The 60,948-nt window shown below is 32.0% G+C and overlaps 1 protein-coding gene across 1 annotated transcript; it reads right to left on the bottom strand.

Annotated features, from left to right (window-relative positions):
* Positions 1-22,318: 22,318 nt before the first annotated feature.
* Positions 22,319-56,050, bottom strand: LOC129229868 (retinoic acid receptor RXR-alpha-B-like). The gene is made up of 9 exons (XM_054864247.1): positions 55,986-56,050; positions 50,530-50,571; positions 47,162-47,316; positions 44,771-44,886; positions 43,165-43,322; positions 40,982-41,115; positions 26,291-26,411; positions 24,976-25,200; positions 22,319-22,569 (listed from the first exon to the last, which is right to left on the bottom strand). The coding sequence occupies exons 1-9, from the start codon at positions 56,002-56,004 to the stop codon at positions 22,319-22,321; spliced, it is 1,221 nt and encodes a 406-aa protein (XP_054720222.1). The 5' UTR covers positions 56,005-56,050.
* Positions 56,051-60,948: the final 4,898 nt, after the last annotated feature.

Here is a 60,948-nt window from a genome sequence, read left to right on the forward strand (position 1 = left end):
ACTTGAGTTTTAATTACTCAAAAATGCAGTTTAAACATTTCAAGATCTCAATTTGAAACATTGTGAGATATGAATTCAAAATACCCCAGCAGTCAATCACTCGAGTTCCCGATTTCAAAAGTTCTGTCATGAATCACTCGAGTTCTCGTTTTCAAAAAGTCTCAATTATCAGAAGTACTTGATTCCCGAGATCTTGATTATACCCATCACTAGTCTTTATGGTTAACTTAACAAAAGAGCTTGATAGGCCGCAAGCAGCCTATCAGCTACTGATCCGGTACTGCTGGTTTAGTCACCTGCAAGATTTTGAATGCATACAATGAGGATTAAAAATTTTTCAGCAGAAATTATAATTGACTGGCAAGGCCGCTTAAAAAACTTGTCGCTTTATGCTAAAATTATTGCTAATTCATTCGAAAAACATTCAGCATAACATGTATAATTGCTTTAATTCCTTTTCTGCAATGGAAATTGGATAATTTCTCATGCCTCCTTCTTTATGAGGTTTTTTTTTTGTGACCCTCTTTTAAAACAAGCCTGGTTTTTCATAACCCCTTTGAATAACACCACTCCCTAGCACCAACAAATGACCACTTCTTTATACACATACATTTTCCAGATGTGCTAACTGAAATAGTTTGTCAAATGGTTAGTATCATAAAAAAATTAAGATTAAGTCAGTAAACATGATAGTAAGATCATGGGTTATCAGTCAATGGTAACTGTAGGTTATTGCCATGGATGGATCCAGATTTTTATCCAGACTACTTATCCAGACCTTTCAATAAATTCCAAAACCTCCGCCCTTTAACATCACCGATGATCGTCACAAATTAAGTTTCTTTTGCTTTATTTCTTTTTGTTGGGAGTGGATTGGGACATCCTGAACCCTTTCCTTTAACTAAACGTCATCAAAGGTGTCCTAAAATTGCTTTTTTTGAATTTCAATTTATACTTTCTGGGGGTGATCTCCTGAACTCCATAATGTCATCTAGAATAGAGTTTTTGGAACTTTGAAAAAACTACCTGTGTTCCGATTAATATTACTAAAGTGTTAAGCAACATTCTACGATTGCATTTTCAAGACAACAATTCTGAAAAAAATTCCCATAGAGAGCCCACTTTTTCACAACATTATAGATTATCTAAAATTACATTTTTGGAACTCGAGAAACAAAAATAGGTTGAGGGGACAGTTCCTGCATCTCGGCTCAAGGAGGAGCCGATCGTTCCTCCCTTGCATCCGTCCCTTGGTTATTATAGAACCATATCATAAAAATCGGCACTAAATAGGTAATGTAAGGCTTACTTATGGTCAAATATCTGTTCAAACAGGAGAGTACAGCACAGCAAGGACTCGGGAAAGCCCCAACTATTGTGGCAATTACGTAGTGAATTTCTGTTCTTTAATCCATGACTGAGGAGAGAAATCTTGAAATGTCTCTGAGACTTTGTAGTGGCTTTAAAAAAAAAAAAAAAAAAAAAATCAGGACACAAAATTACAAACAATCAGAACACTTAACATTTTTTAAAGAGTAGTGCACATATAATCCTATTGCACTCAGTAGCAAAATGAAATGTATATCATCAGATATTGCAAAACAAGTTTAGTACACATGTTTTTTCATTTATTATTATTATTTTTTGCACTGGAAATTTTGTCATAAAAAGACCAATGCAAATTGTAGGGCTCACAACTGGACACTGTTACAAGTTTCTAAAAGTCCATTTTTTTTTCAAAATCAGGCCCCTTGTTAGCTTTTAAAATATTGGTTCCATTTCGAGTTTTACTCAGTGATTCCTCTGTCCCCTTCTATTTTTTTTTCTCAAACAAAGTATTAACAGTGGCAGATACAAGGGGAGAGTCATGGAGGCTGGAGGGTCATACCCCCCCCCTAAACAATCGAGAACTTTATGCATAAAATGTAGATGATTACAGTATCTTAACATTTCATTTATTATTTATAAAAGTAAACATTTGAACTACTTCATCTCATTCCTCATGAAATCAATTTGCAATGTTTTTCCCCAGTTAGGTGTCTTATTCCAGGCTGATTTGATGCTTTTTATTTACCCGCAAGCAGTTTTTGAAATTTTTCGTACCTAAAACCATAGGTTCGTTCACGGGGGTCGTCATTCTTCAGCTAACCCTCCCCCTCAAAATAGTTTTCTGTATCAGCCCCTGAGTATCAATATGTTGTTATTAACATTACCATACTTGACAGTTATGAATCAAATGGTGAGAGAACAGCTTGATGCAATATACCAACTGGAGTTCAAAACTATTGGTTAGGTGTAAATAATTCATTCAGCATAATTTCAAGTGCTTAGCAAAAGTTATTTCAACAATATAAAACAGAATCTATCGATTAATAGGCTAAAATTCAATAAGCATTGTTACATCCTCTATGCGGTAATACTTTTAACCAGTCATGTTTTTTCTTTAGGGGTATATATACTCCCAGTAATCCATTACGCACAATGTGTATGCAATCATATACATAATATATCACAGTATGAAAATTTTTGAAGCTTGAGGGTAAACGCTATATGTCTAAAAAATGTTTGAGAGTATATAGCGTATATGGAGAACACTGCTTTTAACATGAAAATGTTTGTACTGATTAATCAGTTTCCAATGGCGGGTAGGTAAATCAGCAAAGCAGTGGATTACCAATTACTGCCGGAGTCTACTAATTACTGCTGGTTAACTAGGGAATTGCTAATTTTAACCTTTTGAAGTTCAGATTAAGGACCATGAAGAAATTAGGTACTTTTCCCAAGGAACAAACTGAAAACCTGTTGGGATCATCAGGACCAAAAGTTAATACTCATGACAAAATATTTTTTATCAGGATAATCAGGACAATTAAGAAGCCTGCTGTAAGCAATTCAAGTAGACAAATGGAAAGCCTCATTTTAGTGTCATTCCAGCACTAATAAAAGGAATTGGAAAAAAATAGGCTTCATTCAGAAGTTTCAAGTTTATAGACTCGTTCGTTCACAAACAAAAGAACAAATTTGACGGTAGCAGTAGGTAATCACAGAGTACAAACCTGTATCGGTTCAAACTATCATGAACTTGTCGATATTTTTATTAAAAAAGTAACATCGAATTATATATACGAATTGATACGTAGCGACAATACGACTTCCAATCTGTAAACAAACATCTGTTCGGTTTCCGCTGCCGTACAGTGACGTGAAAAACCCGTCAAACAGGTCACGTGAACCAGCCGGCATCCTAGCTGTGGAGACTAGGCTGCCAGCCAGCCGGCAGCCAAGTCTCGGCCTTTTCTATCCGCCATGTCAAGTGACATCGCGCGACTTCAAAGGAAAAGAAATGTAAAATTATTTGTTTATTTTCCTAAAATAAGTTCAAAAATAGCAGTTTTAAGCGAACCTCCTTGAATGTAATCAAATAAATAAATCCCTAAAATGGCTGCCATCAAAGCATTAGCTCATAAAAGTATTTCGAAGCCAGTACGGGTTAGTGAGTCATCCGAAACTACGTACAACCTTGAAATTTCTGATGAATCGTCGTGCAATAGCGATGTTGACATACTTGATTTGTTGATCAGTGAAACTACGCGGGAACCCGAAAATTCGTTTTGCGATAAGAATAGTAGTCGAACTTCTGATTGCAAGGTAGATGTCCTAACTATTCCTCCTACTTTGTACAATCTTTCATTGGATGTCTGTAATTACGACGGTAGCACCGATTTGAAACCTCAAGTTGTAGAAATGCCTCCTACTGTCAATTTTGATATTTGTAACGAAAAGTGTTTGAACACTTTGAGTGGTATAGAAAATTCTATTGTCACCGACTCTGCCATTGATGATTTGCTGTCAACTTTAACAATTGACGAGCAAAAGACACGTATCAAGTCATGTGAAGATGTTATTGATTTAAATCTGGTTGATTTTCTCGAAAAAACTGAGGTTAAATGCCCGAGTATTGATGATTCTCCTAATAAGGTCAATATTATCAACCGTCAACAGAAATCATGTGACCAGGTAAGTTCCTTGTCATTGGCATGTTTAGCTGAATGCCATTTTCAAGAGAATCTTTTAGATTCCATGTATGTATCCAAAGTAATTCCGGACAATAAGGTAATGAAAGATTGCTCTAAGCTTTTTGATGGCACTGAGAATGAAATCAAAGAGCCGATTCCACATAAGGAAGATTTTGGAATTTCTCTAAGTGCATTAGCTGAATCCTACTTGAAGGGTGAAACTGAAAGCAACTGTACTTCAACCTGTGCATTATCAGTGAATACTGATTCTGAACAAATTGATGACTTGGATATTTTATCTTTCATCAATTCGGTCGATGGTACAGATGAAGACTCCATGAAACTCACCAACTGTAGTAAAGAACACTTAAGTTCAAATGTGAACCCCATTGAAAATAGTGTTTTTTGTGAATTGTTAGAAACTAGAAGGAGATCAGATGAAGGTTATGATTGTGGCAACTTTTCACCTGAAACTGATAGGAATTGTTTTTCATCCCAGCAGACGGTGTCAAGGAAAAGTTCCAAAGAAAATGAGGACTTGGATTTTTTATCCTTCATCAATTCAGTCAGTATTATTGAAGATAATGGTGCTCAACTTGCAAACTGTAGTAAAGAAACATTAAATCTCAATGTGAAAGAAAATGAAAAATGTGCTTTTGTTGAGTTATTAGCAACTGAAGAGACTCCAGATGAAGGTTACGATTCGGGCAAGATGTCTCCTGGTATCGATTTGAACAACTGCATTAAAAGACCCATTACTCCAGCCTCATTTTTAAAAACTTCCCATCCTAATGATAACTGCAGTGTATTACAACCTCAAGATGACTGTGGAAATCTTGAACTTGCTTTTGTTTCAACTGCTAAATTCCAAAATCAAAATGTGCCACATGCCATACCCAAACCATCTGTCGTTAATACTAAACAAAGTCTCTTTGCCAAGGTGTTATCTTGTAAATATAAAGAGCAAAATGAAAAGACACTTGAAAAAGTTTCTGACTTAAAAAAGAAATTATTTGAGAGGTATTTTTGTATAACTGAGCAGGATATTTCGTGTGAGGTACCAAAAGGTAAAAAAAAGTTTTTGGATAAAAGTACAGAGAGCATAATAACTTCGGGATATCTGCACTTTTCTGCCCTTCCAAGTGCTTAAGTGTTGATAATATATTATTAATGAGTAAAAAATGAATATTTTTCATATTCATTTCTTTTCTCTAATTAATAATTGAAATAAATGAACACACATTATCATTGTAAATTAACATCTAAGTTTTTTAAGAACTGCTATCATTTATGTTATAAGTCCTATTGATTAATATTCACACTAGTCATGTATCAGATCAATATTTTAATAAATCACAAAACATAATAAATTGTGCAGCTGATTCTTAATAGTTCAAAAATGGCTGTGTAATATTTTTTGCACCAAACTTTATAATAAGTATTGCAGTAAAAAAAGCAAAACTCATTTCTTTATTGCCTTCAAAAGTGTTCATTGTATCATTTGTGAGTCAAACTTGGTTTACTTGTTTAAAAGTTGATTTGTATTGATATTTTTTTTACTTGATTTGGTGTCTTATTGGTAATTTTCTCTTAAGGATGACTTGGTTTACTGACCTGTTTGCTTTCTACCTTGGAGACAATAGAAAAATTGCTTAAAGCAGTTGGCGATATCTACAATTATATGACAACCCTAGAATTTAGAATTTGAGGTTGTTGAATGTCACCAACTACAAAAATATTTTTGTAGTGTAGTGATAAACGAATTTAAAATTAAAATTGCCAAAGATAAAAATTCCCTCAAGTGATGTACATTCAACTGAAAAGTACTGCCTTTTTTCCTTTTTATCTTTGGGAAAATATAAAAATAATTTTTGTTATGGTTTGTCATGTTAGATTATGTTTTTCTTATCTTACATTTTAATGGAATTTTTAATGTTTGTGCCTCAAGGTATTTATTTTGTGGATTGTTTACGTTTTATTGCAGCACTTTTAAGCCCTTTGATTATTTATTGCCTCAATTTTAAGTCAAAGTTATATCGAAACATCTTGTTTGGTGATCTCATAAAAATGTTGATATTTTTCTACATTTTCGGACATAACTTATCATTAGCATTGTGTAAAAAGTTTTGTTGAATTGTTGAGTAATGTGCCAAATGAAAATCACTAATGCTATTCGAAGTAATTTGCACAATATTATATGTTTTAATTTGGCTTATTAAATTTTAGTTTATTTTAATGGAACTTTCAATCTTTTTTAATGGCATGTTTTGTTTTAAATGCTATTAAAAAGACAAAATAATATATGGTTTCACCAAATAAGTAAGTAGTAATATAACTTACAGCCAATTAATGCAGCATACTATTCTTGCCATCCAGTTGTCAGATACAATCAAATCTCGATAACTAAAAGCTTATAATTCAAGTAGGGTCACCCGGAGTAAAATGGGTATAAAAAACAGCATTTTTAATTTCAGTGACCCATAGCAGAAATATCATGAAATATAATTGTGTTTTTGTTGAATATTCTATACATTGTGTATCTTAGGTCTAATTTGGGCATATTTTGTGTTAACTTTTTGCTTTAAATTTAGTGTAAAGGGGTATACCTATTTTACCCCTGTGTATACCCATTTTACCCCGTGCTTCGGGGTAAAATGGGTATACACCGGGGTAAAATGGGTATATGCTGTTTAAAGTTGAACTACTGTAACTAATGGAGAATTTTTTTTTTAAATTGAGTATAATTGCATTGGAGGATTAAAACCTTAATCCAAAACAACCACAAAAAATGTTTACAGAACCAAATTTATGAAAAAAAGGTGCATTGGCAAAGACTTGCAGTTTGGCTGAGATAGTATTTTTATAACTTTGTGATGCCTGCACAACATCAATGTCATCTTTCTTGGGGAGCACATAGGATAATTTAGCAGATGATTTTGTAGCAAACTTCTCAGTATATTCACTTTCAGCTGAGATTTCAGTGATTAAACCTATGAATTCCACAAATTTAACAACGGCCCTGTCGCCAATTGCTGGAATTAACAACTTGGAGAACCACTAGTTTTCACATCTACTTCATTAGTTACTTTATAAATTATTGTTAATGTTTTTTTTTAAATTTATTTATTTTATGTGTATTTATTTTTTCTGCTTTTGTTTGTCTCCTGCCTGTTTGTGTACAATCTTGCAGCCACCTGCTCTGTAATTACAACATCTCCCACCTTTGTTTAGACTCTTACTTTTTTTTATTTGGAAATTTTTCATTTCCTTACCAGTGCTAAAAAATGGCTGTGAACCAAGAGGTATAGTAGGAGGATTTAGTTATTCAGTACAACTTTGCTATGAGGCATAAGGATTCTGTTGTGATTGTATGTGAGGTTGTACTTAGACTATGTTCTGGGAATGGGGTTGGTGGTTTTAAAAGGAAATTAAAAAGACAGCATATTAGCTATCAATACTTACTATGTTTTATAATGTGTAGCAATGAACAATATACATAATAAACTTACAGTAAATTACTAACCTACAGTAATCATGAACTATATCGATAATAATCAAAAAATATAATACCTTTAAGTACTAATGGCATAAGTTATATAAAATTAAAATACAACAAATAAATGAAGAGTGATTATTTATAAAACTTTTTAAAAACATACTTTTAGTTTAAAAGATGAATAATATAACATTTTTCTTGCAAAGCTAATTAAGTTTTTTAATCTTCATGCATTCAATGTCTTTAACTCGAAAATGTTGGCTATACCCATTTTACCCCGTGCAACTAAAAGTACTACAAAATTTTTGTAAATATTAAAATTTACTTATTTTTTGAGTTTTCTGTTAGAAAAATTCTTTTTCTATCAAATCCAAATAAAAAACTTCCAAAACTCTTCCTGTAAATTTTTCTAGAAAGAAGTTTATCACTCACTATAAACTCATTGCTTTGTGTTCTGAAAAATAAAATTGTTGCTAAGCCTGGTAAATGAGTTGCTGGATTTTTTTTCCTCAAGTCAAAATATTGCCTGATATGTAAACATTTTCATCATATTTATTTATTTAAAAATATTATTGTCCAGTAGAATAAAATCAAGAAAAATGCAACTATACCCATTTTACCCCGGGTCCCCCTATTCCTTTATCTCAGGGCAGGGTTCGCCGATATATATCATGATATATATCACAATATATATCCGATATTTATTTTGAAAATATCATGATATTTTGATATTGTTGATATTTATTTTTTCAACTGCTGTATATCAATAAACAAAGTACATTAATCATACTAATATTATTAATTTATTATTAAAAATAACCTAAAAGTTATGTACTATATATTTATGATGTATTAATACATCATTAATATAACAAAGTAATATAATAATTCCTTTTTACTTAGTATTTTATATTCATATAATTATTAGTAATGTAACAATTTTAATTCATATTAAAAGTTCCTAGTCAAATAAAGAAAAGTTCTTATGATTGTGCACCGATTAATGCATATTATTTATTTCTGAATCATATAACTGTAGGAGTAGCTAACAGAAGAAAAATGAGTAAAACAGCTAATGCTAAATTAACTCCATTAAAATTGATAGAAATATTATGCATAAATAATTAAAGAAACCTTAATTTTAAGTCTACATATTGTAATTATAATATAAGAAAATAAAGTGATTTGAGGATGCATTTACTATTTTGAAGACTTCAGTTTGTGCTAATTGAAAATATTGGATATATATCAAAATATCCGATATATATCAAAATATCAGATATTTTCGAAAATATTATGATATTTTCGAACCCTGCCTCAAGGTCCCAAACCCTTGAGACTATTGTGGGAAGTTCCCATAACTCGAACGTTTTAGACGGTACCTTGGGACTTCGAATTATGGAGAGTTCACTGTATTGCCAAGATTAAAAATGCACCTATCTGTAATAGAAAAGTACCTTTGCGTTTTACACGTTTTACAGCTTTTTAATGTTTTTTTTCTTCTTCAAGCAATTTGAATTGAAAATTTTGTTTGGAAGTAACCTAAGGTACAACAAAATGTTTCATTCTTCTATAGTATTTTACCTCTGAAGTTTTCGTCATCTGTCCACTGTTTTTCAACTTTTTGACCTCCTTCTCCCCCCCTTTGTAAAAGTGTCACACTTCACCATATCTCCCCCTCCTTTGGCACATGTCAATATTCTTCCGAACTATGTATTCGTACATATTGTCAGCTTTTTAAAAAAGTCACTAACCAAACTCCAGTTTTAAGATTGTTATTTTTCAAACAACTGAAATGTAGAAAAGTCATTTTACAGACTACCTATTACAGTAAGTTTATTCATGTAGATTATAAGTTGCCGAAACACGTGTCTGCTGTAATTGGCAATTTGTGCTTTTTTTGACGTGCTTTTTCTTACTTTACTGTTCAGCACAAAGTTATTTATTTATCTGATTTGTAACATTGGTTTACATCATGAAATTAGAAATAACTGAAGCAGGGATGCCCATCCGCCCCAATACCACAAAGATCCTCCAAGAGTGCCCCCCCCCCCATCCCTAAGGAAAAAATGTGCCTCAAAACAATCCACCATAAAATTTCACTGCCGCAATCTGCGCCATGAGCCCCCACCCCCCCACCCCTCCATGGGTAGGTGAGCACCCTGACTGAAGTCTTAACTCATTGCATTGATTCTTTCTTTTTTTCTTTTTTATTTCCTGACTTTAGCCAGAATTTTGACAATATATACTCTGAAAATATCTCCTATGTGTAAAAAGTCACCAAGTCTTTACAGGGAATGCTTTTGTTATTTTGCCAAGTGCGCAGTATACAGTTCGGATCGCTATACCAGTTTGCATAAACCGATTTTTCATGTTAAGCAGTTTTGTGTTAAACGTATTTCACTGTGGTATATTGTTTAAATCATCGAGCGTACTTTCACGTATTGCTGCAATGTGAGTTGCGAAGATAAAATAACTAAAGTAAAAATTTGACATTTCAATTTCTTTTTTTACCTCCTTACATTTTGCCATCATGAAAGTTGCCACTCTAGGCAGTGGCACAGGTCACTTACCACTCCAGAAGCCGGGCCTGAAGCATGTACTATTTTGATTTTGCACTATTAATCACAGGAACATTAGAATTAGGTTTTGAATTTAAAAATGGTGTGATATGTTGTGTATATGTATGAGATGTTTTTCAGTTCTAAGAGAAAATCATTTTGTGGATGGATTGTGTATCATTTATTCTTTGTACTAGTTGTATGATAAGCCACTGATAACTTCTGATCTTGCTGCAGTAACCTTCACTTGATGTGACTATGTGAGATCAAAAACATATCAGCTAGCTCTCTGCCACAATGATTAACCCTGAAGTACTTGCATTATGTACTTTATAAACCATGCAGTTGTGATGAGTTATGTTTAAATGTTATTCATGTTTTTTTAATAAACCTGATTCATAACAAATGAAAATTTTGTATCTTTTATAGTAATTGAAATAGCCAAAAAGATATACAGAGGAAAAGGATTTCAATTAAGCAATAGTGTAGTAGACAAAAATTGTTTGACAATTTATATAATGAAATTTAAAGATTCTATAGTTCAGGCAAACCTAATCTGGCAGCGTTGTAATGCTGTGATTAGGATCCGGATAGCCTTTACACTGCTGCCAGGTTAGGTTTGCTCCACCTATGAAAACAATATTGATAAAATTTAATTGTTCATTGAATGTAATAGGCTCCAAAAATGAGATTTTCTGATGGTTTGTACGATGACTTAGCAATGTTAGATTTTATGTCAAGTATTTGAAAGCATCCGAATAGTTATAGAATGATTACTATCTGTGCATTCCTCTATATTGGGGCAAGTAGTCTTATACAATTAATGTTTAGCAAAACCCCACTTGAAACATGCTACAGAGTTTATTAACAAATGAAAGTGAAATGGAATTGGATTGCCTGTAGACAAAGTGGTTTAATTCAGTTACCATCCCTTCTCACATACTTGTAATAGTTGAATACAATAGAACCCTATTAATCTGGATTAATACTTTAAAAATGATGGAATAATATTGCTATCTTCTCTCCCTCCTTGCTCCACACTTCAAAACTTTCCAGGGGTATATACTCAATTTAAAAATTCCAAACCAAATAGGTCAAAGTGCAAAGAGTAGACAGGGCAATGGTAACCTAAAATTGCATTTCTAAAACTTCCCATGTCGGAGAATTTCTGGGAATCGCATTCAACATTTTATTGTAAATAAGGATAGACTAAAATGGACTTCCAATTTTGAAAAGAAAAAAAAAGTTAAGCAAACAAAATTGCGGAACCCCTTTTTTCCCCCTCTTCTAACGTTACCAAAAATTGTAAAATTGAGGTTTTTGACATTAATTTTGAAAATATTGCTTGGAAGGGAATTAGAACCCTTTCTCTCCATTCTTTTCCCTTTAAGCCTATATAGATCAACCCATTTCAAAAAAATTCCGGGGGGGGGGGGATTTACCTGTATCCTCTTCTCTTTCCTTGTGTCCTTCCTATGTTGTCAGTATAAAAGCCTAAAGACATGCCGTTTCAGGCTTACAACCATAAGTATCCTTCTTTCAAGGCACATAAAAAATGTGTCAGTGTTAGCTTTATTTTACTTCTCACAATTTTCTATTTAGAACTTTAAAACTTGATTTAGAAACTTAAAGAAAAGTAGGAACTAGTGGTAGTTTAATGTTTTTTCTCGACTCGGAAGAATAGAGATTTGGTTCTGTTTTAATTTAATTTTTTTAATTTACAGAGGTGGGCCAAAATATTCTTTTGCCAACTGAGCCAAAGTCATCCAGTCTTCTCTTGCCCACCCACCAATGACAGAGTATATATAATAAAAGCTAAAAAAATAAAGTTTTTAAATAAATTCAACCAACTTTTCCAAATTTCACATCATATTATTTTGATCAGATTGAAAACAGAATATGTTGTATTGAAAAGAAATTAAAAAAAAACTTTATGAGCAAACTTTTATTTAAAAGCATTAATAGCAATCAAAATTCCAGATAATATTCATAACACTTTCATAAATAATCTTAATGGAAAGATAATTTCATCAAAAGAGTATAAAAAACAGGGAAACCACATTGAATATAATGTAGACAGGTAAAATGGCAGTGGTTTCAGCTGAAAACGAATTATGAATGAAATACAAATTACTAGCTGAAAACACATCAATGCTACAGGCAGTGGTGCAAATATTTTTGCAGTGATGGTGTGATATTAATATCTGTAAAGCACATTCACTTTTTTACACGTACCTTGAAAGTGACAAAAACCTGAGTATGTAATAAAACTCTAACTACAATAATGAAACCAATAAAATGTACCTAAATGAAAAGCTAATATGTTTAACATATCTGGCTAATAAACTAATTCTAATTACAATGATATTCCTGTCAGTTAACTTGCTTTTAAAATCTATCTACCGTGATTCTTATCACATATTACTATAAATTTTACAAAAACATTTTGTAAGAAGTACAAACTTGTCATTTAAAAAGAACATAAAAGCAAAAACCCTTTTCAATGATATGTAATAGGTTTTGACTTAAAATAATTAATTATAATCTGTACTCTAAACAAAGAATTTAAACATAATAAAATTTCATATTTAAATGGATAGAAGATGAGAGAGACAGATGTAAAAGTAAGTAGATATAAATTTTAAGATAAATTTACTTCTCAAAATGCATATTAAGTCACATGGGTACAAATTTATTGAAAAAGTATATTTAACCTAAAATAACACATCATGTATTAGTATAAAATGCTGTACATACATATGTAACCTATTTAAAACTATCAACTCCAGATTCAGCACAGAAAGATTTTTCTTTTTGTGTGTGTGTTTTAACAAGAAAATTATCAGCATTTCAAGTTATATCTTCCTTTTCTCTTTGTTTTTATTTTGCAAAACTATGTTCCAATTTTTCACATCTTACTTTAGGAGCCATACTTTACTTTCAATAAAAAACTTCCCAATAACTTAATTTTTACCTCATGGAAATTGAGCAAAATTGTAAAATTGTTGATAAAAATTTTCAAAATTCTGTGAAAAATATGATTTATTAAATCCATAAAAATGATTGATTTCAATTAAAGTAGAGGAACTTGTGATTGAGGCAAGTGAAGATGAAATGCATTAATCTTATACTAATGAATAGAATTGAAATAAGCAAACTTTGAAAATAACGTCAACATTTGCAGATAGCAGCTTGGTATCAAAATGCATCTAGAAAAACTACCGGGTAGAAACAATTTCAATACTAAGGATACCATCACACACATCCACCGGTATATATATATAATTTTTACATTTCTCTAATAAGAAGCCATATAACTTGTAAAAAACTATGTTGAAATAAATAGATAACTATATTGAAGACTATAAGGATCAAAATCAGGGCTTTTGCATGGGAGATCAACTCCTGCATCTTTTTTCAACAGCACACAAGTTTGTACATATTAAATTAAATTCAGGCCATTTACATATCAAAATGAGTTCAGAATATAATAGATGCACAACGAACAGACACCTGCTCTACTTTGTTAGACATTGAGCCCTGATTGTAATAAGATAGTTGATCCCATATGATATATTGAATAAGGATTTTACACACATTATGGATTTAAAGATAGTACAGATTTTTCAACTACTTTGTAATGGACATTATAATAGCGTCAGTTTAGAAGAAAAGCTTACTAACTGCACTTTGATTAATTTCTGGAAATCTAGAAAAAATGTAAAAAATAGTTTTAAAAAAATACTAGTCGAACCTCCATATATCGAACTTTCACATATCGAAATTTTCTATATTTCGAAATCCCAGCAAATTTCTACGTCCACTACATAGATAAATTGCTTCTATATATCGAAAAAATTTCTATAAATCAAATTTTTTTTCGAGACATTCGTAGATTTTTTTTCCTCTTTAGACTGTTTGTCTCATGAAAAATAAAGGTTAGGGGAGAAAATTATGTTCACTAAAGATTGCTACGAAACTCATAAGGAATCTGGGGTTGAAGGGTGTGTAGATAGGTCGTTGTTTCGTTGTAGAATTCTTAGATTCCCTCAAGTTTATTTCAAATATCGTAGTTGTAACCAATAACATTGTAAAATCAGTTTCAAGTCATCCCTTTTGTCTTTTGATTATCGTTCCTAGTCGTTTTAGCTGCAGTAAAAATCATTCAAGTAAGTAGATTAATTTTTTACATTTCTCTCAATTTGTCAAAGCGAAAATCCCTTAATGTTGCGGATCAAGTTGAATTGCCAAAGAATGAAGATGTATGAAGGCGCAAAAATGTAATTTCCGTTATTTTTTTAATTAACTTTCAATTAATCCGATGCTCGTATAAATTAGAAATTAAGTTTCATACACGAAAATTAGCTTTAATTTTAATGTTTTAGGAGATTTTTAGAATAAAAAAAGATCGTTTCTATACATCGAAATTTCTATATATCGAATTTTTTTCTGGCAATTTGCTACTTCGATATATGGAAGTCCGACTGTATAAGCTTTTTTTTTTATGTTCATTTTTTTATTTTAAGCCTCTATTATTATAATTCTCGATTAATCATGTTCTAATTGATCCAAATGTGCTTACACCTCAAAAGTAACTTAAAATGCACTTAGTGAGTTTTTCCTCTAAACCGACGATATGTTTCTGCATTTCAATACAGATACACCATATAAGAATATTTAAGTATCTTTTAAATAAAAACAAGTATTTAAAAAAATGCAAATAAAGTAGAAATAGGTTTCCTACATGCAATTTGAACAAATGTATTATACATTCAAATTTAGAACAAATGCTAATATTGTTTACTGTAAACATCTGTTTTTATACTGTTTTGTACATAATTTTATCTACATTGGTTTCAGAGTAATATTTTTTGCTTGAAAATAATAACATCTATACTGACATCAAAAAAGGAATATCATCATTTACTACAAAAAAAAAAAAAAAAAAAGGTCATTATGACACCTTTTCATTACAACTAAAAACAGTGAGATAAATTTCATAAAATGCATTTTCAGCTTTTAAAGATACAGACAAATTCTGAACATTTAGATTGCAATGCAAGTGAAGTAAATGCAAATTCATCAGATTTGAAGTTTACCATTTTCAGTTTTATACCTTTATATTTTAACATAAGAATAAAAGAAAAGGAAAAAAAAAGTGCAGAATTCTAACTTGCTATCACTATATCAAAACAACATTTTAAGAATAACTACTTCCAACATCATAAATTAATTTCAAGTATAAAACACAAAATAGACATAATGCATAAAAGCGTAAATTACAACCACAGAATACAACTGTTAATACTTTTTTTTAAACACAATGTTAGTAAATATAATTATATATTATTCACACACAAATATAACATGCATTAATTTCCTTTGTACTTCAATTTTTTTTTGTACTTAGTTTCAATAAGCTGAAAATAACTAATCACTCTTCAAGATAACTTTCAAAGCAATATAAGTCATTGGATCATCACACTTGAGTTGTAAGCTAGGAAATAAATTAAAACACTAGAATAAAGTTAATTATTGTTTAATAAGTTATGGCTGCATAATTGACACTTTTATCTTAACAAAGCAAAATAATATACTTTGTCAAGTTATAGTTTTTATCATTTCTGAAGCCTATGTTTTTATAAACAATTTAATTAAGAAAGCGTTATTGATCAGTTTTTAATACTAAAATCAGAGGAGTTAGCTTTTTGAAGGATATTGAATATATCCAAGACTTATTTTCAATAAAGTTATAGTTCAAACATTTTTCTCCTTTTTGTTTAATTTTCAGAGCTAATACAGACATGTAAAACCAAACTATGAATACGCTTTCTATTTTCATTAATCGAATACAGTCAGCCCTCGCTAATTACAGTAAATTGGTTCCTGACTCTATTGCTATAAGTAAAATAGGATTCTTTGATTAAAAATGCGTAGTTAGAGTGCAAAAAATTCATTCATGACCTTTTGAAATCCATTTTTTAATATTTTTAGATTCCTTTAGACATGAAATAAACCCCTTTAGTTATCATTACACTCACATTACCCAATACATGGGGCAAAATATGAGAAAATAAGACATTACAAGTTATGAATACGATATTAATACTATTGTGCATTTAATTACACATGCTGTTCTATCACACTGCTACCAACCCATGAAAATAGTGTAACTTTTTAGATGGAAGAAGTGGGTGGAAATCAGTAGTAGTGTCTACCCTACTTCTGCTTCCTTTCTCTATAGAAGCTAATGCTTCTGTTTGAAAATCAAGTCATTGCACGCAAGTTACAAATGCATTTATCCTCTTACAATAGTACAATGATTGAAACTCAGCAAATACGTGTTTAACGATTGAAAAAAGCAAATAGCGATTCTGGATTCTTGACATTCTAGTCGGCAGTTTTCAAATTTTCTTTTATCCTTTATCAATTGACTCTACTTGAGAAGAACTTGCCTTTCTTCCAAACAATACAGTCTGACCTCGATATAAGGTCACCCCTTGGGACTTCAGAAACTGACCTTGTAAGTGGGTTGACCTTACAACCGATTCATATATATATATTCATTGATAAATAAACATGTAATTCATTAATTCTTTTCAAAATTCAATACGTTCAAAACTATCAGAATTCTTGGTGAATTCTTGGAAGTGAATCTGTTAGGCACTGAAATCATTCAAAGAAATCTGACAAAAGTGACCTTATAAGCGATTAATGTATTATGACCTGACCATATATCCAATAATACATGACATAGAATTCCTATTCAGTGAGCCATGACTTTAGAAAAGTGACCTTATAAGCGGATGACCCGAAATTGAGGTTTGACTCTACTTTGCACTGGGAAGGAAAAGAATCAATATGAGCCAATTGGAAAAGGCAAATGAATATGTATAAAAAAAAAAGATAGAGTGAAGTTAGTCATTAAAGTCGAAGCATGAAGCGGCGAGGGATGACTGTATTACACATTAAATATATCAAGAACATATTTTCCCCAAAATTCATTGTCCAAGTATTTATATAGAAACAAGCTACATTGCAAATGTATAAAAATAAACTAAAATATAAATTCATTCAATTTTAATCTCCAAAAGAACTATGGCACCTAAATGAATTTAAATCCTGACATTGCTTACGAAAATATTGCTTTTTTTTTTCTTTCACTTAAACCACAGCACATTTAATATCAAATCTGTATAAAGTGTACATCAATACTGTTTTTTTTTTAAATTATTTTGAGAACACTCAAATCACACATCGTCTTTGTCACCAGCTAATGGATGAAAACAAATTTGTTCTAGCTAAATTTCACTGTTTTGATAAATATTAAGGATATACAATTTCCAGCACTTAAATATCAAGAAAAGGTAATACAAAAAATACATAAAATACACTGCCAACTGGAGGTGTATTTTATATGTTTCTGCCTTAGCCCTGGCTATAGGGTGTTAGCTTACTGAAAAGCAATACAAGTTTCGATATTCACAAAACCAGATGGTTTTTCAGTTTAGTTGTTAGTATGAACATAAAATTTAATTCTAAAAACAACTATTTTTGAAAAATATGCAAATGCAAAGAGGAACTCTGAAAAATTATATTTTACATTTATTTACTCATTTTTTACTTTAAAGACTTTTCTGAGCAAAAAAAAAAAAAAAAAAAGGCATAATTGATTTCAAAGAATTTGTTCTTTTTAATGTAAAAAGTCAATATCAAGAAGTCTGAAAAGTTCATACAAATACTGCATACCTGTATGTTTAATCCATAATGAGAACGCAGGATTTAACACAAGAATATCATTTGGGATTATAAAACTTTATTAATAAAAACTATTCATTCGAATTTTAGCCTACAAGAGAACATTTTGTATAGTTTTAAATAGCATATCTTTTTGTTCCCAATGCAAAGGTATGATGTAAATTTTTATTTAAAGAGCCCTACATCTTAATACTTTCCTAAAATAGATGATTAAGATTCCAAGAGAAATTATATATTTCTCTCTAGGAAAAATTAACAGACTTGTGGAGAAAGTAGTACAGTTCAGTCCTGATAACCAGAGTTGATGTGGACCGACACCAACTTGGATTACCGTAAACACTGATTATATGCACTAAATAATAAAATCGAAAAGAACTCTAATTTTTATATACAACTAAAAATTAGAGTGACAAATAGCAAATACAAGAGCAAAGATTTACAAGTATAAAAATGTGTTTCAAAATCTCATAAAAAAGAGGGGTTTTTTTCAAACTAATCACTTTTACGCATTCTCATTTCTGATCAGTTTTTACACTTCCTCCTCAATTCACCTCGTGTCAATTCTCTAACACCTAATTCTGTTGCAATTTTTTTAATACTTTCTGTAGTTGGGGGGGGGGGGGGGGGTAAGCTAACTTAGATCAAGCAGAGTTTGAATTAACAGGACTTGTATTAGCAGCACTCATTTGTATGTATCATAAAAATTATTGCATAAAAAATAGTACTGCATGTTTCCTAACATAAGTTACAATAATGTTCAAATTTTATGGTAAATAGATTTTAGTGTTAACTATGAGGCAATGAGAAAAATGGTATGTAAGTGAATTTTTTCCTCCTTTGAGTAAAACATGAGCATGTTCAAACCATAAGTAGGCTTTCAATGAAATGTTTTTCTAAATCATGCTGTATTGCAACACCAACCAGGGATTACTAATACCTACCCAAAACACAGGAGAATTTCTTTACCATTTGTACTAGTTATCTCCTGCTTTTTAATTTTAGCATTTACACCCCTTTGTTTCTAAGTGCTTTAAATGTCTTTTTGTAACTTATTTAACTCTATGAAAACATTTACCCTTTCTCAGCACGAGTTAGAAATTATTATTTTGCACTATGGTTGTGGGAGAATGGCATATTAAGAGGCAAATTAAAAAAAAAATCCATAACCGAGTTTCAAAACCTCACTGTACCCTTCTGCACTGCATGGAAAGGGAAGCTATGAGACTTAAATTTTTTATAACACAGTTTCAGTTTCATGCTTTGAACAAGAGATTCATTGTAACTTTGAAAGATGTACGTCGCTTTTTGATAATCTGTGGTTTCACACAAATTCTTACCCTATTTTTTCTTAAGATTTTGACTAAATACCTTTGCATCAAAGATCAAAGAACTGTTGAATAATATTCAATACATTATGTAGCTCTATTTTTTTTACAAGTGTATATAAAAATTACGATTTATAAATGATAATCCTTTTTTACTTCTAACACTTTTGTAATTGTTTAAAACTTTGAATTCATATAATAGATATTAATAGACTGTCTGCAATGTGTAAAGATATAACTTTGTACATAAAATTTTTATGTTAATTTAATTTATATTTCATCAACAATCAGTTGTAACTCCTCAATAATCATATAACAACTAACAACAATTAACTAGTTAACAGTTAGATTTATAGCTGGCTATACTTATAAAATTAAGGTTTGTAACACAAATGCAATTTTTGGTGTTTTTGCGCTATTATGATGGATATTAAAAATAAATATCGACAACAAATGTGCACTCATCTACACTAAAATGATATGGCATGTGGCAAAGGAGAACAAAAATAAACAATTCTTCAATGATATAATCTGACATCAAACAAATGGTGAACGTGCTACAATGAAAGAAAAATAAAACCTAAAACCAATCACATATACAGACACATCGTTAAAATTAAAACTAAAAAATTTCCAATTAAAAAATATATTTAGAATTAGCATATATAATATATAATATTAAATAATTTTTAAAAACATATCATCTAGTGTCTAGCCCACTTAAAAATTTAAGCACATTTACTCATCTCATTTAAGGTCAGTGGTTCTTAACCTTTGAGTAATATGTTTCTGCTGAATGTATATTTTCCAATAATCATAAGTATGACAGATTTTTCTTTCTGAAGAAAAATTGGCTTGTATGTGATTCATTTCCAATACATATTTTTTTACTGGTGTATTTATTTTTAGTTTATTTCAAATGTTAATTAATAGGTTCGAGAAGTTACCATGGGGGACAAAGAGAGAAAACAAGCATATAATTAGAACATCTTTAGAAAATATGCTGCTAGCATTAATATTATTTGTTATAAATATCATTTGTTTAATTAAAAATTATAATATTTATTAACTTTTATAGTAGCACTATTATAACAAACATGTAAAAAAGTTACTAAAATTGTTTTTTACATAATGTTTTATATGTGTAAATATATATATATATATTAATCTGAAATTACGACAGAGTTAGCCATTACATGGATGTCTTGGATGGTGCCCAAGGATGTAATGCCTGATCAAATTTCCTAATTGGTAAAAAAATTCAAGATCAAATATCTCAAAAGATAAGAGAGAAAATATAGGAAACCAAATACTGCAACAAAATATAGTTTGACATCCTAAATTCAGAGAGAAATGCAGATGATATGAAATTATTGCTTCAAACAAATATGTATTACTGTATTCTATATAAAATGCTATACTTTCAAGAGTGATAACTAGTGGTGAGCTATTGAATCTTCAACAAAAAGACCAGTTGCTTTAGATCAACAAAACTACCAATAGCTTTTATAGAAATGCAAAAATTTTATTTTTAACAAAAGGCAGTAGTATATATAATTAAATGAAAAATATTTTCTCCTTTTGTATATGACAAAAACACAAGATCTTGCAATAAATAACAAGTTCAATGAAATTGCATCAGAAAGTTGCTCTCTCTCTAGGTAAACTCTACACTAATTTGAAGTTAGGGAAATGATTTTTTAAATAAAAGAGTATGGTTAAGCTTTAGCTTATTTAAATGATACAATTTAAGCTTCACAAAAGATAAGAAAAAAAATATTTGTTTACTTTAGTTCATCATAAAATTTGAAATTTTATGTTTGGTTGTAACTCAACAACTGATGTCTTGTGCATTTGGCTTCGTTTAACAGGCCAATTATGAAGTATCGCTAAATCTTGTTGACAACCTACAACTTAAAGTGGATTGCAAACCACTGGCACATGGTTGAGACAAGTGTCAAACCAAATCAATAAAATCCATGTCCATTCAAGAAATCAAATCTGGGCCCATTATGTTATTAGGAGACTTTTGCTCCAGCTTATGTTAAACATAAATATACTCCATCTTGTATTAAACGCTAAATATGGATCATAATGTAGCATAATAAAATTCACAAACACATTTGTATTTTAACAAAAAATCATGTGAATTATTTATAACTCACCACTAGTTCCAAGACTTTTTCAAAACTTCAAAGAAGGAAACAAAATGAATGAAATCTAGCACTACTAGTTATTCAATAACCACAAAAACTTGCAAACAGGTGGTAGTTAAATACAGAATAAATCAAAAACATACTTTTTCAGAAAAAGAAAAAAATTAGTTTTAACATTTCAGTACATTGAAAGAAACTCAAGAAAGATAAAATGTGATTAATAGTGTATGCCAATTATCTTAAGAGTTGTATGTCGTGCTAAATAACCCAAAAGTGAGTTACATCACTTTATTTGTGTTGCAAGGCATTTTTTGTGTCTCCTTATATCAAGTACTAGATTTCCTACACCTTATTTTTCTTTCATTGATACTTTTAAACATTTAAATGTACAAAGAAAAAATCACTTAGAAATACTTCAGTAACATTTGGTATGTGAAGTTAACAGAAAATGTAAAAACTATACCACCCCAACCAAAAGTATTCTTATGTTGAAATTGTTTTGAAATTCATATCTAGAACAACACTAATTTTCCCTAGTTATTTGTTTCTTAAATATAACCAGTATCATACTAATCATTTTTACTGTCTAAAGCACTAGTCAATTTTTCAAAAACTATCATTTATGTTCACTAAATCTCAACATTAATTAAATGATCTCCGAAAAGACAAAAAAAAAGGGGGGGGCATATTGGTGAAGGTTCTGATTATTTTCAAAACCCCTATACAATTCTAATAACTTATAAATATTTCTTTACGTGAAATTTCCACAATATTCTGATAACTTTAAATACCAAACAAACTTGATCAAAGTATATTGAATAAATAATCTTGCCCAAACTCTTAACATGGAATTGAAACTTCTCAAGTAAGCTTTCTGTCTATTATTGTAGCACAAAAATGTTCTACTTTGATAAGCCTAATCACCAACTCAAAGTAGTTAAGAAACAACATTACAAACTGACCTTAGGTTAACGTATATATGAAAATCTTTAACTGACTAGATACATTAAGTGTCACTTGGTGTTTCCAACATTGATATAAGAAAATGGTCGATTGGTGTGTTCCCAATCAGCTTGAAAAAGAACAGATGTTCGAGGCACTTGAGTCCAATGCTCCGAAGAGCGGGCAGTCGAAGTAGCAATTTAGGAAATCTTCCATTCTGCTGTGGATAAATCTGTTTACAGTATTCTTCCAAGACAGTGTAAACTTTATCACGAAGATTAGTCACTTCCTGGGTTGACTTTAAGTGCTTTGCTTCTAAAAAGTACAACACAAGTTAGAATAAGATAAAGAAGTTCAAATAAACATCAAAATAAAATATTCTTTTCAAAGTGCTATACAGTTTACAGTTATATTTACAAAATAAATAAAATCAATAATATTACAAGAATGCATAATTAAAAAAAAAAAAATACTTTTAAGCATTTCACTAGCAATTTGAAATAAGGAAATAATGTTAAGTAATCTTTCCTTTTTTTTAGATCAAGAATGAGGGTGGAAGGGTCTCAATTTTCCCTCCCGATCTAAAAACTACAGACCTTGAGCTTCACAGCATGAAAAGCTAACAACTTTAAAGGCAAAAGTTGGGTTTGTATTTCAAATAATAATAATAATAATAATAGCAACAACAAAAATAATAAATAAATAAGTTTCTTGCATCCAATACGATACAATCTAAGAAAAGAGGAAAAACAACTATTTCATGGTGGCGACATGAACTCTAAAAAAAAAGCTCCCTGACTTTTCCCTGATTAAGTTCACCAAATTTCCCTGATTTACGTTACCAATGATAATGGTTTTCTTTCTTTGCTCTACTTGAAATCCATTGTATGTTTGTATAAAATGCAGTATTTCAAACGTTCTAAGTTGTGTAAAGTTGTTGAACTAAAGATATATTTTAAAAAGAGGCTACTTTTTTAATAAAATGGTTAAAAAAACATAAGTCAATTTTTTTTGGGGGGGGGGGGGAACCCTACAAAACAGTATATTAAATTTTTCTACAATGGAAAGATTACAGAAAATTAAAAAAAAAAAACCTTGCTTCCAGAAACCACTTAGCATAAGAATTTTTAGAAACTATTAAAATTACTCCTAAAAACATATGTATATTTATGATAGAACTAAAAAGTAATTGAAATTATTTTGAACTAAGTTTTCAAACAATATAATAATTGTTGCAAGAATAACAAGCAATAGTGAAAGAATAGAAGTAATGTAGTTATTCTTATATAACTAATTGACATATTTATGCAAAACAGATGAAACCATTTGACATCCATTCATAGGGAGTTTTTCTCTAATCAAGAACATAGGTTTTAATGAATGAATACAGCATTTTAACAATTTAAAAATAAAGATATTTACTTAAGTACACAAGTTAACTCTATTTCAAATGATTTCAGTATGTAACGAAAAAATTCTTAGATTGCTTTTGTAACAAACAACTTTGAAATGCAAAGGAAAAAAAGAAAAAAAAAATAGTTAATTTCAAAATATTTAAAAGAAGAATACAACTTGGTTATAAAATTAAAGAATTACTTAAGTCTGAAGAAAAGAAAACCTTTAGAATCTGTGGTGACAACAAATAGTATGACGGCAAAAAACTAAGTTTTTTAAATTGAAAGTTCAATTTTAGCAATTAAATTAAAAACGCAAAGAAGTAATAACTTTTAAGCTTTTATAGTATTAATTCAAAAGCCGATTTCGATTCTTCTTGACCATTTGATTTCTTCTTGAAATCGTGATTATAGTACACTAATTACTTTGAGACAGTGGAATAAAGGCAGAGGAGCTTGGGCATTAATGAAGACTTCCTCTTTGCCTGTATGGTTGTTTATTTTACGTAGCATTGAAAGCGTAAAAGGAAATTTCAAGCTAGGTAAAATAAACAACCTAACAGACACAGAAGCAATCTTAGGAAGTTCATCCTGTGGTTAATAAGTAAGATTCAATGCTTTGACGTTGAGAAAAAAAGATGCACAAATATGCGGCAGTGTATAATCGCACCTAATTAATTTTACTTTTTTTTTGAACAGATAATTGGTGGAAAATGCGTAGGGAATCCGAGTACTTAATTTTGTACAGCAAAAAAAAAAAATTTTTTTCTTCATAAAATCAATTTTCCCTGATTTTTTGTTATTTTTTCAAAATTCCCTGATATTTCCCTGACTTTTCCCTGATTAATAAAGTTCCCTGATCTCCCTGATCTGTCGCCACCCTGTATTTTGCGTTGCTTTTAGTTTAGCTTTACAGAAAAAGTGTCTAGTTTGATGCATATGTGTGTGTGTGTGGACAAAGGCTCCCTGAATGTAACGTAACCATACCTCAAAACTATTCCAAGCGGTGCGAGTTGTAACCAAAAGGGTGAGAACGACGTAAGACTTGAGAATTTTTGTATCAAAATGACGCACTCTAGACACGAAACTGTGATGATTCCCCCTCCCCCCGTATTTGTGACGTGCTTGTTCCTGTTCATGTTCGTATATGTAGTGCTTGAGAACGTTAAATGTATTTCCTCCACTATTCTATATTTTAATTGAAAATAATTCCCACATATATATCAATAACCCTAGGTGTAGATAGAAATGTCACACTACAAAAAATTTTTTAAAAAAAGTAATACATATTTAAAGAAGAGAAAAAAGAAAAAGCAGATTTTTATACCAGGGTTAAAAAGGATTATGGCTTTTAGGCAACCAAGTTCAGTCTTGTCCATTTTCATTTCCCTCATTTTTACAACCAATTCAGAAAGAAGACGATCAAAAATGTTTCCCACTCCGGCTGCGTGGGCACTGTTACGATGGACAATGTGGCCTGAAGCAAGTACGATACCATCTTTTACTCCAACTGATTTATGGCAGAAAGAAGCAATAAGCAGCTCATTCCAACCTGAAATGAAGATATTTATGGTTTGAATAATTTTTAAAAGATGTGCTGTTCTAAAAAATGCATTATATCACCAAAAGTATCGGAACACTTTCAAAAATTCACATTTTTACGATTTTTTAAGAAATAAGAGACAAATGGTTCTGTAACATCCGTTATTGTAAAAGTATGCTCCAGCTGTCATTTTCCAATAAAAACTGAGAAAACAAAACAAGTTTTTAATCATCTTTCATCGTAAACAGCTGGGAATGAGCTACAAATTTCAGAAATAAGTAGACTTACAAAGCAGAGTTTATTTTTATAATTTTGTGAGAGCATCAATTATATTTAAGAAGATGTAAGCATTTCTTCCAAAAATATAAATTTTATTTAAAGGGTTTTCGCTTATATCACGCAGAGTTTCCCGTCACCCCTTACCAAACTTTCAGAATATTTGTCGGCATACAAGAGAAATATAATACGAAAATTCGAAGCTGAAATTTTGAAAATTTGAAGAAACGTGAACGCTTAAAGCAATTTAATTTTCCGCAAACACTTCAGTTGCAATGGCAATAATTAGCATATTTGTTCTTATTTACGGAAAAAATGCAGTGCCAAAATGAAACATTTTGAATTTTTCGGCAATTTGATGACTGAATTTTGGATAAAAGTCAATGTTTTACTTTTGCATCACATATATTCCCCATTTTTGCTTTTGTGCATCGAGAGATTCTGTATTGAGAAAAGGACCATATAAACTTGACTGCACATGAGAGGTGTTAGGGTGATCATAGCAATAGAGCCTGAACAAAAAAAGGGGGGGGGGGGGCTCAGGATAGAAAAAATGTAATTAAAAATTATTTGTTATACCTATACACAAAGATGGGGTCTCATAATAAATGGGAGTTATGGTTTGAAATGACTATAGTTGGGGCAAACCTAACCTGGCGGCATTGTGAAGGCTAGCAGGTGAAAAAAATGGAGATTAAACACTTAAGCGGAATCAGTATTATGCTGTTTTACTGTGTAAATTGTTTTTAAAAATATAAATATTGAAAAATATTTTGTCCCATTTAAAATAGCACAATACATATCAAATAAGACTGAAACTTACCTGATTTTAACAATATTTTCCTGTCTTCTAAAGGTAGACCATTGAAATGAGGAATATGTTTGGCCCATTCCACAAGCTGATATAACTGTTGATCAGCAACTTGACAAATATTTGTAACATCCTAAAAAGAAAAAAAAATCTGTAAGTGCAAATAATTGTTTGAGTTTCTTTTTTTTTTCATGGGAAAAAGAGCAATATGCAGCTTCATTTCTTGACTTAAACTTGTCAAATACTTGTCATTAAGTAGTGACTAGGCCGTGAGTTGTAATTTACCATTCATACAACTCACAACCTAATTATTGTGTGGCAAAAAACCCTCGCAAAATATTTCTGACACCATTTTTACTAATTCTTATGTGAAATAACTCCTGAATCCAAATATGATCACCCTTTTTAGAGAAAGTGCTTCCAATTTGTTTCAGTTTTCAATGGTTTTATAACCATTAGTATTACTTGGAAGGGAAAGCAGCATTTTATTACCATTAGCATTCTTCTGAGGAGCTGAACATTTGCAGCATAGAGGGAAACTATAGGGGTATTTCCTCCTAAAATATTTTTAAAAAACGACAAAAACTTTTTTTTTCAAGACCTCTTTTTTTTCTCTCTCTCTCTCAATTGCTTAATTAATTTTTGGGTGCAAAACCAGAGTACCCGCTTCACTTCTAATAGCCCCATGTTTGAAAACATTTTCATGTTGTAAATTTTTGTTTTTCTTTTTTTAAATATTGATTTGACTTTGAATATCCTCAAGTGTGGATACAAAGGAAAGGCGATTGCTCCTCTCATGAGAGAGTCTGCATCAACAGTTGTTCAGAACTTAAGTCCTAAAAATGCAAGTGTTGTCCATTTTTGATGATGTTAGGGGTAGGAATGGGGCTACAAACTTTTTGATACTGGAGTTACAAAAAGGTAATTGAACCATTTTTTTGTTAAAAGGGCGTTAGTCAACACTGTTTTGATGTTACACGACTCAAAACTTGAAATAAACACTCCACGGTTTTGATGTAACACAATATTGAAAAAAAGGAATTACATTTCTGTTTAATACACTGTTAAAAAGATGTATGACATTAATTCTAATAAGTTTCTTTGTTTTTATGACACTGATACGAAACATGGTCTGTCTCCCTCTTAAAAGTTTGGTTTGCCAGTATAACTCTAAACTTTCTGTTGAGTATCTCTCCACTTGGTAGACCTCTCCATTTGTGAGTGCCTCTTCGCTTGTGAGATGGCGCTGGCTGTTAGTTGCCATAGTTACCATATTTAATTTTGGCTTTTTTCTGTTGTTCTAAAGATGTGAATAAAAGTTTTCAAATGGTCCGTCGATGATTTTATTAAGGTTGCTTGTGCAACAAAACTTTGGTCCTTTACAAGCCAGGAGGCCTAGATCTATGGATAATTACGAGAATAGTAGTTAAATATTCTAAGTTCATTATGTGCTATCTTCGAGTGACTTCGGTTTGAGTTTGCCGAATTGTGTCGAAACATTGTGCTTACAGTTCAAGAGAATCCGAATGGTAATGTTGTTACGCAACTTATTTCTGGATAATTTGTAATAATTAGTGATTTTTGAGTCAATAGTGCTACCTGCTTTGAGATTAGTGATAGAATTGTCTAAACATGCCAATTACTGCTTTAAAACAAGCGCTGGCAAAGAAACGAGTCCAAAAGGCCCAGTTAACCAAACTTGCGACGAAATTACAAGAAGGTTGTGATTTTAAAGATATCAATATTTGTGAACAGAAACTTGCATCCATTATCGATGAGTTAAATGAGTGTTTTGATTATCTTTTTACTAATTGCAAAGACAATGAAATAGAAATTTATTCATCAGAACAAGAACAGATTTATGATATTAGAGATGATATTGATTTCAAGTTAAACCGAATCAAACGCGAAAATGATGATTTGAAAGAACCAGTCTCGGTTTCAAACCAGAGCACCACCGTGAGATTGCCAAAAATATCATTTCCTGTATTTTCTGGGAGTTTACATGAATGGCTTTCATTTAGAGATATTTTCAATGCAACTATTCATTCAAATAAGGAGTTGTCAGAGGGAATAAAATTACAATACCTAAAATCCTCTCTTAAAGGTGATGCTTTACGAATTATTCAGTCTATATCTATAGTAGATGCGAATTATCAATCAGCGTGGTCACTGTTAGAAGAACGCTATTCGAATAATCGCGAACATGTGTACGCACATTTAAAACGTTTTATGAGCATTCCTAGTATTCAAAATGAGAATCCAAAAGCAGTTTTGAGTTTAATAGATATCGCGAGTGAGTGTTTAAGATCACTCGAAATTTTAAACCAAAATGTAGAAGGTGTTTCGTCTGTTTTTCTTGGCTACGTTTTGAGTCAGAAATTAGATTTGAATACTAAAATAAGTTGGGAGAGAAATTTAAAAAAAGATGAATTACCGTCAGTAAATGAGTTAATGGATTTTTTGAAAAACCACGCAAGAACACTTAACGCCTCAAATATGAATGTAAAACGCAACAATTCTCCCAGAGTTTTATCAATTGTGTCAGAATCAAAAGAGGGAAAACTTTATATGTGTGTTATATGTGAAATGGATAATCATGTTACGTGTAAGTGTTCAAAATATCAGAAATTGCCGATAAAAGAAAGAGTAGCTATTGTTAAGAAATTTAAACTTTGTTTTAATTGTATGCTTCCAAATCATTCACAAAAAACTTGTCAATCTAATTATTTGTGTTTAAAATGTAAGAAAAAACACCACACAACATTATGTTATGGGGATCAGGGTAATAGAACTGCTCAATATGAAACAGATTTTCAATCATCGAACGTTGGTTCGATAAACCAAAAAAGGGATTCGAATATTACTCAAGCAAAAAGTGAAATAGTTGAGCACGTTAGTCAACTGAATGCCTTGGCGACTCCCTTTAAAACTGAAAACAGCGAAACGATAGTCTTAAATAATGTTGTGTCTGAGTCAACAGTCTTATTTTCTACTGCAGTTGTTTATGTTCAGAATATTCAAAGGGAAATGATTTCTGCTAAGGCGATTCTCGACGGAGGTTCCATGTGCAACTTGATCACTAATGATACAGAATAAGAGCAGAAGCTTTTCAAAAGAACTAATGTTTCTGATTACATCGAAAATAACAAATATAACCCCTTCTAAATATGTCACAATAAATAAATTAAATTTTCCTTTTGATATTAATTTAGCAGATCAAGATTTTAATAAACCGGGAAAAAGTTCAATGTTGTTAGGTAACGAAGTGTTTTTTGAGCTGCTGTTATCAGGGAAGATATATATTCAAAATTGAAATTTAATTTTACAAAACTCGGTATTTGGTTATATAGTTGGAGGAAGTGATAGAGATTATGAGGAGAATAGAGTTCATTGTGGGCTAATTCGTGAAGCGGAAAATTTAAATGATGAACTACAAAAGTTCTGGGAATTAGAAGAAGTGGATGAAAGCATGGGCGGAGTTAAGGGGGGGGGGCTTCAGGGGGCTAAGCCGCCCTTGACAACTTATTAGCCCCCCTCCCAAATGAAAAATTACAAATAAGGTTTAAGGCTTCTTTCTACACATTTTTTTTTTCAAAAAATATTTCTCTCCTAGCAATTTCATAAAGTGTAAGATGACTAAAAAATTACCTTTCTTAACATCACCGAGGAGAACTTTAACTTGTGTTTCAGGATTAGTGCTTTTAGAGCTTCAGAATCTACCACTCCTTTCCTTGGCATCCCCTAAGATAGCTTTAGAATTGCGTTTTTAGAGCCTCAAATTCCAAAAACCTCTTGGAGAGAGCTCCTAATGAACTTTTCTTATCTTTGATCATAATCCATTCCTTAAAAGTAAAGCTCTACTCTAGGAGTTCTGAATGGAAGCCAGTGGCTACCCGAGTCTCAAAAAATGGTAACCACGTTCGACTTTAGGTAGCCCCCCTCCTTTTTTTAAATATATTCAGCCCAAAAAAATAAATAACCTTAAGAGCGTTTTTAGACCTATTACTATAGCGAAAAATTTTCAGGAGAAGCTTCTAACTCCCTTAAGTCACCAAAGATAGCTTCAAATTTACTTCAATTTTGAAAAAAGAATTTACAAGGGAACCCCCCTAATATTATCAAAAGGTCCCTGAAAGTGTGATTTCTAATGTAAATTTTGAAATTTTCCTGAATCCCCCTCCCCCTACACACACTGACCCCTTCTCCTAGCACCACCAAAGATTAATTACAAATGCGTTTTTAAGACTTCAATTTTGAAAAATTTCCAGGAAGTATGGATGGATCTAACACGCCCTCCATCCTTTCTTTGATGTCACTAAGGACATCCTTCTTTTAAAGCAATAAATTGCACATAAAATTTTCGTATTAAAATTATCTTACTTTTTATAAGTTCACCCAATTTCTTTTTTTTTCTAAAAAAAACCTTAATGTAAAACTTGAGGGAAGATGGGCAACGACGGCAATTTTAATCGCTCTACCAAACTTGTCACACACAGTCGTTTCATTTTTCACTTTTAAAGCTATCTTTTGGCTGGGGGTTTAGCAGGCTTGTCACTTCAAAGCTTTACATGCGGGGGCAAGGGCGTATATAAAGGGGGGCTGAGAGGCACCCTCGCCCCAAATCTGGAAAAAAATTAAATCTGGATCTCTGTATATCTGTTACGCGCATAGCGCCCTATACCGTTCGGCCGATTTTCATAAAATTTGGCTCAGAACTAGTTCGTAGTATAGGAAGGAGCAACTCAAAGTGATTTTTCGAAAATTCGATTTTGTTCTCTTTCTATTCCAATTTTAAGAACATTTTACCGAGCAAATTATCATACCGTGGATGAGTATATTACCAAATCTTCATAACGGGAAACCATAGCATGGGCGTGCAAATTAACACAGAAAATAGGCGAGAAATTCATCATCCATTATTTGTAAATATACAGGCGAACCAAATGACCTTCTCATTTTTCTAAAACGGGCAAAGCCGTGCGGGTACCACTAGTGTATTATAAAACTAGACTAGGATGCCGTGAGAAAATTCTAATTCTTCAAAGAGTGCCGCGAATTGTTTAAGTTTGGGTACCCTGCGTTAGAAGGCACCAAGCAATGGTACTCAGAAGGGGTCAGGGGATCCAATCCCCTTACTCTAGAAAAGAACGTGTCTTGGGATAGCGAAGTACACAAGAAGAGCAAATAATGTTGAGAAAAAAATCTCAATTCTTTCAACATGAAATCTTTGAACTAAAAATTTTTAACAAATGCAGATTAACGCTTAGCAAATTAAGTTCCCCTTTCTTCTTTCACTCCCCACCCCCTTTTTTATATAATCAGCCTGAAAAGAAAGGTCTTCAAAATGTTTCTTTCCTTAAATCTCGTCCCCTGCAAGAAATTTAAAGTACGCTTTAGTTACATGAAATACGCTTTAGTTGTTTGGTTGGAGTAATAATGGAAATTTGATGTCCTAAAAACGCATTTATTTAGGCGTTTTTCGGACATCAATTTCAAAATATTTCTGCGGGAGGGTCCCCGAGCCAACATCCTTTCTCTAAGGTTACTACCAAAAGTAGTCTGGAATAGTGCCTTAAGATTTCAATTTTGAAAAATTTCGGAGGAAGATCTCTAATCACACCTTACGTCTAAACGACTCCAAAGATAACCGAAAATTTCCTTTTACCTTTCAGGGGAGGATTCCAAAACTCTTTCTTACCAAAGATTGCGAATGTTGGGAAAAAATCTGAATTGCTTTTGAAAAGAACTTTAAAATAAAATATTTCAAAAATTACTGACTATTGATCAGGTAATTTTGTCCAACATTTCCAATTTCTTTCATTCCCAACCCCCTCCGCCCAATTTTTTCTCCTTTTTCCTAGTCGGAAAAAAAATAAGAAAATCTTCAAAATTCTACACTTCGCAATCCCCCTCCCTCCACCGAAACAATTAAAGAACTTCTCAAACCTCGTTTTCATGGCTTCAATGTCGAAAAAATTCCAGAGGACAATTACCAAACGCCTTGCCTTCTAAAAGCATCGGAAATGGTTTAAGATTGCTTTTATGGAGCTTCAATTTTGAAAAATGGTCGAACCCCTAACGTTACCAAATATGGTCCACGGTCGTGTTTGTAAGACTTCAATTACGAAAAAATTTCGGAAGAGGACCTGACTGCTCCCGAATGAAATCTGAAAATGAAAAAACTACAATTTCGAAACACTTTAAGGTGAAGAGCGTTTAAATCCCTCCACATAGTATCACTGAGTATCTCTTTGAAACTTCATTTTTAAGACTTCAATTTCGAAATAGTTTTTGGGGAGAGCCGCAGAACTGCCCTGCCCGTAACATCAAAGTTAATCTGAAACTGCGCTTTTAGAACTTCAATTTCAAAAAAATGGGCAGAGGTGTGATCGATTCAGCTCTATTTTTTAAAAACATCGATCGGAGGCAACTTCAAAAAGTCTCATTCCTTTCATTACCTTAACGTCAACAAATATAGCCTACAATGGCGTTTTTTAAAATTAAATTTCTAAAAATTTCCGCAAAAGGTCCCCCAATTTTTTCTCCCCGTAGCATCACCAGAGACCGTCTAAAACTACGTTCGTAGGCTTACAATTTAAAAAAAAAAAAAAACTCCGGGGGAGAACCCCCGAACCCCACCCTCTTTTAGAAGCAAGAATTGGCACCCTCCAAAATAAAAACATAAACACGCCATGGGGGGGGGGGGGGGGGGTTAATGGTACATAATCAATACACATCATAGGGAGAAAACAACAAAATGCATAAAAAACGTTCAATGTGTTCATGAAATCTAAGGGGGGGGGGATAAGCTCGCCCGGATTCCTTAAATGAGGACTTTGAGGCTTAGCCCCCTTAGAGACAAAAGTCTAACTCCGCCCATGGATGAAAGGTCATTTCTAAAAAATTCTGACGAATTTAAATGTGATCAAAATTTTACAGAAACGAGACCGGTAAGTTTGTTGTGCAAATGTCTTTCAAAAAAGACCCTCAGTGTTTGGGAGAATCAAAAAGTATTGCCCTTAGAAAACTAAATTCTCTATACAGACGTCTTGAAAAAGACCCTGTGCAAATGGCACTGTACGCTGAGTTCATGAGAGAATATAGGGATTTAGGACACATGCAGGAGGTCAAAGAGGTAGAAGAACCAGGGATAACTTATTATATACCACATTTAGGTGTCTTTCGCCCTGAGAAAAATTCTACAAAGATGAGGGTTGTGTTCAATGCTTCGCAACCTACATCAACTGGGGAGTCCTTAAATTCTATTCAAATAAACGGTGGGGTGATTCAGGATGAATTATTTTCAATTATTTTGCGATTTAGAATGCATCGTTTTGCTTTTACAGCTGATGTCATAAAAATGTACAGGATGATTCTCATTAATCCTAGTCAACACAATTTACAACGTATTTTATGGAAGGATTCCTCTAGTGAACCGGTGAAAGTATACAACCTTGGTACGGTAACGTACGGAACTACGAGCGCTCCATACCTAGCTATGAGGTGTTTAAAACAACTAGCATTAGATGGTGAAAAAGAGTTTCCTATGGCATCGTTGGCTATTCAAAACAATTTTTACATGGACGATGTCCTAACTGGTTCAGGAGATTTAGAATCAGCTAAAACTTTGCAAAGTGAGTTAGTACAATTATTTGAGACATGTGGTATGGCATTTCACAAGTGGTGTAGTAATGATTCAAGTTTACTAGAAATCGTGGGAACTTCTGAGAGTTACAACTTTAGCTGTGTTGAAGAAACTAAAGCATTAGGTCTCATATGGGATCCAAAGAGCGACACTTTGAAATTTCACTTATCAATGACAGAACAAAACCAGTTTACGAAAAGAGAGGTGCTTTCAGTAATTGCACGTATATTTGGTCCTTTAGGTCTCTTAGGTCCTATAGTTACGGTCGCCAAGGTATTTATGCAGAAACTTTGGGCTTTGAAATCTCTGTGGGATGATAAGTTACCTGAAGATAAACTGAAAGAGTGGGAAGAATTTCGGGAGTCCCTAGAGTTGATTATTGAGATAAAGATCAGCAGATTTGTATTAAGTGAGGATTTTGGAGTTTTAATTCTTAAGGGTTTTTTGGATGCATCAGAAGTTGCCTATGGTGCGGTAATTTATGCCGTGAGTCAAAGCCATTCTGGTAAACTTGCCTCCTATTTACTATGTAGTAAGAGCCGTGTGGCGCCCATAAAGACCTTGACAATTTCAAGACTGGAACTTTGTGGTGCAACACTTTTGGCAAACCTAATGCATAAAGTGATGTCAGCTCTAAAAGCACCCCGTTCTTCAGTGTACTACTATTCTGACAGTACAATTGCTCTTTCATAGATTCTGAAATCACCATCTGAATTAAAAACTTTTGTAGCTTCAAGAGTGTCAACTATTCAATCTCTTACTGATGTAAAACAGTGGGGATATGTTAAATCATCGGAAAATCCCGCAGACTTAATTTCAAGAGGATGCAAAACACAGTATCTAATATGTAGCAACCGGGGGTGGAATGGTCTGCAATTTCTAGTTCAAGATGTTGGAATCTTCAACAAGTGTACCTAAATTCACTGAAGTTCAGTCCGATAATGAACAGTTTTACCGTGAAATTAAGATTCCTGCAAAAGAGTCTAGTAATACTACGATGATTATTGCTGCAAGCTCATCAGTGCGGGACGATATATTGAACTGCAGTAATAACTATTTTAAAACTGTGCGTATTTTGTGCTATGTATTACGATTCATAAACAATTTAAAAAGACGTCAGCGTTGTTCAGGTATAATCTGTGTTGAAGAATTTAGAATCACGGAGCATCATTTGATTCGAGATGCTCAGAAAGCTCTTGACAAGAAAACCGTCGAAGGGTTAAGTAATTTAAAGCCATTTGTGGATAAAAAGGAAATAGTGAGAGTAGGTGGAAGGTTGTTAAGAGCAGACATTCCTTATGAACAAAAATGCCCTATTATATTGCCTAAGAAGTGTAAATTAACTAAGAAAATATTTTTTACTTTTCATTTAAAGTTTCTTCACGTTGGACCACAAGGGCTATTGAATGTAGTTCCATTAAAATTCTGGCCATTGGGTGGTAGAGACTTGGCTAGAAAAGCAGCACATTCCTGCATTACATGCTTTAGAAATAAACCCCTTTTGAGTTCTCAAATTATGGCAGATTTGCCGAAAGATCGAGTATCAGGGACTTTTGCCTTTAATTGCGCTGGAATAGATCTGTGCGGGCCGTTCTATGTGACTTACAAAAACCAACGTAAAGGAACTTTGAATAAGATTTATGTTTGTGTGTTTATATGTTTCTCAACAAAAGCAATCCATCTCGAGGTCTTAAGATCTAACTTCGGATGAATTGATCGCAACATTGAAGCGTTTCATCGCTAGAAGAGGAAAGCCGGCTAAAATCTATTCAGATAATGCCACAAATATGGTAGGTGCTAAATCAGAGCTTAAAAGATGGTCGAAATTAGTAGTAGCTCCAGATAACGAGTTCTTAGCTTTTATAACTTCTGAAGGTATCGAGTGGAAATTTATTCCTCCCAGGTCACCTCATTTTGGGGGATTGTGGGAAGCAGGTGTAAAGAGTGTAAAACACCATTTAATAAGATCTATTGGGAACCTGAGATTTAATTATGAGGAATTTGAAACCATCATTTTGCAAATTGAGTCCATTTTAAACTCTGGCCCATTAACACCCATGTTATCAGACATTGACAATTACGAGGCGCTGACACCTGGTCATTTTTTGATTGGACGGTCACTGAGTGCAGTACCTGAGCCCGAACTGACCACTTTGAATGACAACAGGTTAAGTCGATGGCAGCGTACTACAAAGGTTGTTCAGAGTGTTTGGCGAAAATGGAAGAAAGACTACTTGAACACGTTACAGCAGCAGTCCAAATGGATGATCGAGAAAGAAAACTTAAAAGTTGGCTTGATGGTCCTAATTAAGGAAGACTCCTTGCCGTGCACGAAATGGCAACTGGGTAGGATTATTGAGGTGTACCCTGGCGAGGATGAAAAAGTTCGAGTGGTAAAAGTCCGGACGCAAAACGGGGAGTTCAAAAGAGCAGTGGCAAAAATTGCTGTCTTGCCGCTGGAAACTTGAGTAATCTTGTGACTGTTCTTCTGCTTTATATTATTTTGTGTGTGTTACTTGAACTATTTTGAGTATATAACTTTGTGCAATTTAATTTTATGTTGCAAATTTTAATATTGATGGAAAAGGGAGTGCATTAGTTACTTTGTAGTCATAGGGTTGACAATTTCTTGTCAAAATGTGCCAAGGCGGGAGGAAATGTTGAGTATCTCTCCACTTGGGAGACCTCTCCATTTGTGAGTGCCTCTTCGCTTGTGAGATGGCGCTGGTTGTTAGTTGCCATAGTTACCATATTTAATTTTGGCTTTTTTCTGTTGTTCTAAAGATGTGAATAAAAGTTTTCAAATGGTCCGTCGATGATTTTATTAAGGTTGCTTGTGCAACATTTTCTGATACTTAATTTTTCTCATCAATGTTCCTAAAACAAAAAGATGAAAATTATTTTGTTTCTAATGCATTGTAAGAAAATAACATTAGGATTAAACATAAGGCAAATTTGTCAAACGATAAATTAAAGAATTTAACCAAAACCAAACATAAAATAAAATAAATAGAATAATTTTATTTATTTTATATTTTGTTTTGTTGTTGTTGATCAGTCGAACTTTTATTGCCACAGAAACAGAAAAGCTAATATTTTCTTTCTGATAAAATACATTTGTTCTTAGCAATGAAAGTTAATAAAGTTTTTTCGTGTTATGCATAATAGTTTTTGAAGTATGTAAGTTTTATTGTTTATAACATAGCTAATTTTGGATCAGTGGGCTGTTGCATGTTTTGCTTCCCAGTTTTTGTTTGTATGTTTTAGTGAACGAAAAGTTCAGCGATTATAAAATTTGCATCTTCAGACTTGGTTTTGATATAAAACAGTACAGATTGATTGATTTGCATTGTTCAGGGTTCATACTCTATTTGGATGAAAAAATTCCATGACTTTTCCAAGACTTTTTCATGACTTCAATGAAAATTTTCATGACCTTGCTATACGAAGAGAATAGCACTATTTAATCTCAAACTTACTAATTTTTGGAATGCCACAGCCTCATTGAAGCACTTACTCGTAAGAGAAAAAATATAAGTGTACACTTAAAAAACTGAACTATTCTTATCTGTCTTCATCATATAAATTTAAATAACGTAAAAATGCAGTGAAACGAATATGATGATGCTTAAATATGTAACATTTTTTTCTTAAACAGGCAGAATGATATTGAATGGGACAAAGGTTGAATGAGTGAGTCATCACTAAGTTTCAATAAATTTACTTCAAAAGTTGCCTTTTAGTGTCAACAGAACATTCAATCATCCACGTAACTTGACAGTATTTTGGTTTTTTAAAATAAGGCAGCATAGTTTAGTTCTTTAAGTTTCTAAACCAGATCTTTTTTGATTCATTACTGTATGGTTTTTTCAATCTTATGGTTTAAAAGTATACTTGTTTTGTTTACTTATTTGCACATTTTCAAGTGCATGTAAATTAATAGGTTCAGAAATTCCAGAACAAGTTAGATTCCTGACATTGAGCGTAGCAGTGGGTCGCATAGATTAGTTTTGCGGGTCGTATGTTGGGCACTATTTTAGAGTATTAGAATTCCTCTTTTTCTGTATTCTATTGCTTGGCTAAAGATCTTTATTTTCTAAAATCTTCAATAAATTAAGATAAACTCTGATAAATTTAATAATAAAGTTCTTACGAGTGAGTCTAACTCGGATTTTTCCATGACGTGAAATAAATTTCCATGACTTTCAATGAAAATTTCAATTTTCCATGACTTTTCCAGGTCTGAAATTTGCTTATTTTTTTTCCATGACTTTCCAGGATTTCCATGACCCGTACGAACCCTGATTGTTTCAAAGTCTCGCATAACAAATTTCCGACATAACACGAAACACGTTTCGACACAACATGATACACATAGACCTAATTCGTGTCATGTGCATGTTAATAACTTTTTAAAAAAAGTTTAAAAAATATTTATTTAAAAAAAGAAGTCTCGTGCAACAAAGTTTCGACACTACACGGAACAAATTAATCGTTTTATATGAGGGACACCTGTTCACTGCTTTAAACTGATTGAATTTTAGATAATCTTTGGTGGTGTTAGGTGAAGAAGTCTTTAAAGTATTTTAAATTTATGTGTGATTGGAAATTTGCATGACTTTTACTTCTTTGTTAGCAGGTATAATGTTTTATTAGTCTTTTGCAAATTGCTTAGTTTTAAATTTAAAGAGTTTTACATTAATATCACTTTTGGGTGTATAAAATTATTCGGATCTTTTCCAAGGTGAGTAGACACTAGAAAGACTAAAATATGGTAAAAGGAGCTCCGTAAGAAATATGTTAGTCACCGATTATTGATTGGGTGTAACATGCAAGTGTGAAACTTAGAACTTAAAAATCTTTTGAACTTCACAAGATATATTAAGTTTCTAAAATCAGCAAACATCCTCATATATATAACTAGCTGCATGGCCTAGCACTGCATATTCTACCTCAAAAATATACATATATTTGGCGTTCCAAGCATTTAATGTTATATAATTTTTAACGTTTTTATAACATTTTTCATTGTTGTTCCACTCTTGTTAATCATAGCATGATGTTATATAGCCTATAGCTTTCCTCAATAAATGAACTATTCAACATAAAAAAAAAAAAACTTTTCAATTTGAACCAGTAGTTCCTGAGATTAGCGGGTTCAAACAAACTCTTCAGCTTTATATTATTAGTTAATTCATTAAGAAGAAAAATAAGACAATGATGCGTATTTCTTTTACAACTCATTTTTAGTATCGTTTAGGATTTTCTCTGAAATTCAGGTAGAACTTAGCTTGATTTTTAGGAACCTCGAGATTTGCCTCATGGCTGTCTCGAACCTACATGTACGGGATCGCGAAGCCTGCACTTTCAGGTCGAGCCACTGTGAATACATATATTCAGAGTTCCAAGCATTTTATATTATAATATAAATTCTTGTTTTCATGACATTTTTTATTGCTGCTCCACTCCTATTCGTCATTACGTCATGTTATATAGCCTATAACCTTCCTCAAGTGATGGACTATTCAACGCCAAAAGAATTTTTCAATTTGAACCAGTAGTTCCTGCAGGACTCATAGCAAGTGGAAAAAAATACATAAGAGTTTAAAAGGAAAAATACAGGAGTTAGGTAGCAAAATATATAGGAGTTAAAAAGGAAAAATATATAGGAGTTGGGTAGAAAAGTATAGAGAAATTTCGAAAAAGTATAGGATCTAGTATGTTTGAAGCACTGTACAAAAAAAAAAAAAAAACAGAGTGCCGTTGTCAATACAATTCTATTATGCACTAGTGACACCCATACAGCTTGGCCTGTAGTAGAAAATTAAAAAGTCTTTTGGTTCGCCTGTATATTTACAAATAATGTATGATGAATTTCTCGCCAATTGGCTTGCCCATGTTACAGTTCCACGTTATGATAACTTGGTAATTTATTCGTCCATCTTATGATAATTTTGCTCGGGAAAACTCACTCAAAATATCCATTCACTGATTATTTAAAGAATTTTATCGTAAAACAGTATGGAAAAGCAATTACAAAATTCTGATTTTAACTTACGTGCTTCGAAAAATGTATCTCTTATTGATTGCTAAAACTAGATAAAAATAATATGGACATTCTTTTTTTAATGTCATAAATCTACTCTTAGTCCTTGGTATTGGTGCCCCATTGCTTCAATGCTAACACTAACAATGAGCAAGCCGAAAGCACAGAAGTCCCGTCGACACCATGTATCTCTCTGCCTCCCCTTCATTTCACTATTTACTGGGGGAAAAAACTTAATTTTACTAAATGAAGCCAAAGAAAAAAAGACTGCGCTAATGCATCACGTTTGTGGGAAAAGGTCAGTCTCATATGCTTGATTCATTTAAACAGCATGTTTGATTCAAATATTCAGCTATTTTTTAATGTTAAAACTGGATTTTGTTTTGTTTTTGAGAAATTGATTCATTAAAATGGCTTATTCAATTATAATTCTAATATAATTCTCAATATATGAAATACAGGAGAATACCAGACAAATTGTGAAAATATAGGAGATATAGGACAATGAGCCGCCCTGTTCCTGAGAGATTAGCGCGTTCAAACGAACAAACTCTTCAGCTTTATATTATTAGTATCGATTGCCAATAATCCAGTAACGCTCCTGACGTCATTAACAATGAAACTCATGCCACGGCATGATAATTTGTTAATTTATTTTGGTAATGTTTAAAATGCGGGGAAAGGCTTTATTGTGATGAGGCTGAACTGGATCCGGTAACATAATTGTTTTACTGGTAAAATTGAAATTTCAGAGGAATGAAGAAATGAAAAAGTGATCAACAATGAATGCTATCTACTGGAGTTTAGGCTTAATCCACTGGAGTTACGGTTAAAATTTTAACAATCAAAATATCACCAAACACGCAATTGCTTCGTACAAATGTAGAAGTAATTTTCACCCGTCATATCTTGACGGGCAGTTTTCTAGTTTTTAAAGAATGCTTGTTTTTACTTGGAAAGAAAATATCATTGTGTTTTGATTTTTAATGTTGAAACTATTTGTACTCACTGGTTCTTTTTTAGCCTCCATCCATAACTCTGCTTCCAAAATTCTCTCACTACAAATATCAGCCTGTATATTACTTGTACTTTCAACTTCATTTTCACTACGCTCTCTATTTCTCTGTCTTTCTTCTTGTACAGCTAAACAAAAATAAAAATAATGATGCATTGAAAAATTATTTTACACAATACTAAATGGTGGAAGAATATGTTGGTTTTCACGAACAAACAAGACTACCATTTATGCATTATAGTAATAAATAGGAACAAATGCAATTTTTTAAACCAGTACATTGCATTTGTTTTAGTATACAGTGAGTTAAAAGGTTCAATGTTAAATTGAAGCTTTAATTTATAACAAACATAATTAGAACACTGATGGACATAAATATCATTTGACAAAAAATATTGTAAATATTTAAGCCTTAACTTGATAATTTTTAATTTTGCATTTTTTTATTATTATTATTATTATTTCTTTTTTGACAAGAATCAAGAACATTTTAAGAATTGGCATGTAAGATAACACTCCAAATAATAAAGATAATTCTGTATTTCATGAGCTGTGTTTTTGCAACTTGAAAATCCCCTTCCCTCCACCATCTTTAAATATTTTTTTTCCTATCTACACCTTATGATGCTCTCTAAAATAAAACTGATACATTTACCGAATTGAATAAATACATCTATGCTTGAAAAGTTAAACAAATTAAATACTATGTATAAAGGTATAAATTAGCAGGAACACTATACATGTGATTCAGGGTTACAAGGGACCCTCTTTTCAATGCAAAAGAAGTGAGCTGCTGTATAAAAAGGCATCCCAAAGAAGCAAAGTGGCAGAACAACCAACAGCAAAAATAAAAAAAGCAAAATACCTGAACAAATACCCAAATAGAAGCAAATAGCAAAATACCTAATGAGCAAATTATAAACCGATAAAGAACCAATAGAAATGCAAACAATGTTCAAAATCATGGGTCGAGGGTACAAAACCTATGCAAGAAAGAGTTAGGGTGGCGGAAGTCATTAAAGCTAAAACAAAAAAGACAAGTTCAATAACCATAAACTGCCAAGGAAAAAAAAAGCCAGAGTGAAAGGAAAAAAAACTTTAGGAAATGAACAAAACAGAAAACTTTGGAAAAAAAGTAAACACAAATAGAAAAAAGGTTTTTTTTTTTCTTTTTTTGAATATTGTTATGAATAAAGGTATCATTCTTAACATTTCACTAAACTCACAAGGGATGTGCCATGGTGAAACCTTCAACTTAAGGTAGAACTTTTCAATAACTTGCATTCCTTCTCCTTTTAATCTTGATATTCCTTAAAACAGTCATCACAATCATATATATTTTTTTCAAACTAAGAACTCGGGCAAAGTTAGCAGCTTTTATTTTCTCCGAAACATGAAAAAAAAAAGGTCACACCTGTTGTATTCTTTTCACCAGCAATTTATAAACTTTTCTCTCATAATCGCTTTCACACGAAAGTATGGTACATATTTTCAAAATATTATAAATTGCTAAATAAATTTTTATCCCAAACATTTCAAATTTTTTTTGAATGAAACTTAATTCCAATGAAAAGAAAATATAAACATCAAGTAGTAGCTCTTACTCTTCATATTCATAGAAACGGCCACGGAAAAATATGCCCAACTATACGTGCTGAACTCTGATCAAGCAACTCGCCAGGAGTTTTTAAAACTGTATATGATGTACCTATAACCTTTAATAATTCTTTTACTTGCACATATATATCCCTTATGAAAAGAAAGTTCTAGACTGAAAAGAGATCCTTAAACAGCAACTATTTTGTATTTTAGGTAAGCATAAAGCTCCTGAGGAAAATATTATTGCATTTTTGAAATAATATGAACATATTTGTTATTTAATTCAATGATATAAATTTCAAAACAGTTCCTTTCTGCCTCTTAGCAGAAATACTCCATGCTTAATATTTATAATGCAATTCACAGAAAACAGTATACTTAACCATTTTGTAAAATTAAATAATTTCCATTATTTTTGAGTAAGAAATGAACACTAAGATAAAAATTAAATTTTTATTGATCATGGGCTAATTTGTTTGTGTAACTTGTCTTAAACGAGCTTAATAAAAACAAGCATATACCAATCATACTAAAACACCAAAAAAAAGGGAGAGCTTTACAGAGATGAAATTTTTTACCTTCACGTTTCATTCCCATGGATAAACATTTCTGATATCTGCAATACTGGCAGCGATTTCGTTGTCTTTTATCAATAATACAGTTTCGCTCTTCTCTGCATGCATAAGTTAGGTCTTTTCTAACAGTACGCTTGAAAAAACCTTTGCAACCTTCACAGCTTTTAAAAAAAGAAAGGTAATTAGACAAGTGTAATGCATTAAAATACATAATGAAATTTACAAATCATTCCTGTTTTGTCAATGATGCTTTTAGCAGAAAAATATTTTTGAGTGCAATTTAGAATACATAGAAATGTAAAAGGGGAAAATAATTCAGTTTGGATTCAAACACATACATTGCATAATTAGTCTGTTAATGCAACATAAAGAAACAGACAAAACAAATATCCATTACTTAAATTATCTGTAAACAGAATAAAATTAAGCTGAGACATAACTTTTTTTTTTTAATTAGTTCACATGTATTAGCACAAGTAATGGTTCAATTAAGGCCAAAATAATCCAAGTATTGTAAATTACTTCTCACTCTTGTAAGGTTTAGTGAAGACAAGAATTTCTTCCTAAAATATCTACTCAAATCTGAAATAAAATTTTAAAACTAAATCAGGTTTTGAATGGAAATTAGGACTATCTCTATCTCTTCATTACAATATCAATTCAAAAAATTGTACGCATAAAGGAGCAGATATTTTTTTAAAACTTTCAAAAGCATTTTTAATGTATATATATATATATATATATATATATATATATATTAAAAAAAACACAAAATGTGTTATGCACATTTTCCTATTCTGCACTTTAATATGAAATCAGCACAATGAAACTAATGACCTATTGCAAGAAATCATTTTCTTGCTTTATGTATTGCATAACAGCATATAGCAGCTACTTTTTTCTTCATAATAAATCTTACTCTCAGAGCAGTTTTACTTAAAAAGAGTTAATTTTTTTTTAGCACAGTAAAAAACAAATTCTACCGTGAGCAGGTGAATAATAGCAGCATCTGCAGAAATGAGTTTTCAAGATATTTTAAGAAACACATTTTGGATTCAATACTAGAACTAGGGAAATAATGTTTTTTTTTTTTTCTTTCTCAGTGAAAACCAAATAATTCAGCTTGTACAATGGATGTCAAAAATGCAAAAAAAAAAAAAAAAAAAAAAGAAAGAAAAGAAAAGAAAAATGAAAAACTTGCAGTTACTGCCCATAACAGAATAATTACTAACTTCTTCATTTAAAATTTGAAAATCATATAGAAAAACATAAGTAGTTATTAGTTAAATATTTTACTTCCCTTCAACCTTATGAAGGATGGATGGTCAACTTCACAGGTTTTACTGTATATCAACTAAATAACTATCAAGAATATGATTTGTTGCTTTTCTATTCTTCATGAAACATTTTTTGTCTTCTGGTTTATCTTCAGGTTCAAATTTGCCAAATTCAGTAAATTAGTAAAATATTTACGTGTATTTACAAATTAAATTCCTACACTTTGAAAATAAAGATAAGAATTGTTTTTTATCAAGACAAAAGAACATATGTGAACATGTGAAACTTGGCAAAACCACACAAGTAGTTCTTAAATAAATTTCTTCCTTACCTGTAAACACCATAATGCTTTCCGGAAGCTCGGTCTCCACAAATTGAACACAAATGTTTTGATCCACACAGTGGATGATTAGCAGGATATTGAGGAGAAGGAGGATTTGTAGATGCCTGTTTGAAAAGATTACAAAATTCCTTTACATAAAGACCAAAAGTAAATGCATAGTTAAGGTTATTAATACATACACATAATTAAAATTCTTCTTGGGTTTGATGTTAAGAAGTGAATGCAAAGTTATTTAGCTTTTTACTTGAGTGTCTGAAGTTACGTTTTCCCACTTGTCCGATTTTTCCTTCATTAAGTTTTATTTACCTTTTTACTAAACCAACAAGTGCACTAAAAACATTTGTGTTGAAAAAAAAATGTGCATTTATTTCTCAGTACTTTAATTTTTCAGATATTTTTTAAAGCTTACAACATGTTAAACAAATTAGATTGGTCTGTAAAAAATAAGGTATTTTAATTACTTGACCCTTATCACAGTTTTACATGAATGCATACAACTTAAAATGCTTCAAGTAAACATAAGATTTTAAAAACATTACATAATTTTATTCTTCAACTGTTTAACAATCAAAAATGCCATACCTCCTCATACATATAATAGCAAATTCACTGATTGAGTAACTTCATTAACAACGAAACTCGCGTTACGGCATGATAATTTGATAATATTTTTTGGTAATGTTTGATATGCAGGGAAAGGCTTTATATTGACAGGGCTGAACTGGATCTGGTAACTTAACTGTTTTACTGGTAGTAAGACTGTCATTTTAGGAGAATGAAAAAACGAAAAAGTGGTCAACAATGAAGGCTATCTACTGGAGTTTAGGGTTAATTCACTGGACTTAGGGTTAACATTTCTACTATTTAAATATCACCAAACAGGCACTTGCTTCGTGAAAATGTAGAAGCAATTTTCACCCGTCATACCTCAATGGACGATTTTCTAGTGTTTGAAATAAATGTTAAGTATATTACAAGAAAAATGATTCTATTACTTCATTTTTCTTTTTCAATTTCATATCTTCTTGCTTAACATTCTTCACAGAAATTTTTTTGATAACACAATTGAGAGAGAGAAAATATACTACTGTAGAATATTAGATGATAAATATTATTTAAAGCAGTGAGAAGCAAAGGGATATAAGTGACAAAATGAAAAATTTGGAGATAACCAGTACAAATGGTAGGTGAACCTATTTTCTGTCATAAGGCAAGAGAAAGTATTAGTAGCTCTGGTAGGTGCTGCTATACTACATGATTTAGAAAAGAAATTCAATGAAAGCTAACCTGGGACCTTATTTTTAAACCCACTGTACTCAAAACTTCAAAATGTCCACTTCTCATTTGTAACCTTGTAGTTTCAGACTTTTTTTTTTTCTTTTTGTTAGAAAATAAATTAGTGTTGACTCTTGCATGACTTTACTTTTTTAAATGCTTTTTTGTAAAAAAAAACATTATGGATTACATGTGGTTTAAAATTGAGAAATAATCAGATTTCTTTCTCAATAGGAATATGCATAAGTCCCTCTTTAAAAAATCTTTTTCAGGTGCAATGAGAGTAAAATTTCAATGCAAAATGAAAAATAATGATATGGAACAGACATCATGAATTGGCGACTACTTGGAAATATTTTCATAGAACTCATCATGTTAAGCTGATGCTCAGATTTATATTGATCTTTGTAAAACTGCTGTTTTTGCATCAGTTCACAGCACAGTAGGAATTGCACTCCAGAGGTATTTCATACATCATAAAAATTATTGTTAGTGTTCAAGTAAATAAAATGTTAATTTAATAAAAATGATTAAATTCTGAAATATTTAAAGTAGTAATAATAAGTAATTTTTAAAAGCATTCATACATTTTCATGCACCTAATTGATAAGGACAGATATGTGAAGCTTCTAGCAAGAGAAGTTACATGCAGTGATGCTAAAACTTTGACGGGCCTACTTCATTGCTCAACAAATATATTGCAAATTCTCTATTTTTTTTCCAGTAAAACTATTTATTTTGCAAGAAAATGTGAGTTCAGAATTGCACAATACAGATACCCTTTTTTTATGTACTTATTTACTTTGAAAGTTTGTACATGTGCATCAGATTTTGATTTTTTTCCCCAAAAACATTTTTTTCTATTCATATCTACAAATTAATATAAATCTCATGCAAATCCAATGCTCAATGAATAAATGCAGGGGTGCCCCCCCTTCCCCAAGAGTAACGGCTCATCCCTCCTAAATATCGCAAAGACCTCCCTAAAAAAAAAGGGAAAATATTCCTCAAACCCCCTTAAAAATTTCAATGCCGCAGTCTATGCCATGACCCCTCCCCCCTATGTGAGCACCCCTGCTAAATGAAAATTATCAAGTGACTTACTGAAGACAACTGTGCATAATTGTTGCTATGAATACTGGAAAATGCAGAGTTAACGAAACTGCTTGATACTGTGGATGAGATGCCTGATGATGACAGAGTTGATGCACCATTACTCACAGATGAATTTGAGAGTTGATTATGCACTGCAGATGATTCTACAAAAAGGAAAACAATACATCTATAATATTTTTGACGGTAAATTTATGAATTTCAAAATATTAGTGTCTTGTCAGAGCAATTTATTTGAGTATTTAAGGTGCCAAAATATGAATGCAACTATTTGATCTGTTTTTGTAAACTTCAATTTTCCCTCTTACCATGTAAGGACTGTAAATTCAATTATAAGATAAATCTATAAAACAAAACAACTTTAGTATTGAAGTTTACAAAAAGCTACAAAATTGCACCTTTAACTTGAATACAAAAGTTATTAATTGTATAGGGTCAGGTGGGGTAAAATGGGTCTTGGGGTAAAATGGGTCAGTTTATAAATAACTCACTGTAATTAAATTAAAATAATTTTTTTTTTAACCAATTTTTTTCAGTATTATTTTTTGAACTGTTGGCAACATTTTTGTTTAAAAAATAATTAAGTTCATGAATATGGCAACACAAGAAAAATTATTTAGAAGCTGTGGATGGTGATGTGAAGAACTAACTTCAGAAAATTTCTATATTCAAAAAGGAAACAGAGAAAAATTGGATTATATTATGATAAAAGAAGCTCTGCAGAACATCTCTGGCCAATCAAGTAAGAAAAATATTACATATTTTCCTTTTTATATCAAATTCTTTTAGATGGGGCAAAATGGGTCAGTTAGGCTTAGCTGACTTTTTTTTGGAAAAACCTAGTATTAAGTTTTATTTAATGTAAACAATATTTGTAATTAACTTTCTTAATTTTAAATTGTTATATAACATTAAATTTAAACAATACTTGCTATTTATTTTCTTCAAAATTAATTTAAAATTGTTCTACATGAACAACATTATATTTAATCACTGTTTTTTCCCCTCAAATGTTTGTTTCATTCTAACAATGCTTATTAAAATTAATATCATACAGCTTAAAAAAATATTTTAACAATATTAGTTTATAAATTATAAGATTCTTTATAATTTAGGTATTTTTTGTTTGCTTTTTTAGAAAACATGTCCAGGAATTATGTTAAGAAAAGAACTGTGGTATATGACAAAGCATGCTTAGAAATAGCATTGAAAGACATAGAGAAGGGAAAAGCAATTCGTGTAGCTGCAAGACAATACAGCATACCATTTGAAACTCTGAGAAGATGGGTTTGCAAGCGTCCTACTCGTAAGGGCTTGAGACGTAGTACAGTCTTGACTCAAGATGAAGAACACTGCATTGTAGTTGCTTTAAAATTCCTTGCTGATTGTGGCTTTCCATTTGATTGCCAAGATGTTATAAATATTGCTTAAGAATATACATTATTAAATAGCAAACTAAGTCATCTTATGAGAGGAATTGAATGGCTAAGAGGTTTTGAAAAGAGATGGAGCAATCAGCTGACAAAACGAAAACCAGAGCTCTTGACGCAATCAAGAGCAGCAGCTTTGTCTGCAGATGTTGTGAATAGTTTTTTCCAAACTTACACCAAAGTGCTAGAAGACAATGACTTAGTTAATTATCCACACAGGATTTTTAACCTATATGAAGTTGGTCTTTCGACAGATTCAAGAGCAAACAAAGTGTTCATCTCAAAAGAGAGTAGAAATGCCTATTTAACTTCTCCCGATGCAGGGAAAGCGATGCACACTGTATTATTTTGCATTTCTGCAAGTGGAAGCTATATGCCACCTTTTACAGTGTACAAAAGCGCACACTTATATGATTCATGGACAAAAGGTGGCCTGCCTGGTGCTCTTTATGGCTGTTCTGCATCAGGGTGGATGGAAGAAAGTTTTTGAAGCATGGATGGAGCATTTTGTGTTACATACACGAAATACGGATAAACCCGTTCTTCTACTTTTTGATGGCCATGGCAGTCACCTGACGTACAAAACAGTGCTAGACAATCAAATCATCATTTTATGCCTACCGCCAAATACTTCTCATGCCTTACAACCCTTGGATGTGGGAGTTTTTGCTCCAGCAATAAAATCTTGGAGACTGATTTTAAAACAGTGGTATCGGGAAGCAAGGTTGCAAAAGATTTCAAAAGCTGTTTTCCCTCATCTTCTGAAACAGCTGTTTGAAAGATTGCATGAAAGTTATGCTGTGAAAGGGTTCAAAGGTGCAGGATTGTTTCCTCCTAACATGAAAGAAGTAGAACACAGGATTATGTTGAGCCAAAGAGTTACTGATGAACTGGATGTATCATCTACTTTTTTGAATACAACAGCATTGCGAGCAGTGACACCAGCTACATTACATGCTGATACAGAGCTTCCAGTTCAAACAAGCAGGACCAAGCACCAATTAATCTAGTGATGTCACCATTCAAAGATTTAAAGTGTGCTATTCCTCACAGCTCTGTCACCTATGCAATCAAGCTCCACTAAAGCAGCTATTATTAATTCCAAGAAGAAAAGGAAACGAGTCCAACACAAAGCTGGAGAAGTATTGACTGAACCTGTTGTGATTGAACATCTTCATGATGAAGAACAAGCTCGAATAAAAAAGAGAAAAAAGAAAACTTGAAACTGCCACAGTTAGAATGTAAACAGAAAAAATGTCAATCTGCAGCAGGTCAATCGGGTCCAGTTAAGAATGCAAATGAACTTTTACCTGGGAAATGGGTAATGATAGAGTATAAAGGAAAAAAGAGTGTGAAAAGATTTATTGGTCAAATTACACAAATTGAAAGCGAAGAAATACACATCAAATATGTAACAAAATCACGAATTGGAAATTTTTATGTTTTCCCTGAAAGAGAGGACATTGATATTGTTGAAAAGACTGATGTTGTAAAAGTATTAGAAGAGCCATTTTACAACAACCGTGAACAATATTACTTCAAGATTTAAATATTTAGTTGTGTAACAGAAAATGTAAAATATCACTTTTTTTTATTGTAATGAATAGAATAATAAATATAGTCATGGAATAGTCTTTTGACATCATTTTGCATAATGACCCATTTTTACCTTAGGATGGGGTAAAATGGGTCAACGCTTTAAAAGGTAAGTTTCACCAGTTGATGTTTAAAATTTTTTTATTAAAGTTACTTAGAACTCCTCTACAAAAATGTAATGTCATATTTCAATTTTAAAAAATCAGAAAAAATGAGTCGTTTTTTTGCTATATAACTTTGAACGTGAAAAAAGCTAAAAATTGACCCATTTTACCCCACCTGACCCTAGAAGACGAAAAATCACAAGAATAAGTAAAATGAATTTTTTCTTACCAGGGAAAAATTCGGAAGAGTCATCATCTGAAAAATCAGCCACTAAAAAAGATAAAGGTAAATATAAATTTGCATCCCAACATAAGTGAAAGTTTTTAAAACTATAGTTTTAAATTTATCTGGATGCGTGTCAGTATAAGCTGTAAGTTAATTAGTATAGCTTTAAAATATATATATATTTTAAAAAAGGCCTAATATTTACGGTCCAGATGAATAATTTTATTCAATGTAATACAGGTACTTTTCCAAGGATGTTACGTGTACCTACAAAGGGTAACTAAAAGAGTTTTGAGGGAATACACGGTGTACAGAGGCCTGGATACAGGGCAGGCACAACGAGAGCAACAGGAAGGGTCAAAGAGAAGGGACATCAAAGGAAGCTACAGCTTCTAGCTACATAGACCCAAAATGCTAACAAATAAATTTCAGGAAAAAACATATTGATAAGATACATTCTTCAAAACAGAACTCAGAAGCATTTTATATAGTAGTCTCAAAAATCCTGGTCTTAAAAGTTCAAAGTTCCACTTAATTCAAAGTGCTTCATTGATACTTTAAAATAAATTTTTTAGTAGCTAAAAAAGAACTTAATTGACATCTGAAAACAAAATCTCATGCAACTTAGAAACTAATCAACTAAATACAGTAAATATTGAAAAAACATGGAGAGATTGGTCTCAACAACTACCTAAGTGGCATGAAATATTCCTCGACTATAAGGTATAGATTAAGAGATGCCTTGGAGATAATAACTTGATACTTGATGATTCACATTTATTTGCCACAACAAATGTGTTGACATCCCTTTTGGAATATCCAATTGCAAGCAAAAAAGGAGGTGCTCAACTTGAAGCAATGGCAAGTTCAATAATACGAAATTTAAACCTTCTACAAATAAGCAGTTTCGTGTTAGTTATGCAAGATATACATATGCATGCACTCACACAGGGTTCATACTCAATTTCAGAAATAAAATGAAGGAGTTTTGGAGGAGTTTTGAAGGAGTAAAATGAGGTTTTGAAGGAGTACTAATGGACTGTCATTAAATGATGTCGCACTTTTTTTCAACACATTTGACCCCTTTCCCCCTTCATCACAAAATGTCACACTTCACCTAACTCTTCTTCTTGTCACATGTCATATTTTTTTATAAATATATTGTTACAATAACTGTGTGATGTGACTTTTTGCAACCCTCTCTCTTCCCCTTGTCACAATTTCATGAACCCGTCTCCCCCTCAAAACATGACATCACTTGTGGATGACCCTTTTTACTACATCATAACTGCGATTTGATACAACACAATTACTTAATATAGTACATCTGCTTATGTATTTTTAAACATTTAAATAATAATTAGGCAACCTGACGTTTGCAGCTGTGGTGGAGGAAAAACAATCATCATAAAACTTTAAAAAATAGCCAAGCATAATTTGAGTATGTTTTACTTCACTTACAAAATGTCTTAGTCATCTAATAATATTTTCACCTTCAACTTTTATGACTCAACTATGATCAATTTGTAAATCACATCTTTATGAAAAAAATTAATACACGGAATTACACATTAAAATCGCCCTTGTGATGAAGTTAGTTGTCGATCAAAGTATTTTACGTTACTGTCATAGAGGAAGATTATGTAGTCTTGAACTAAAAAAGAAGGAGTTTTGAAGGTGTTAAAACCAAAATGAAGGAGTCTGAAGGGCCCTTCAAAAAAATTTTCTAAATGAAGGAGTATTGGAGGAGTTTTGAAGGAGCGTACGAACCCTGTCACATACCTGAATACACAAACCTCATGACTAAATTCATTGAAATGGATTCGGAGGCAGTCAAAATACATGTTTTGGTTTCGTACAAATGTGCACACATAAATATGTATAGACATTGTGAAAAAGTAAAGTCAAAATTCTTTAAGACATAATTGAAAGGAAAATTTGTGTTGAAACTTAGGTGATAAATTTTCAGTGAAGACAATACTTTATTTTCTTTGCACGAGGAAGTAAGTGTTGCTAAATAGTGTCACTTTTTAATCTGGAAGAATTTTCCAGCTAATCTGAGTTTTCAGTTACCCGAAAAGACGTGAGCCCCAATTAACTCGGATTTTTGAGACTCCACTGTACTAATAATTTGCCTCGTATTTGAACAGATAGACCCCTTTCCCAAGATTGATTTTAAGCTATACAGTAGAATACCTTTATAACGCCGACCTATATAATGCAATTCTCTATAAACTGCACAACTTTTCAAAAGTAAACAATAGGTTTTGAAGTTTAAAAAATCCCTCTGTTTGGCCTTGCAAACAAATTGTTATACAAATTAAATTTTGAAACTGTTTCTCATTTTTCCATTTTAATTCAAAACTTTTAAATGAAAATTAGTATTCACAGTGAAAGAAAATACCAGATGGTTCTTTAAAATGCAGCTGTTATGCAAACCATGAAGCTAGCAGAAGTGCAGGATAATTCACTTTCTTTTGATTGTGAAACATATTTATTTGGAAATGATTAATTGTATAGTTGGTGCTTTAATGCTCATTGTAGATATTTTAATATATAGATATGTTCTTAATATTAGTTTCAAAATTTGTGAAATGACCTATATAATGCCAAAACTTGTATAACGCAAAAGCTCTGGTCCCAAAGTGTGCGTTATAACGGTCTTCTACTGTATTGCCAATCCTAGTACTTTAATATGTGTCTAAAATATACATGTAAAGACTGTTTGGAACAAGTGGAGAAATAGGGGTAGAAATAGGTGCAGACAGAAATACCTTCTGGAGGATGGTTTTTGATCAAAAATACCTTCTGAAGGGGTTTTTTTAATAAAAATAACTTCTAAAGGGTTTTTTTGATAAAAAATAACTTTTGAAGGTTTTTTTTTTATAAAAATCAAAACAGCCCTTCCGTATCATACACTACTGTATTAGAATTTGCATTTGTTAAAACCAATGGCTTTGAGGGGTGTTTTCACCCCCAAACCAGAAGGAAACAAACCAAATTCCAGAAAGAACTCTGAACCCCTAACTATACTTAAGATAACCTTAAATTAAAATTAAACCCTTTGAAAAAAAATTGGGACAGAACCTCAACGTAGATTTTCTGTTGAGATTTTTGACTTAAATTTTGAAAAGTTTCTTCGGGGAAGACCCTGAATCTATCTTCTTCTAACGCCACTAAGAATTGTTTAAAATTGCAAATTTAATAACTTCAGTTTCGAAAAATCCTCTGACACTTTTTCCTTCCTCTGACATCTCCAAAGGCAGGATAAAATTGAGCTTTTAGGACAAAAAAAATTTTCACTATAAATATTTTTTTATGTTTTTAAATTCAGCATTTTTATTTATTTTTATTTTATTTTTTTGCAGCATTTTATTATTAAGTTTGAAGGAAAATGGGTAAAAGTGGCAGTTTCAAGTTTTTGCCCTGTCTCGACTGTATATTTTAAGCATTTTCTGATTACAGCTATTCTATACTGATCAAAAATTTGTAAATTATAAGTTTTGTCGAAATAACAAAGAAAACAGACATGGTAATGCACAAGTTTGTAAGGAAAATATAACACATGTTTCAGAGTTACTGGCTCTTCAATGTACATAGAAATGGTGTTTTGTGACAAAAGTGTATCTTTTGCTACATTGCACACTGAAAAACGCACTTTTGTATGCAATGGAAAAAAAAAAAAAAACTTTTGTTGACTCTGGATATAGTCATACACATTCTCGTGACAAGATTGTACCTTTTGCTACATTGCCACACACACATTTTTGTGACCAAATTGTACCTTTTGCTACTTGCACACTGAAAAACTTTTGTATACACTGAAGAAAAAAAGATGCTTTTCACTGATTCTGGACATGCCACACTAGACAATGCTTATGCTTTGTTGCGTACAAGTACAAGATCCAGTAAGGCCCTGCCCTTAAGTATGTACAATTTTCTTTCTAAATATGTTTACAAGATAGCTTTTCTTCAAGGTACTGAAAATTAGACCAAAATCAATAAAACCAAATAGGTCAAAAATGTTATAAATATTATTAAGGACGGAATTGCTTCTTTTTTTAAAGCAGTATTTCCTTTTTTTTTTTTTTTTTTGAGCAATCACGATTGCTTATTGCTTTCATTTGACTGTTTTGATGTGCTATCATTTTATTTTCCCGCCAGCACCCTCTGCAGCATCACCATCAACCGGCTCCTAACAATGCTGCTCCTATAGGGAAAACCGTCTCTAAGTTGCATCCATATGCTACACACACGTGCATGCATACATACACAACAACACACACACGCGCATACAAAAATATACACATACACACATGCATACATACAGACACCTACACATGCACACACAACTACCCACACACTCATCACACTCATGCCTGCACACAGACACAAACATATATGCCTACACACATGCACATTCCCCACCACACACAAACACTCATAAACACATCTACCCACACTCATACCTGCACACAGACACAAACACACATGCCTACACACACATACCCTCCCCCCCTACACACAAACACACATACCCCACAAACACATAAACACACATGCCTACATACACACCCACACACTCGTGATTGCGAAAAACATAATTTGAATTCAAGAGGTCAAAATTCAAATTTTTTTTTACCATAGGCTTGGCGAACATGTAATTTTTGCCAACAAACAGACTGATTGAGGTATTTGAGAATGTTTTTTGACTGGTCAACAGAAGCACACATATCCGGCAGTTTTACAAAAATAGCAAACTACAATCTATCTGGTGATTAAAAAACACTGCTACTAATTTTTAATCCTTTTTTTCCTTCAAAAAAAAAAAATAATTAAATAAATGATTTTTAAATAATAATAAACTTAAATAAAAACAAGACCATTATTTCATACCATTTTTTGAGATATTTATCAATTTACTGATACTTTTATAATAAAATTCATTCGGTGAAACTGACTCAAAATTAGTCAATGTACATAGCTTCGTTGGCCATTATCCAAAAAAGACAAAAAAAATCTAACAATATAAAGAAAATAAATAAATTTTTTGATTTATAGTTTCAATGAAAATCATATTTGTATACTTTTTTCAAAGAATCACTCTTGATAAGTTCGAAAACGCTCGCGTATGAAAAGCCATACATTATCTCAGCTTACCTGTACAAAGGGCATCAACCTGTAATCAAGATTCGTTAGCAAGTCAGTGATACTTACATTGAAAGAACCAAACATAGACAAAATGTCACTAAGCATAAGTAAAGCGTGACGTGAAAATAATACAAATAATCAGGTAAATATGACAGACATTAGTTAATAATAGAATTGAGTGTCATCGTAACTCATTTGATATGCTACCAGATCATTCACCTTGTAACGATTACTTGCAACACATCAAAAGAAACATATCCTCTGGAATCTGCAGAGATGTATTGTTTTTAAAAAGAAATATGACTTACTCCTGTCCACATCTGCCATTTCTTTTCACCAGATCTTGCATACGATTGTTAAATCTCAATGTTTTGATGCGAAAGATGCTTTTTTGTTCGCTCCTCAATGAAGACACATCTGTCACCAAATCTGTTGCCAAACTGGAAAAGAGAATGAGCTCTTATGTTTGCACACATGACTTGGGGCTGAAATACATTTTTTTTGCAGCTTTTTTATGGGGGAAAAAAATAATTACTTGCATTATGATTTCATTCGTTTTCCGCGCATTATGAACATGGAATTCAACAGTAAAACTTATGAACATGGCTTGCGGCTTAGTTTGTAATAGAATAAATGCATAAGTCCTATCAGTGGTGGAATTTAAGGTTTGGGCGCCTGTCGTAATGCATTTTAAGGGACGCCTTTTGTCTATCGTAAGCATATATCATTAACATTTTAAAATTCCCTTCGGGATCCCATTCGTTAGTAGGGACTCTTCGCTACTTTAACATGGTCCGCCACTGAGTCCTTTTGACTCCATAAGAGAGTTTGGGGAGGGCGGAACCGGGGCCGCCGAGAGGGCATGTCAGCCTAGTCGGAAACTAAGGGTCCGGCCCTTGAGGGGACCTGTTCGGAATCGTCGAAGAATAATTTTTTTTACGGACGGAGGAGGCAGTTTAGCCATCGACTGAATTGACAAATGGCCCGTCAGCGTCGTGGCATTCGGCGGTTCTGTGCAGAACCCCTGACTTTGAGCCAGTGCACAAAACCAGGACCTAATTTCTGAGACCGACTAGACCATGACCTAGGGCCCCCACTATTAAGGGGCTCCTAAATGGCAAAAAATGTTTTGGTCAATGGCTAAAATTTTTTTATCCAATAGCTAAAATTGTTTTATCCAATAACTAAAATTGTAAAGTTTGAGTTCAGGAGGCTCCAAAAAAATATTTGGCCTAGGGCACACTATCGAATCCTGCCCAGAACCCTTGAATTCAACCAACATTGCCAATCCTAGTCTAGTATTTTATACATACATCAACTTCATTTTAGACTGTCATTATCAAAATCCTTCCCAGAAAATAAATTCTGGCTGCTCAAAACGGTTTTCAGAGCTTATTTGTACACGAGAGGAGGGATTTTTTTATTTTATTTGAATTAATCCTCATATATTTTTTATTAAACATTTTTCTTTGTTTGAATTATAGTACATATTTTATTAAACTCCTCCTTCTGTGAAATAGGGTTTTTTTTAATTGGATCACTTTTTATTCGGGGTGAAAAATTTTCAATTGAAAATTTAATACCACCCTTTTTACCAGCATCGAAGAAAAAAGAGGGTCAATTTCTAAAATTAAAATACATATTGTTAATCCAGACCCCCCCCCCCCCCTCCGCGCCTAAGAATTATGTGTGTGACTCATTTTATAATAATATACTTACAAAACACAGAGTAACCTGTGAATTGGGGAAGGCAATTGGTGAAGTGAAGTGTGACGCTTTTGTAACAGAGGAAGGAGGGTGTCAATTTTTTTAGAAAAAAGATTAGCATCATTCATGGACAACCTATTAGCTCCAAGTGTATTCCGTGTAGAAATAAACATTCCTTATAAGGTAAATTTATTCTCAAACCTCTTATTAGAAGAGGGGATAGGACTTTTATTTGAACAAAATTTAATCCCCCACCTCTTCTCCACAAGATATAAAAACTAAATTTGAAATGCGCATAGCAATAAGAATAAAATAATAACTCCCCACCCCGAAGGGGAAAAAAATATTTACATACACAACGCATTTCAATTTTCGAACAAAAAACCCGCCGCGCCGCCCCAAGTCCAATGAAAAAAGTATTTTATTAAAATATGCATTTACAGTAGAACAAAATGTTACTCTGTCGTTGAAGAAAGTGAATGTTAAACAATTTTAAAGATAATGAAAAAAGTGCTAAAAAGAAGCATTTTAATAGTATTAAAAAAATTTAAGTATTTGCATTTTTAAAAAATGAAATTTGACCATTTTTTGTCCTGAAGGAATTCTCGCGGGCCAGAGCACATAAAATTACAATATTTCTAAATAATATGGGGAAATATTAAAAAGGAAGGAAAACTAAAAACCATTAATTGTTGTTGTCTTTACCATTCGTATTTCCATTTATATATATATTATTTCTTTTACCATTCGTAAACATGGGAGCACGTTTTGCGAGTTTTACATAACTATAAGAAGCGTAGACAACGGTTCTGTAACGTTTTAAGTCATGGAACCCTTCATACATCACTTTTACTTCAATTATTCCCATTATTGCTTATGACTAGAACACAATATACGAACTGTCCTCGACTCAAGGATAAAGATAAAAAATGACTACTTTCTTCTATTTCGAAAAAACGACTTGTTTCGTGAAAACTTACTTATTTTGACAGATTAACACATTTTTTAGGTGTGACACGTAAAGTAGATAATGTAAATTTGAAATTCCACTCAGGTTGTTATAATACTATAGTTGAACTGTTGCCATAGCATTACATTTCGGTAAATGCGATAAGACATAAGTATTGATTGCAAGTATTGAATGCTCTACATAAAAAACGTCTTGTGATGTCTACAATATACTTCCATTCTCCCTCCAGAACCCCATGTATCAAACACAGAGGTGGTTATACCAATTTGATGGGGTCGTAAAAAGAGCTCTTTTTTAAAAATTAAGATTAGTAGCCGTGCAACTCCTGATCCAGCATCCTCAGGGGCATTGGTCTAGAGTGGAAACATGGAAGACTTGATCATCACGGCAGATTTAACGTGCAGCAGCCAAACTTGCACACACAGTAGATCTTCAACCAACCGGTATTGACCCTAAGAGCCCAGCGTCTCACCGTTTATTGTTATCTCACCCGTATCTACAGCATATTAGTTTAACTGTGTACATGTAAAACCTTGTAAAAAATATGAGACTTGTGAATAAAAACTACTACAGTCGGACCCCGATTTAACAAACCTCTATTTAATGAACTTCGGGATTTATCGAATTTTTTTCCCCCAACCAAAAGGAAGGTAAAAACCCCTATTTATCGAATATTAATCCCCGAATTAACAAATCGTTTTACCAGCCGAAATTTATGATTTTTTTTTTTTTTTGTTAATTTGAGTTAGGAAATGTTGGATTGTTTTCCAAATGACTTAACCCGTATTGCTCGAAGCAGAAAAAGACTTTTCTTGAGCAATTTTTGACGGGCGAGAGGGAAACCAATGAATAGCGATTCTGATACAGAAAGCGATTTAGTGAAACTCCCATTAAAACTTACTTTTTCAAATGCTTTACATGGCCTAGAAACTAAGAATATATCTCATGCAGCAGGATGTAAATGACACAGTGCTTTCTTTTCTTCATAAAGTCAAAAGAGAATCACTTCGAGTAAAATATCAAGGAAATTATCAAACATAGTGTATTACACACAGTACTTTGAAATTTCAAGTTAATTAATGTAATAAGTCACGGAATGCTGAGTAAAAAGTCTTTTTTTCTAATTATGGATATTTTTGCGCAGTTGCTTATTAGGGCTTTTAGATAAGCTAAGTGCAATTTTTTAATTTTTTTTTTCACACCCCGATATTACTAATAATCCCGATTTAACGTATAAAAGTTTCGGTTCCGATGAATTCGTTAAATCGGGGTTCGACTGTATCTTTAATTTGAATTGAGAATTATTTATAAAGATAAAACTTATGACATGAAAAAGTTAAAACAGTTTACAAGTAAAACTTTTTGCACATTCACATTACTAACGAAATAAATTCGTTGTTTCCTGATTAATGGCCGTAAACTCTGGCTTTTTGTCGGAAAGTTGAGTACTTATAAAACCGGAGCAGCATCCAATTAAGAAGACAATTTGTGTTTCGTGTAAACTTAGGCAGAAAAGTTTCCTGCGTCGATAGTATGTTACAAGCGGAAGCAGCATTAAGAAATAAGTTTCAGAAGCAAAACCGGGTACTTTTCAACACTAACTCAAAATTCAACGAGTGAAACAGAATCAAACATGCGCTTCAAAGCATATGAACTCTGAAGTTCAATAAATGGTTCAAACTCCGACATGGACAATGTGATCTCTCTCTCTCGCTAAATTTATTTTGTATCTTCGATTCAAAGTCGTAATGAGTGAGTGAGAAATCTTCCTGAGGAGGGTTTTCAAATGACTAGCAATGTTTTTTTAAATAACACGCAATATTTGTTCTACCTTTTCTTCATCGAGATGGTTTTCTTGCAGAAATTTTCTTTAATAGAGGACAATATTCTACGCTGCTTTCTTTTAGGTAAGCGTTTCTTAAATTGTGTTCCGCGGAATTACAGGGTTCCGTGAAGCCCTTTGAGGGGTTCCATAAGACGTGCATGTTTTTTTTTTTTTTTTCACATTTTTCAAATTTGTCACTTAAAAAAGGATAAAAACAACGTTATTTCAAAATTAAAAATAAATTTATTTTACTTTCGTATACTAATCTGAGCATTAATGACCCATCAGGGTAAGCTACTATAGGAATAATTTTACTTGTCGCCTAAAATAATGCACATACTTTCAGGTTATAAAATAGCTTGAAGTTGTGCTCGTAATATTTCAACATTCTATTTAATTAGATATTTAATGACAAATAGTTAATGCGATAGTTTCCTTGAGGTAAGAACCTGGGCTTTCTCTCAAACAGAATCCCGGCTACGCCACTACAAATTATTAACGGAAAACTAAGGCTTTCGCGAAAAAAGTGTGCATTTAAAAGGTTTTCACTAACGAAAGAAATTAAGAAACGCTGATTTAAGCAATTAAAAAAAAAAAAAAAAAATCAGCTTTCTGTTCAACACTTTTTTTTCTTTCTTTCTTTCTTTTTTTTTTTTTTTTTTTGTCTCTTGTAACAAATGTGGTAACTATTTCTTCTTTGTTGGAAATAGCGACTTCGTTCAATTTATCATAAAGATCAGCAAAATAAATCTGATTTTATCAGCCATCG

Source organism: Uloborus diversus, chromosome 9, assembly GCF_026930045.1.
Source record: "Uloborus diversus isolate 005 chromosome 9, Udiv.v.3.1, whole genome shotgun sequence".
In the NCBI taxonomy this organism is placed as follows: Eukaryota; Metazoa; Arthropoda; class Arachnida; order Araneae; family Uloboridae; genus Uloborus; species Uloborus diversus.

What these genes read in the sequence shown, in the direction of transcription:
- LOC129229868 (XM_054864247.1), bottom strand. An exon ending in AAGCATTATGGTGTTTACAG is followed by an intron (nt 43,323 to 44,770) that starts GTAAGGAAGAAA and finishes TTTTTTTAAAAG; the next exon opens with CTGTGAAGGTTGCAAAGGTT. An exon ending in TGGAGGCTAAAAAAGAACCA is followed by an intron (nt 26,412 to 40,981) that starts GTGAGTACAAAT and finishes TTTTCTTTTTAG; the next exon opens with GATGTTACAAATATTTGTCA.